This window comes from Somniosus microcephalus, chromosome 32 (genome assembly GCF_052327205.1).
Source record: "Somniosus microcephalus isolate GS21.2 chromosome 32, FLI_Smic_1.0, whole genome shotgun sequence".
Taxonomy (NCBI): Eukaryota; Metazoa; Chordata; class Chondrichthyes; order Squaliformes; family Somniosidae; genus Somniosus; species Somniosus microcephalus.
In genome coordinates, this window is record NC_141018.1 from 922995 (window position 1) to 995083 (window position 72089).

Here is a 72089-nt window from a genome sequence, read left to right on the forward strand (position 1 = left end):
GCTCCAGTCCACCTTAGACAGCACCCCCGAACGCTCCAGACTCTCCAGTTCAGCTTCCACAGCTGGGCGTATCGCGTATGGCACCGGTCTGGCCTTGAAAAATTTTGGGGTTGCGTTATTCTCAATCTTTATGGTTGCCTTTACTCCTTTTAGAGTCCCAAGTCCTTGTTGGAACACCTCTTCCGCGTCAGATAGAATTTGTGACAGACGTCCAGGTGCGACGTCATCATCTTTTTTGTCAGTCACAGTTAGTGCCAGAATGGAATGCCAATCCAATTGTAGTCTTCGGATTCATTCACATCCCAATAATGGTGGTCCTCCATCTCGTAGTATATACATGTATAGTTTCTGTGTTTCCTTTCCGTTATATTCAACTGGCACCCTTATTTTTCCTCTGGGGTAGACCTTTTGCCCTGTGTATTTCTTCAATACATACCTATTCGTCTAGCTTGTGATGCTTCCCCTTATGGTATTGGAGCAGTACTCTCACACAAGTTGCCAAATGGCTCGGAAAGGCCAGTCGCATTTGCATCCAGATCATTGACCTCCGCTGAGCGCAACTATGCTCAGATAGATAGGGAGGCTCTCAGCCTTGTGTGGGGAGTAAAGAAGTTCAATCATTACCTGCAGGGCAAGAAGTTTACACTGCTGACAGACCACCAGCCGTTGGTATCCATATTCAACCCTAAAAAGGGCGTTTCCATTATGACAGCGCAAAGGCTACAGAGGTGGTCCCTTTTCCTAAGGGCACACCAATATGACATAGAATACAAAGGATCAAAACAGCATGGGAATGCTGACGGTTTATCGCGCCTACCGTTGCCAACGGTAGAAGAGGCGCCTACAGTGGACCCAGTGGAGATGTTCCACTCAACCATAGTGGAATGTCTACCAGTAACAAATTCTACCATTGAAAAGGAAACGAGAAATGACCCGACTCTCTCACGAGTCTACGATTTAACGGTGAAGGGATGGCCAGCACATGGCGAGCCACTGTTGCCAGCATTCTCGCAAAGAAGAGAACAGCTGTCAGTGTGCCGAGGAACCTTGATGTGTGGATCCAGAGTGGTGATTCCACCCAAACTTCAGCATAAAGTGCTAAAGGAGCTTCACGAGGGGCATCTGGGTGGAGTGAAAATGAAGAACCTAGCCAGAGCGTTTGTGTGGTGGCCAGGTATCGATGGAGACATCGAAGAAATGACCAAGAGCTGTCTAGGATGCCAGAAGGTCCAAAACGCCCCACCACAAGCCCCTCTACATCCATGGGAGTGGCCCTCATCTCCATGGCAAAGGGTACATATCGACTTTGCTGGTCCATTTATAGACTCAATGTTCTTAATCGCGGTGGATGCACACTCCAAGTGGCCGGAGGTAATAAAGATGTCCTCCACCACCACGGAAAAAACCATCACAGTATTAAGGACCATATTTGCCAGGAATGGGCTGCCGGAACAGATCTGTTCTGATAATGGACCACAATTTGTGTCCGAAGAATTCAGGAAGTTCTTAAAAAACAATGGGGTTAAGCACTACACGTCCGCCCCATACCATCCCGCCACCAATGGATTAGCTGAAAGGTTTGTCCAGACCTTCAAGAAGGCCATAAAGGCCATGGGTAATGAAGACATAAATCTACAACATAAGGTTGATAACTTCTTGTTGGCGTACAGGAATGCAACACATGCGGTCACAAACCAAACTCCCGCCATGATGTTTTTCAATAGAAGACTAAGATGCCGGCTGGATTTGATCAAGCCAAACATCAGAAGGGATGTAGAGAACCGGCAATTTCAAGGCATGAATGAAAGGCCAACTAGAACCTTCCAGATAGGTCAACAAGTTTTGGCCCGGGATTACCGTACCGAGAAATGGCAGCCTGGAACTATTTGCACACGACTAGGACCGCTGATGTATACCGTGGACATTGGTGAAAGCATAATAAGGCGCCATGTTGACCAGATCATAGAGTCATCCGAAAAGGGCCAACCTACTCCACAACTCTATACGCCTAATGATGAAGCAGAGATACCCATAGTATCTACCTCCGATCCGGTAATACTGGAATCAGATGAACCCGACACTGGCATTCAAGCCGAATCGACCTTGCCAAAAGAACCTACTACACCACCGAAAACTACTACACCACCGAGGCGTTATCCGGACCGAGTCAGGAAGCCTCCAGAGAGACTGAATCTGTGAACTGTGTTTACATGAAGTTGTGTATATATGTTATGATGTTATGTTTAATGAGGAATATATACTGTTAAGCTAAAAAGGGAGGATTGTAGTGTATGTAACCGTTCCACCTTTAAGAGAACTATTTTAAGGGTTGCACTACTTTATCTTGGCTGCTGTATAGTGTAATACCGGTGGTGACCACACCAGTATATAAGTGCTGTGTAATGATTTATTGGGTAGTTCCGCCCTGACCCTCGACTAGTAAAGACCTGTTAAAGTTTACTCTTGTGGTCTGTGTAGTAATTCTCACTATAACACACAGACTTAACACTGGGGACCCTGCTATCATGAGGGTGACCCAAATGGTTCGGTGATCTTCTTTTGCGATCACATTGTGTAACTTTAAACAACTTAGTCGCCTGCTCCTGGAGTCCTTATCACTCTCCTGATCTTCTGAACTACTATCTGTCAGTTTCTTTACTTTCCTGTACTATTCCTTAGTAGTTCTTGTCGTGTTGGTCTTCTTTCCCGACCTGCAGACTCTTGCTATATGTCCCATTTTCCCGCATTGCCTGCATATTTTGTCTTTAAACCAGCAGTCCTTCTGCTCATGGGTTGTTCTGCCGCAGTGATAGCACTTTTCGGCTCCATACGCCATTTCATTAGCGCTGTATTCTTGTGGTTTCTGTTGTATTTCTGCAGCTCCCCGTGCTGCTGCTTCGTAGGATACTGCCACGCTGAAAGCCTGTTCTAGCATCAGGTCCTTTTTTGAAAGTAGTCGTTTCTGGGTTCCTTCGCTCTGGAGGCCACAGACAAACTTATCCCGTAAGGTGTCTGCCAGTCCTGCTCCGAACTGGCAGTGCTTCGATAACTTGCGTAGTTCCATAAGATAGTCAGCATTGCTCTCATCTTTGTGCTGGTTTCTTTTATGGAACTTGAATCTTTCTGCTATCAGCAGTGGTGTAGGGCTTCGGTGTTCCTGTAAGATATGAAAAATCTCCTCAAAACTTTTCTCCATTGGTTTAGCTGGGGTAATTAAATTCCGCAATAGGCCGTACGTACTCGCACCCATCAGATTTAATAATACTGACGCCCTCTTTCCATCGGCCACCTCATTTGCCTTGCAGTACACTTCGATTCTTTCTACATACGTGGTCCAGTCTTCTACCTCATTGTCGAAAGCAGTGATACTGCCACTTTTCGGCATCTTGGGCGATTTAAAATGGTGCCTCCCGCACTTTTGCTTCTTTCCCAATGGAATAAAATGGCGCCTCCCGCGCTTTTGCTTCTTCCCAACGGGATAAAATGGCGCCTCCCATGCTTTTGCTTCTTCCCCTTACTGCCACGCTGCTCCTAGCGTTCTACGGGCTAATGGCGGTGACCCGCAGCTTCGGCGCATCTCGCTTTCCTTCCCCCCCGTTTAGTTTCTCTCCGCTGTCCTGTTCTCGAGCACCGACTGCGCCCTGTGCGCTCCACCTTCTCTCTCTTGTTTTCTTTTCCCGGCGATGCTGCGCGGCCCGATTTGTAGAGCCACTCGATCGAGCTTGAGCCCGCCGCAGTCGGGAAGGGTCAGTGCGCTACCTGTTACCAGCACGATTCGCTGGAACCACAGTCTCTCCCGCAATGCTCCAAACACCGATAGATTCTTTGGGTGGTTGTCCTCGGTCGACGCCCGTTGCTCAGACTACGACCTTCCAGGACCTTCCTTTCAGGCGAGATCCCCGTGAGATGATGCTACACTGCAGGTGAGTTCGAACTTACTCGTCGCCACTGTAAAGTCCGCGCCTCAATAATACACGGACTTCGGGAGAACAGTTTAACAGGTACTTTACTGAACAAGAGGCAGCTTGATACTGAAACTATAGAAGCCTGCTAGGGCCTTTTATACAGGGGTGGTCACTGCCGGTACTGCAGTCTAAGACCAGTTATTCCCTTAAAGGTACATACGCAACAGTTCAGACGAACAGAAAAGTGACACAGACTCCGGAATCAAGGAGCTGGGTTGTCTGAAACTACATAAGGTAACAGAAATGGAGGATCACCAGGCTATCTGGGTTACACTCAAGATAGACGGAGTCCAAGTGAAAATGGAATTGGACACAGGGTCAGCTCTAACAGTCATAAATCAAAGAGACTACAAGCGACTATTTTCACACATACCCTTGAAAGCTACAGAGATTGTCTTGAAGACGTATACAGGGCAAAAAGTCTACCCCAAAGGAAAAATAAGGGTGAAAGTGACATATAAAGGCCAGGAAATACCTAAAATGGATATATATGTATTGCCAGATGGAGGACCACCACTGCTAGGACGTGATTGGATCCGGAAGATACAATTAGATTGGCATTCCATACAGGCACTGAAGGTTGAGGCCAAAAAGGATGATGACGTCACACCTGGACGACTGTCAAAAATGCTAACTGATGCAAAAGAAGTGTTCCAGGAGGGACTAGGAACACTAAAAGGAATAACAGCAATGATTAAAATAGAGGAAAATGCAAGCCCAAAGTTTCTGAAGGCCAGACCAGTGCCTTATGCGATCAGACCAGCTGTTGAAGCAGAGCTGGAAGGGTTGGAATGTTCAGGAGTACTGTCCAAAGTGGACTGGAGCGAGTGGGCTACACCCATCGCTCCTGTAATGAAGAGGTCGTTGAGTAATACGCCTGGTGAACCAAAGAAGGTCCGCATCTGTGGGGATTTTAAGGTGACAGTGAACCCAGTCCTTCACAGGGTACAATATCCGCTTCCACGAATTGAGGATATTTTCGCCTCGCTATCTGGAGGTAAACGCTTCACCAAAATTGATCTAACCCAGGCGTACTTGCAAATGGAGGGAGAAGAAGCTTCGAAACAATACCTTACGATCAACACTCATAAAGGTCTCTATGAATACAACCAGCTGGTGTTTGGAGTAGCCTTGGCTCCGGCTATCTGGCAAAGGGCGATGGATCAGGTGCTGCAAGGGATTCTAGGGACCCAGTGCTTTTTGGACGACATCTTGGTCACGGGCGAAAATGACGGTGATCACCTTGCCAACTTGGAGAAGGTGCTCACCAGATTAAATGAGTATGGGCTACGAGCTAATCGCCACAAGTGTGAGTTTTTCCAGAAACAGATCTCGTATTGTGGCCACGTCATCAATGACGAGGGGTTATATAAGTCCCCTGACAAGATTGAGGCAGTCGTCAAGGCTCCAGCACCAGAAAATGTGTCACAACTGAGGTCGTTCCTCAGGCTGGTAAACTACTACCACAGGTTCTTACCAAATTTGTCTACAGTATTACACCCACTGAACACCCTACTGCAAACAGGGGTACCATGGAAGTGGGATGACGAACGTAGATGAGCTTTCCAGAAGTGTAAAGAATTGATCACATCAAAAGAGGTGTTGGCCCATTTCACCCCAGCACTGCCAATTCGTTTGGCATGTGATGCATCACCCTATGGTATTGGAGCGGTGCTGTCGCACAAATTCCCTGACGGGTTGGAGGGGCCAGTAGCCTTTGCGTCTCGGTCACTAACCTCAGCCGAGCGCAACTACGCCCAGATTGACAGGGAGGCCCTCAGCCTAGTATGGGGAGTAAAAAAATTCAACTACTATCTGCATGGGCAGAAGTTCACCTTGCTGACTGACCACCAACCACTTGTCTCCATCTTTAATCCTAAGAAGGGTGTTCCAGTGATGGCTGCACAGCGGTTACAAAGATGGTCCCTGTTTCTAGGGGCGAATCAATATGAAATAGAATATAAAGGCACGAAACAGCATAGGAATGCTGATGGGCTATCGCGCCTGCCACTGCCTACTGTGGAGGAAGCAGCAGCAGTGGACCCTATCGAGATATTTTATTCGTCAATAATTAAACGATTGCCAGTAACGAACGCGGATATAGAGAAGGAGACCCGCAATGATCCGAAGCTGTCTCGGGTGTATGAATTGACGGTGAGGGGATGGCCAACTCATGGCGACTCACTGTTGCCAGCATTCTCATCCAGAAGAGAACAGCTGTCAGTACGCCAGGGGACAGTGATGTGTGGACCCAGAGTGGAGATTCCACCCAAGTTAAGGGAGAGAGTGCTAAATGAGCTACATGAAGGTCATCTGGGGGGAGTGAAAATGAAAAGCCTTGCTAGGGCTTATGTGTGGTGGCCGGGAATCGATCAACAAATCGAAGACCTAACTAAGAGCTGCTTAGGATGCCAGAAGGTCCAAAATGCACCACCACATGCCCCTCTACACCCATGGGAGTGGCCCTCCTCTCCATGGCAATGGGTGCATATTGATTTCGCTGGTCCATTCATGGACTCAATGTTCTTAATAGCAGTGGATGCTCATTCAAAGTGGCCTGAGGTGATAAAAATGTCTTCAACCACTACAGAGAAAACGATTGCAGTCCTACGGACCATATTTTCCAGAAACGGTTTGCCAGAGCAGATTTGCTCTGATAATGGACCACAGTTTGTGTCCGACGAGTTCCAAAAATTTATGAGAAAGAATGGGGTAAGGCATTACTCATCCGCCCCATATCATCCAGCCACAAATGGATTGGCTGAGAGTTTCATACAAACGTTTAAGAAGGCGATAAAGGCCATGTGCGACGATGAAATTCCACTATAGCATAAGATGGACAATTTCTTATTAGCCTACCAAAACGCGACACATGCAGTTACCAACCAGACCCCGGCCATGATGTTCTTTAACCGAAGGTTGAGATCTCGTCTGGACTTGCTCAGACCAAATGTGAGAAGAAATGTTGAGGACAAGCAATTCCAGCACATCAATGAGAAGCCGACAAGGAGCTTCAATGGAAGGCAACCAGTCTTGGCCCATGACTATCGAACAGAGAAATGGCAACCCGGAACGATATGTACAAGGCAGGGGCCATTAATGTACACAGTGGATGTCGGGGAGAACATTGTGAGACGCCACGTCGATCAGATCTTAGCGTCACATGAACGTATCAACCCCATGTCTCGAGGACTTGGGGATGAACCCGACATACCGGTAGCATCTACCTCAGACCCAGTAGCAGTGGAACCCGATGAACTACCCGATGAAAAGGTGTCAGAATCGCTTCTGCACCAAGAACAAGAACCTTCGGAAAGGCGCTATCCCGTAAGGGTCAGGAAGCCGCCCCAAAGACTGAATCTACAAATGGACTTTTGTTGTTTAATGTACATGTTGAAATGTCAATTGTTATTTGAATATTAGGGGTACTACTAATCTAAAAGGGGAGGAATGGTAGTGTATGTGCCTTTAAGTCAGAACTACTTTTACAGCTCCTGTATACTGTAGTACTGGCAGTGACCACACCTGCATATAAGCTTTGCGCATGCCTCTGTACCTCCAGTCTTGAGACTACCCTCCTCCAGTAAAGACCTGTTTATTGTTAATGTACAGTATCCGTGTGATTATTTAATAACAGCATATCCACTGAACCACGGATCCAACAGTAGAGAATTCCACAGGTTCACCACTCTCTGGGTGAAGAAATTCTTCCTCATCTCTGTCCTAAATGGCTTACCCCTTATCCTTAGACTATGACCCCTGGTTCTGGACTCTCCGACCATCGGGAACATTCTACCTGCATCTAGTTTGTCCAGACCTGTCAGAATTTTATAAGTTTCGAAGAGATCCCCTCTCATTCTTCTAAACTCCAGCGAGTATAAGCCCAATCGTCCCAATCTCTCCTCATACGTCATTCCTGCCATGCCAGGGATCAGCCTTGTGAATCTTCGCTGAACTCCTTCCATGGCAAGAACATCCTTCCTCAGATAAGGTGACCAAAACTGCACACAGTACTCAAGGTGTGGTCTCACCAAGGCCCTGTACAACTGCAGCAGGACATCCTTGCTCCTGTACTCAATCCCTTTTGCTATGAAGGCCAACATACCATTTGCCTTCTTCATACTTGCTGTCAACCGGGGGGTTTTCGAGCAGGCTGAGGATCCCTGAGGCCGTGGAGCTGTCGAGTGCGGAGACCACGTGAAGGTAACGGGTCTGATCTGCAACGATGTTTCGGAGCTCGAATTGTGCTTCTGCTTGTACGAACCAGGAGGCCGCCTGTTGTTCCCAAAACTGTGGGAGCTTCAAAGCCACGGAGTTCGCTTCCATGTTTCGTTTCGCTTCGCATCTTCCGCGAAAATTGTTCATGAAAATTCGGGGTCACCACTGTAGGAATGGCTAGATTCCTAACCAAAGGACTGAGATCGAGGCACTCTATCAAACAAACGATGTTTAATACTATTCAACAGAGTTTAACACGAAAAAACAGGAGAACTAAATTACAGTTCTGTACTCTTTGCTGGCTCCACGAGGACTGGCCAGGGCGGCTCCCCAGCCTGACGTCATGACGTCATCACGTTTTCCCGCCGCTGGATGATCACGTGATCAACGTGATGATGTCATCGCGTTTGGTCTCATTCTTAAAGGGATCGCGCTATGTACATGCAATAATATGAACAAGGATACAGATTCATTCTGTAGCTAATAATTTGTTAAAGATGATTATGTACATTAGATCAGAGTCCCCTGGTGGCTCTGCCACAATGTAATATTTTTGACGTAATAAAACTCACTGCGCACTTGATTTGAGTATAAAGCAAGGCTTTAATCAACTTGTTTCAAAACATGGACGTCCAGTTGCACTTCACAATTCCTGTCTTACAAAATGTCCCAGGGCAAGCTGGACCCACGCCCGAGTATTTATACTCCTTGGCCGGCGCCACCAGCTGGCTGTCCAGTGTTATTTCATGAGTTGTTTCTTCATGATGATGAGATTTATAACAATTTTCATTAGTTTGAGGGGATGTATTGATTTGAAGGGCTGTATTAGTTTGAGGACCCATCGAATAAAGTTCCCCAACGTTAAGTACTAACTGAATGGCTGCAGTTCAACAGGGCAACCACATCCCAGAGTGGAACAGAGCAGCTGTGAGAGGGCGATCAAACATTGGGATTTTATTTACTGAAAGGCCACAGAGAGTGAAGGGCATTACTGGATCAAGGCGAGATCTAGAGACGGGCCTGATGGTGTTTGACACAACAACACCATCGCTGGGAGAATACAGCTGGCAATCTCCATTAGAGAATTGACATGATCAGAATTCTCCAGTCTTTGGGGCTCTACAATCTCAGCACTAATCGTGTTCTGTCACAACAGGGACTTAACATGGTTGTCGTCATCTGTTTGTTCAAATTTTTTAAATAACTCTCTTGAACGATGTTGCAAGCTCAATGCCCCATGGAGATCCCGCAGAGTATAAATTAAAGGCTCTGGGAATGCATCACTTTAGTGTTTCATTCAGAGAGATTGCCTGCAGCTCAAAGGGAGACATCGCTTCACAGAGAAGATGCATCTGCCAATACAACGTGCCATGAAATTATACTACATGATACTTGCTGTCATTGGGGTACCTGGTAAGTGACTGAAACCAATGAGGTTGTGTAAATCTGTGTGTGAGTTGCTCTCGTGTTTTGCTCTGCGTCTGACAATGTAACCTGCTATTCGAGTGGTCCCCGTTATACAGGCACCCGGTCAGTGTTATCATTTCCTTAATGTCTTGAATCACTCTGCAGGTGGTCGAGAGAAAGCGGGGAATTACAGACCGGTAAGCCTGACATCGGTAGTGGGGAAAATGCTAGAGTCCATTATAAAAGATGTAATAGCAGAGCACTTGGAAAACAGTGACAGGATCGGACAAAGTCAACCTGGATTTACAAAAGGTAAATCGTGCTTGACTAATCTACTGGAATTTTTGAGGATATAACTGGTAGAATAGATAAGGGAGAACCAGTGGATGTGGTGTATTTGGACTTTCAGAAGGCTTTCGATAAGGTCCCGCATAAGAGATTAGCGTGTAAAGTTAAGGCACATGGGATTGGGGGCAAGGTACTGACTTGGATAGAGAACTGTTGGCAGACAGGAAGCAAAGAGTTGGAATAAACGGCTCTTTTTCCGAGTGGCAGACAGTGACTAGTGGGTTACCGCAGGGATCGGTCCTAGGACCCCAGCTATTCACTGTGGTAAACCACTTTTATCGTTCACTATCGTTACACTATAGTTATCACTGTTATATCATTACTCTATGGTTATCACTGTTCACACTGTTGTATCACTGTACGAGGTCGCCTCGTCACGCTGCTATACCTGGGCTGACCACTGCTGACTCCGCCCATGACTCCACCTACCTGCCCAGGTATAAAGGTAGTCGACTGGCTGGCATGCCTCCTTGTTGTATCCGATCACCCACGAGGGTGGGCTCTGTTATTTAGCCAATAAAAACCTATAGTTACTTTCTTAACTCGTCGCTTTTCATTGGATGAATTGATAGGTATATCAATTTTATTGGCTAAATTTTTAAATGTCGACACTTGAGCAGTCAAACGACCAGCCAAACGACCAGCCAAGCGACCAGCCAGATGCCCAGCTACAACAGCCACAGCAGCCGGCCTGGCTGCGAGCCCTCAGACCACCGTACCTGGACCTAAACCCACAGGCAGCAAACTCAGCCCTCGACTTCGAACACTGGCTGAGCTGCTTCGAAGCCTACCTGGGAGAATCCGGCGTGCCTCAGAAATCCATGCTAAGAGTTCTGAACGCCCAAGTGAGCCCTAAAGTATTCGCACTCATCCGGGACCTTAAAACATACGAGGACGCCATCAACCGGCTGAAAAGACAGTACCAAACCCCGGTAAATTCCATGTATGCCAGACACCTCCTAAGATCCCGCCCGCAACAGCCAGGAGAGCCCGTGGAGGAATTTTTACGGGTGCTACAAGCACTCGGCAGAGACTGTAACTTTAAAGCGGTAACGGCGGCAGAAAATACTGAAGACAATGTCCGCGATGCCTTCGTGAAAGGCCTGCGGTCCGACTACTCACGGCAAAGACTACTGGAAGCAAGGGACCTCGACCTGGACAAAGCTGCAGCCCTCGCTCTCTCTCTAGAGGTGGCCCATCGGGACCTCGAGGCATACTCAAGGTACTGTAACTCGCGACCCTGGGACTTGGGACCGACCGCGACCGCGATACCCCCCGCAGCAACCCCCCTGGGACCTACCTCAGCGTCGGCGTCCCGGACCCGATTGAGACCGCCACCCCCGGTACCGGCTCCGACATCGGACCCCCGCGATCGGGCCGCCGGCTGCTTCTTCTGCGGCCAGGCGAAACACCCGAGGTCGCGCTGCCCAGCCAGGAACTCTACCTGCTCAAACTGCATGAAGAAAGGCCACTTCGCTAAGGCCTGCAGAGGTGGATCATCAGAGGCCAGCAGTGCCTCATGCGAGCTGTGGGGGCGGCCATCTTCCTTCAAGGCAACAGAGGCCAGCATCCCCACATGTGAGTCATGGGGGCGGCCATCTTTGATACAGGCAACCGACACCAGCAGTGCCTCATGTGAGTTATGGGGGCAGCCATCTTCTCCGCCATTTTGTCCAACCTCGTGGGAGACGCCATTTTCCCCACCACGCCCGACCGCCACCGTGCCTCTAGACCCGACTACCGCCTCAACCGCAGACTACAACAACTCGCTCAGCTATACACTAGCCTCCGTCACACTGGACCAGGCCCGCCCGCATCACCTGTCCAAGTCGATGATGGACATCAAAGTAAACGGCCACGCCACGACCTGCCTGTTCAACAGCGGAAGCACGGAGAGCTTCATCCACCCAGACACGGTGAGCCACTACTCCCTCCCTGTCCTGCCAACGCGCAACCGGATCTCGATGGCATCGAGGTCACACGCCACAGACATCAGCGGCTACTGTGTTGTGACCCTGTCGGTTAAGGCTACGGAGTATAAAAATTTTAAACTCCTCGTCCTGCCCCAGCTATGCGCTGCCGTCCTACTAGGCCTAGACTTCCAATCCCACCTCCAAAGCGTCACGCTAGCATACGGCGGACCCCTCCCCCCACTCACAGTCGACAACCAGCAGATTTTAAACCACCCACCGCATAACACCTGCGGCCTATCCACCCTCAAGGCCCCGTCACCTTCCCTATTCACTAACCTCACCCCCGACTGCAAACCCGTCGCTACCAAGAGCAGGCGGTACAGCGCCGGGGACAGAGCTTTCATTAGCTCTGAGGTGCAGCGTCTCCTGAAGGAGGGCATCATCGAGGGGAGCACCAGCCCCTGGCGTGCCCAGGTCGTGGTCGTTAAGACCGGCAATAAAAACCGCCTGGTCATCGACTACAGCCAGACCATAAACAGGTACACCCAGCTGGACGCATACCCCCTTCCCCGCATATCTGATATGGTCAATCAGATTGCGCAGTACCGGGTATTCTCCACCATCGACCTTAAGTCAGCCTATCACCAACTCCCTATCCGCCCTGAGGACCGCCAGTATACAGCCTTCGAGGCGAACGGCCGCCTCTACCACTTCCTTAGGGTTCCCTTCGGCGTCACCAACGGGGTTTCGGTCTTCCAAAGGGAGATGGACTGGATGGTTGACCAGAACGGGCTGCACGCCACATTCCCCTATCTAGATAACGTCACCATCTGCGGCCGCGACCGGCAGGACCACGATGCTAATCTGGAGAGATTCCTCCGTACGGCCCAACGGCTGAACCTCACCTACAATAAGGATAAATGTGTGTTTAACACCTCGCGCCTTGCCATCCTCGGCTGTGTAGTAGAGAACGGAGTCATCGGCCCCGACCCCGAAAGAATGCGCCCCCTCATGGAGCTACCCCTCCCCCACTGTCCAAAGGCACTGAAGAGAACCCTGGGGCTCTTCGCCTACTATGCCCAATGGGTGCCCAATTATGCGGACAACGCCAGACCCCTCATGAAGTCCACATCCTTCCCCCTTACGGAGGAAGCGTGCGCAGCCTTCTCCCTCATTAAGGGAGACATTGCCAAGGCCACACTGCACGCAGTGGATGAGTCCATCCCCTTCCAAGTCGAGAGCGATGCATCCGACTTCGCCCTAGCCGCCACCCTTAACCAGGAGGGGAGACCGGTGGCCTTCTTCTCAAGGACCCTACAGGGCCCTGAGATCCGACACTCGTCGGTCGAGAAGGAGGCCCAGGCGATTGTGGAGGCGGTACGACGCTGGAGGCACTACCTGGCAGGCAAACGATTTACCCTCCTTACCGACCAACGTTCGGTCGCTTTTATGTTTAATAACAAGCTGAGGGGCAAAATCAAGAATGACAAGATCTTGAGGTGGAGAATCGAGCTCTCCACCTATGATTATGATATCTTGTACCGGCCAGGTAAGCTGAACGAACCCCCCGATGCTCTGTCACGAATTACATGCTCCAACGCGCAAAGTGATAGACTTCAGACCCTCCACAATGATCTCTGCCACCCCGGGGTCACCAGACTTTACCACTTCATTAAGGCCCGCAACCTGCCCTACTCCATCGAGGAGGTCAGGACCATGACCAGGAACTGCCAGACCTGTGCCGAGTGCAAACCGCACTTCTTTAGGCCGGACAGAGCAAGCCTAATCAAGGCCACCCGCCCCTTCGAGTGCCTGAGCATCGACTTTAAGGGGCCCCTCCCGTCCTCTGACCGTAATGTGTACTTCCTCAACATTGTTGATGAGTACTCCCGTTTCCCCTTTGCCTTCCCCTGCCCAGACATGACCAGTACCACGGTCATTAAATGCCTGAACGACCTCTTCGCCTTGTTCGGGTTCCCAAACTATATACATAGTGACCGGGGCTCCTCCTTCATGAGCGAGGAACTCCGTCAGTTCCTACTAGCGAGAGGTATTGCTGCAAGCAGGACCACCAGCTACAACCCCCGAGGGAACGGCCAGGTGGAAAGAGAGAACGCGACGGTATGGAAGGCCGTCCTCTTAGCCTTAAAGTCTAAGGGCCTCCCAACCTCCCGCTGGCAGGAAGTCCTCCCGGCAGCGCTGCATTCCACCCGGTCACTACTTTGCACTGCCATCAACGCCACCCCCCATGAACGAATGTTTGCTTTCCCCAGGAAGTCGACTACGGGAACCACGCTACCAACCTGGCTGACCTCTCCGGGGCCCGTCTTGCTGCGAAAGCACGTGAGGGCCCATAAAACGGACCCCCTGGTCGAGAGGGTGGACCTCCTGCACGCCAACCCCCAGTACGCCTATGTGGCATACCCAGACGGGCGGGAGGACACAGTCTCCTTACGAGACCTCGCACCCTCGGGCACTCCGGAGACACCATCTTCACCCCCCCCCCCACCACCCCCCCAATTCCAGCCCAGGTAGACGGCATGCCGGAACCCCACGAGCCTTCGCCGACCACGCAGACATAGACACCAGCATTAACACCGGATAATGCAACACCGCCGCTGCGACGATCAGAAAGGCTTACGAGGCCTCCGGACAGACTGACATACCAGAACTGGTAGTACACTTCACCCCGCCGGACTCAAATCTAAACAAGGGGTGAATGTGGTAAACCACTTTTATCGTTCACTATCGTTACACTATAGTTATCACTGTTATATCGTTACTCTATGGTTATCACTGTTCACACTGTTGTATCACTATACGAGGTCGCCTCGTCACGCTGCTATACCTGGGCTGACCACTGCTGACTCCGCCCATGACTCCACCTACCTGCCCAGGTATAAAGGTAGTCGACTGGCTGGCATTCCTCCTTGTTGTATCCGATCACCCACGAGGGTGGGCTCTGTTATTTAGCCAATAAAAACCTATAGTTACTTTCTTAACTCGTCGCTTTTCATTGGATGAATTGATAGGTATATCATTCACAATATATATAAATGATCTAGACGAGGGAACTAGATGTAATATCTCCAAGTTTGCAGATGACACAAAGCTCGGTGGGCGTGTGTGCTGTGAGGAGGATGCCGAGAAACTCCAATATGATTTGGACAGGTTGGGTGATTGGACAGATGCATGGCAGATGCAGTATAATGTGGATAAATGCGAGGTTATTCACTTTGGTGGCAAAAACAGGAAGACAGATTATTATCTGAACGGCAATAGATTGGGAGAAGGGGAAGTGCAACGAGACTGCGTGTCCTTGTGCACCAGTCGCTGAAGGTAAGCATGCAGGTGCAGCAGGTGGCTAAGAAGGCAAATGGTATGTTGGCCATCATAGCAAGAGGGTTCGAGTACAGGAACAAGGATGTCTTGCTGCAGTTGTACAGGGCCTTGGTGAGACCACAGCTTGAGTATTGTGTGCAGTTTTGGTCACCTTATCTGAGGAAGGATGTTCTTGCCATGGAGGGAGTGCAGCAAAGATTCACCAGACTGATACCTGGGAGGGCAGGAATGACATTTGAGGAGAGATTGGGTCGATTGGGCTTATACTTGCGGGAGTTTAGAAGAATGACAGTGGATCTCATTGAAACTTATAAAATTCTAACAGGACTAGACAGACTAGATGCAGGAAGGATGTTCCCGATGGCCGGGGAGTCCAGAACCAGGGGTCACAGTCTAAGGATAAGGTGTAAGCCATTTAGGACAGCGATGAGGAGGAATCTCTGCACCCAGAGAGTGGTGAAGTGGAATTCTCCACCACAGAAGGCAGTAGAGGCCAATTCATTAAATATATTCAAGAAGGAGTTGGATATCTTTCTTAAGGCTAAAGGGATCAAGGGATATGGGGAGAAGGCAGGGACAGGGTACTGAGTTTGGATGATCAGCCATGATCTCATTGAATGGTGGAGCAGGCTCGAAGGGCCGAATGGTCTACTCCTGCTCCTATCTTCTATGTTTCTATGTTTAATCCATTGCCACAACATAAACGAAATCTCTGTTTATAACTCACAGCTCGAAGATATGCAATTATTGCCTTTAATGGAATATCTTGTAATGTTGAGTCAGACCTCAGTGCGGGCAGATCTTTGAGAGAAGCTATTATTGGGAGTATTTGTCACTGTAGAACTGTACAGGGTGTGGGTCACAAACCAGAGTGGTACACCTGACCCCAGTGACCATGTATTACTGGGAGTATCTGTCACTGTAGGACTGTACAGAGTGTGGGTCACTAGCTGGAGTGGAACACCTGACCCCAGTGGCCATGTATTATTGGGAGTATTTGTCACTGTAGAACTGTACTGAGTGTGGGTCACAAACCAGAGTGGCACACCTGATCCCAGTGACCATGTATTACTGGGAGTATCTGTCACTGTAGAACTGTACTGAGTGTGGGTCACTAACTGGAGTGGAACTCCTGACCCCAGTGGCCATGCATTACTGGGAGTATCTGTCACTGTAGAACTGTACTGAGTGTGGGTCACTAACTGGAGTGGAACACCTGACCCCAGTGGCCATGTAGTACTGGGAGTATCTGTCAATGTAGAATTGTACTGAGTGTGGGTCACTAACTGGAGTGGAACTCCTGACCCCAGTGGCCATGCATTACTGGGAGTATCTGTCACTGTAGAATTGTACTGAGTGTGGGTCACTAACTGGAGTGGAACTCCTGACCCCAGTGGCCATGCATTACTGGGAGTATCTGTCACTGTAGAATTGTACTGAGTGTGGGTCACTAACTGGAGTGGAACACCTGATCCCAGTGACCATGTATTACTGGGAGTATCTGTCACTGTAGAACTGTACTGAGTGTGGGTCACTAACTGGAGTGGAACTCCTGACCCCAGTGGCCATGCATTACTGGGAGTATCTGTCACTGTAGAACTGTACTGAGTGTGGGTCACTAACTGGAGTGGAACACCTGACCCCAGTGGCCATGTAGTACTGGGAGTATCTGTCAATGTAGAATTGTACTGAGTGTGGGTCACTAACTGGAGTGGAACTCCTTACCCCAGTGGCCATGCATTACTGGGAGTATCTGTCACTGTAGAATTGTACTGAGTGTGGGTCACTAACTGGAGTGGAACTCCTGACCCCAGTGACCATGCATTACTGGGAGTATCTGTCACTGTAGAATTGTACTGAGTGTGGGTCACTAACTGGAGTGGAACACCTGATCCCAGTGACCATGCATTACTGGGAGTATCTGTCACTGTAGAATTGTACTGAGTGTGGGTCACTAACTGGAGTGGAACACCTGACCCCAGTGACATGTAGTACTGGGAGTATCTGTCAATGTAGAATTGTACTGAGTGTGGGTCACTAACTGGAGTGGAACACCTGACCCCAGTGACATGTAGTACTGGGAGTATCTGTCAATGTAGAATTGTACTGAGTGTGGGTCACTAACTGGAGTGGAACTCCTGACCCCAGTGACCATGTAGTACTGGGAGTATCTGTCACTGTAGAATTATATTCGGTGTGGGTCAGTAACCCTAATTGAACGAACCTGTTCTAATTTGAAATCTTTGTGTCGGGTGACCGATCTCTTCCCTCCGTGAATCAAGGAGAAAGTAGAACATTTTTTGGATGCTAAAATCCAGCCCTTACTATCTGGGCTCAGACACGGAGAATGCTTGATCAGTCAATTACTGTCTCTTTTCCCTTCTCTGTTTCACAGTTAATTTAGTGGCGATTGTGATCCTGTCTCGGGGAAAGTGCGGGCTCTCCACCTGTACCACTCGCTACCTGGTGGCCATGGCCGCGGCGGATCTCCTGGTCATCGTCACCGAGGTCATCCTGCGCCGGATCAACTGGTATTACCTCCCGGAGTCTTTCCTGGACATCACTCCTGTGTGTAGTGTTCTCTCTGTCCTGGTTCGCGCAGCCACCGACTGTTCTGTCTGGTTCACCGTCACGTTCACCTTTGATCGATTTGTGGCCATTTGTTGCCAGAAGCTGAAAACAAAATATTGCACCGAGAAAACCGCGGCCGTGGTTCTGGCAACAAGTTGCGTTCTGCTCTGTTTAAAAAACATTCCCTTCTACTTTATATATGAACCTGGAAAGATAATCGACAATGTACCGTGGCTTTGCTACACGATCCCAAGCTATTATACTGAGCCCGGATGGGTGGGATTTAGCTGGCTGGATAAGGGTTTAACCCCATTGCTCCCATTTGTTTTAATTCTGTTGCTCAATGCTCTGACAGTCAGGCACATTTTAGTGGCCAGTCGCGTCCGTAAGGGACTGAGGGGCGAGAACAAGGGAGCGAATCGCATTGACCCAGAGATGGAGAGCAGAAGGAAGTCTATGATTTTACTCTTCACCATATCCGGCAGCTTCATACTCCTGTGGTTGATATTTGTTATAGAATTCTTATATTATACCATTGCAGGAGGAGATAATTACAATATGTCTTTATATACCCTTCAACAAGTCGGAGGAATGTTGCAGAATTTGAGTTGCTGCATAAACACATTTATTTATGGGGTGACCCAGTCCAAGTTCAGAGAGCAGGTGAAGAGCGCGGTGAAATATCCGTTTACTTGTTCAATTAATTAATAATTAGAAGAACTGAGCACGGCCCGGAGGCGGGTCACAGTGTTTCCAGTCCATGAATGTAATATTTAGCCCCAGACTGCCAGCCACTGAATTAGAACAGGAATCGCCGGTGATCTGACAATGCAACCAGCGATGGGGCATGCACTGTCTTCAGGACATGGCACTATTTCTGACTGACAGTTCCCACGTTGTACAGGGCCTTGGTGAGACCACACCTTGAGTATTGTGTGCAGTTTTGGTCACCTTCTCTGAGGGCAGATGTTCTTGCCATGGAGGGAGTGCAGCGAAGATTCACCAGGCTGATACCTGGGATAACAACAGAAAATGCTGGAAAAACTCAGCAGGTCAGGCAACATCCGTGGAGAGAAATTAGAGTCAACGTTTCGGGTCAAAACCCTTTATCAAGACTTATCAAAATGTTGACTCTAATTTCTCTCCACGGATGTTGCCTGGCCTGCTGAGTTTTTCCAGCATTTTCTGTTGTTATTTCAGATTTCCAGCATCTGCAGTATTTTGCTACTGATACCTGGGATGGCAGGAATGACGTATGAGGAGAGATTGGGTCGATTGGGCTTAGACTCGCTGGAGTTTAGAAGAATGAGAGGGGATCTCATTGAAACTTATAAAATTCTAACAGGACTAGACAGACTAGATGCAGGAAGGATGTTCCCGATGGTCGGGGAGCCCAGAACCAGTGGTCACAGTCTAAAGATAAGGGGTAAGCCATTTAGGACAGAGATGAGAAGGAATTTCTTCACCCAGAGAGTGGTGAACCTGTGGAATTCTCTACCACAGAAGGCAGTTGAGGCCAATTCATTAAATATATTCAAGAAGGAGTTCGATATATTTCTTAAAGCTAAAAGGATCAAGGGATATGGGGAGAAATCAGGGGCAGGGTACTGAATTTGGATGATCAGCCATGATCTCATTGAATGGCGGAGTAGGCTCGAGGGGCCGAATGGCCTACTCCTGCTCCTATCTTCTATGTTTCTATGGGACAGGACCACTAGTTTCTTGCACTCCGTCTATAAAGAGTCACTTTAGCTATTGAGTGCAGCAATTCATTTGCAGTTTCCAAATTCAGAGCCTTGCCAACAGATAGGCAGACAGAGCTAAGCTGCCGCTCAGAGGATTCCATGACATAGAATATAGAGCAAAAAAAAACATTCCGCCCAACTAGTCTGTGCCAGTAGCCAGTCCGTAAGGGGGATCCCGAGCTCCTAGTGGCCTGTCACTTTAATTCACCGCCCCATTCCCACTCAGACCATTCCGTCCTCGGCCTCTTGCACTGTTCCACGGAAGCTCAGTGTAAGCTCGAGGAACAGCACCTCATCTTTCGATTAGGCACTTTACAGCCTTCAATACCGAGTTCAACAATTTCAGATCATAACCTCGGCCCCTATCGCATATATATATTTTCCCTTTCTTTTTTTTAATCCACACTTTCGCCTGGGATTTTTTTCATTCCAATATGCCAGCTGTCCTTCATTCTGCCAGGGCCATTCACACTTCATCTAGAGCCACCTTTTGTTCCTTGAATATCTCTTAATGTCTCTCAATGTCTCTTAATCTCGCCTGCTTTCGATCCTATCTCTGACCTTCCCTTTTGTTCTTTCATCCCCTCCCCCTTTTCCCAGCTCCCACTTGCTTTAAAATCTATCCCTCTTCCTGCTTTCTTTTTCTCAGTTCTAACGAAGGGTCTTCGACCTGAAACGTTAACTCCGTCTCTCTCTCTCCATGGATGCCGCCCTGGCCTGCTGAGTTTTTCCAGCGTTTTCTGTTGTTATTTCGGATTTCCAGCATCCGCAGTATTTTACTATGGTAGTCTGTGCCGGTCTTTATGCTTCGCATGTGTCTACCTCATCTCAGACTCTCAGTACTTCGTTCTATTCCCTTTTCTCTCATGCACTCGTCTAATTTCCCTTTGATAGCATCTAAGCTATTTGCCTCAACCACTTCCTGTGGTACTGACTTCACATTGTATACACTCTCTGAGTAAAGACATTGCTCCCTATTTCCCTAATGGATTTATTAATAACTATCTTGTATTTATGGACCCCTATTTTTGGATTCTACCACGAGTGAAAACATTCTCTCCACAGCGACTCTGTTCAAAACATTGATAATTTACAAATCCTCTATCAAGCCTCCTTAAAATCCATTGGCCCAGAAATTCGGGTCGGGGGCTTCCCGCGGGTGCAAGCCCCCGACCTGCACTTACCTAGCGCGCCGGCCGTTGTGCTGTGGGCCCACGTGGGATTCCGATCCTGCGCCTCCTCCAACTGCCGGCGCACAGTGCCTGCGTATCCCAGGGGCGCAGTTAGTTCGAAGCGTCCCCTGGGATCACGTTGGCCATGGAGAGCCAATGGTAGCAGGGAATCTGTATTCATAGATTTGACAGGAAGACCTGTCAAATCTATGAATAGAGATCGGCCCCAAAACATAACAAAGTTTCAAATAATTTTTTTTTTTAAATCACATTTTTAAAATAGCTATAAATTACATAAAATAACTATTTTAAACAATAATGCAGTTTTGGTCACCTTATCTGAGGAAGGATTTTCTTGCCATGGAAGGAGTGCAGCGGAGATTCACCAGACTGATGCCTGGGATGGCAGGAATGATGTATGAGGAGAGATTGGATCAATTGGGCTTATACTCGCTGGAGTTTAGAAGAATGAGAGGGGATCTCATTGAAACTTATAAAATTCTAACAGGACTAGACAGACTAGATGCAGGAAGGATGTTCCCGATGGCCGGGGAGTCCAGAACCAGGGGTCAAAGTCTAAGGATAAGGGGTAAGCCATTTAGGACAGAGATGAGGAGGAATTTCTTCACCCAGAGAGTGGTGAATCTATGGAATTCTCTACCACAGAAGGCAGTTGAGGCCAATTCATTAAATATATTCAAGAAGGAGTTAGATATATTTCTTAAGGCTAAAGGGATGAAGGGATATGGGGAGAAGGCAGGGACAGGGTATTGAGTTTGGATGATCAGCCATGATCTCATTTAATTGCGGAGCAGGCTCGAGGGGTGGAATGGCCTACTCCTGCTCCTATTTTCTATGTTTCTATGTAGACAGCGACTCAATCCCTCTGCCGGAAACCTGTCTTAGGATGAACCAGACCATTCGCAAGCTTGGTATGGTATTTGACCGCAGGATGATTTTCCGATCACATATCCACTGCATCTCCAGGATGGTCTACTTCCAGCTCACTGAACTCCACCGCTGCCTCAGATCATCTGCTGCTCAAACCTTCATCAATGACTTAGCGAGCTCTAGAATTGGCGCCTCCAATGCCCTTCTGACCGTCTTCCCATCTCCCACACTCCATAAACTTGAGCTCATCCAAAGCTCTGCTGCCCGTATGCCAACTCTCCAGCAAATCCCAATACGCCACCACCCCTGTGCTTCCTGCCCCACTTTGACTCAGGTCTGGCAAAGCCTCAATTTTCAAATTATCATCAAATCTCTACATGGCCTCCCTGCCTCTGTAACCCCCACCATCCCTACGAGCCCCCGAGATCTCAGCCCGGTCAATCCGGCATCTTGCACATCCCCGGTTTTAACCACTCCACCATTGGCGGCTGTGCCTTCAGCTGCCCTCTCCCTAAGCTCATGGGATCACCTCCCCAATCCTCTCTGCCTCTCGAAATCTCTCTCCTCCTTTTAAGATGCTCCTTAAATCTTACCTCTTTGACCAAGCTTTTGGTCACCTTTCCTAATACCTCCTTATGTGGCTCGGTGTCAAATTGTGTTTGGTAACGCTCCTGTGAATCACCTTGGGACGTTTCTCTAAATTAAACAGGACAAGTTCTTGTTGTTGTTGCAAATATTGATGTTCTTTTTCCAATTACAAGCCCATTCTGCAACTTTTATAGCATCTTCCTGTATCCTGTCGCAGTCCTCCTCTGTATTAACTATATACCACCATTTTGGAGGAATCCGCAAACATTGAAATTGCACTCCTGGTTCTCGAGTCCAAATTGTTTAAGTAAATGGTGAACAAGTGTGGTCCCAGTGCCAATCCTTGTGGAAAACCACAATCCATCAGCTGCCAACTAAGCTCACTAAGCTCATGGTCTACAGAGCAGCAGTGATACCTGCCCTGCTGTATGCCTCAGACACATGGACCATGCACAGCAGGCACCTCAAAGCACTGGAGAGGTACCACCAATGCGGCTTCCGCAAGATCCTGCAATTATATTGGCAGGATAGGTGCACCAACGTCAGTGTTCTTGCTCAGGCCAACATCCCCAGCATCAAAGCTTTGACCACGCTCAATCAGCTCCAATGGATGGGCCACATTGTCCGCATGCCCGATACGAGACTCCCAAAACATGTTGGCCTTCGTAGCGAGAGGGTTCGAGTACAGGAACAAGGATGTCTTGCTGCAGCTGTACAGGGCCTTGGTGAGACCACATTTTGAGTATTGTATGCAGTTTTGGTCGCCTTATCTGAGGAAGGATGGAGGGAGTGCAGCGAAGATTCACCAGACTGATACCTGGGATGGCAGGAATGATGTATGAGGTGAGATTGGGTCGATTGGGCTTATACTCGCTGGAGTTTAGGAGAATGAGAGGGGATCTCATTGAATCTTATAAAATTCTAACAGAACTAGACAGACTAGATGCAGGAAGGATGTTCCCGATGGCCGGGGAGTCCAGAACCGGGGGTCACAGTCTAAGGATAAGGGGTAAGCCATTTAGGACAGAGATGAGGAGGAATTTCTTCACCCAGAGAGTGGTGAACCTGTGGAATTCTCTACCACAGAAGGCAGTTGAGGCCAATTCATTAAATATATTCAAGAAGGAGTTAGATATATTTCTTAAGGCTAAAGGGATCAAGGGATAAGGGGGGAAGGCAGGGACAAGGTACTGAATTTGGATGATCAGCCATGATCTCTGAATGGCGGAGCGCGCTCGATGGGCCGAATGGCCTACTCCTGCTCCTATCTTCTATGTTTCTCTGTAAGTTGCAAGTGATAATAGAATCCTAGAATGATACTGTGCAGAAGGAGGCCATTCGGCCCGTCATGCCCGTGCCGGCACTGTGGGAGAGCTATCCAATTAATCCCACTCCTCCGCTCTTTCCCCGTTATTTTTTTGCTTTACATCAAATATTCTTTCCAAATCCGTTGTGAATGTTGCTATGTATCTGCTTCCACCAGCCTTTCAGGCAGTGCATTCCAGATCACAACAACTCGCTTTGTTAAAAAAAAGCCTCCTCATGTCGTCTCTGGTTCTTTTACCACACACATTGATTCTGTGTCCTCTGGTTACTGATCAATCTGCCACTAGAAACAGTTGCTCCTTATTTACGCTGCCAAATCAATTTCAGCGTTTGATCTCCTCTATCAAATCTCCACTTAACCTTCTCTGCTCGAAGGAGGACAACCCCACATTCTCAAGTCTCTCCATCTAACTGAAGTCCCTCATCCCTGGTACCATTCTGGTCAATTTCACCTTAACCTTCTCTGCTCTAAGGAGAACAACCCCAGCTTCTCCATTCTCTCCACGTAACTGAAGTCCCTCATCCCTGGTACCATTCTGGTCAATCTCCTCATAACCTTCTCTGCTCTAAGGAGAACAACCCCAGCTTCTCCATTCTCTCCACGTAACTGAAGTCCCTCATCCCTGGTACCATTCTGGTCAATCCCCTCATAACCTTCTCTGCTCTAAGGAGAACAACCCCAGCTTCTCCAGTCTCTCCACGTAACTGAAGTCCCTCATCCCTGGAACCATTCTGGTCAATCTCCCCTTAATCTTCTCTGCTCCAAGGAGAACAACCCCAGCTTCTCAAGTCACTCCATGTCACTGAAGCCCCTCATCCCTGGCACCATTCTGGTCAATCTCTCCTTAACCTTCTTTGCTCCAAGGAGAACAACCCCAGCTTCTCCAGTCTCTCCACGTAACTGAAGCCCCTCATCCTTGGTGCCATTCTGGTCAATCTCCCCTTAACCTTCTCTACTCTAAGGAGAACAACCCCAGCTTCTCCTGTCTCTCCACGTAACTGAAGCCCCTCATCCCTGGAACCATTCTGGTCAATCTCTTCTGCTCACGCTCCAAGGATTTGATATCTTACCTAAAGTGTGGTGCCCAGAACTGAACACAATCCGCTGAAGCCTCGCCAGTGTTTTATAAAGATTTACCATTAATTCCTTGCTTTAGGTCTCTATTGATATATTAATAAAGCCAAGAATCCCATATGCTTTTTTAACAATGTTCTCAACTTGTCATGCCACCTTCAAGAAGGCAAATGGTATGTTGGCCTTCATAGCGAGAGGGTTTGAGTACAGGAACAAGGATGCCTTGTTGCAGTTGTACAGGGCCTTGGTGAGACCACATCTTGAGCATTGTGTGCAGTTTTGGTCGCCTTATCTGAGGAAGGATGTTCTTGCCATGGAGGGAGTGCAGTGAAGATTCACCAGACTGATACCTGGGATGGCAGTAATGACGTATGAGGAGAGATTGGGTCGATTGGGCTTGTACTCGCTGGAGTTTAGAAGAATGAGAGGGGATCTCATTGAAACTTATAAAATTCTAAAAGGACTAGACAGACTAGATGCAGGAAGGATGTTCCTGATGGTTGGGGAGTCCAGAACCAGGGGTCACAGTCTAAGGATAAGAGGTAAGCCATTTAGGACAGAGATGAGGAGGAATTTCTTCACCCAGAGAGTGGTGAACCTGTGGAATTCTCTACCACAGAAGCCAGTGGAGGCCAATTCATTAAATATATTCAAATGGAGTTAGATATATTTCTTAAGGCTAACAGGATCAAGGGATATGGAGAGAAGGCAGTAACAGGGTACTGAATTTGGATGATCAGCCATGATCTCATTGAATGGCGGAGCAGGCTTGAGGGGCCGAATGGCCTAATCCTGCTCCTATCTTTTATGTTTCTATGTTTCAAAGATTTGTGTACATACACTCCTATGTCTCTTTGATCAACACCCCCTTTAAAATTTTATCATTTAGATCATCTTGCCCCCACCCCCCATTCATCCTACCAAAATGCAGCGCTTCACAATTCTCTGTGTTAAATTTAATCTACCATGTGCCTGCCCATTTGAAACATAGTTCGGGTTATGTTGTAAGCGAAGGGATTGGATTTGGAAAGAAACTCCATCAGGGAAACATAGATACATAGAAATATAGCAGAAAGGAGCAGGAGTTGGAATAAATGGGTCTTTTTCCGAGTGGCAGGCAGTGACTAGTGGGTTACCGCAGGGATCGGTTCTAGGACCCCAGCTATTCACAATATATATTAATGATCTAGACAAGGGAACTAGATGTAATATCTCCAAGTTTGCAGATGACACAAACCTGGGTGGGCGTGTGTGCTATGAGGATGATGCTGAGAAACTCCAGTATGATTTGGACAGGTTGGGTGATTGGGCAGATGCTTGGCAGATGCAGTAGAATGTGTATAAATGTGAGGTTATCCACTTTGGTGGCAAAAACAGGAAGGCAGATTATTATCTGAATGGTAATAGATTGGGAGAAGGTGAAGTGCAACGAGACCTGGGTGTCTTGTGCACCAGTCGCTGAAGGTAAGCATGCAGGTGCAGCAGGTGGTTAAGAAGGCAAATGGTATGTTGGCCTTCATTGCGAGAGGGTTTGAGTACAGGAACACGAATGTCTTGTGTAGGGGTTCGCAAAATTCCCCTATTTTCCCTGAAGATCGGGAAATATTGGTTCACATCACAGATGAAGATTTATGTGTTTTGAATTGCCTCTGGGTAGGACAGTGTTTTTAAAACATACCCAGAATCGTGAAAGGCTGCATTGGGCAGAGCAGCACTTGGGCAACATCAGGACCTAAGACAGTACAGTTTATTAAAAATGGTACATCTGAGTTTCGAACTGTGTATATTTCAAAGAGGTTTGAAAATGGCCGTCAGAAAGCATGGCCAAAAGACAAAAGAAAGCAGCTTGCAGCTCGTGGAGTATGTCTGTGAAAAAGTGGGAGGATCAAATACAGTGGCAGCCAGACCTGCCAATCAAAGGGAGTTCCCTTCTCAGAAGCAATCGATGTTTGTTTAAGGGATTAACCCACTTGAACTAAACCGCAGAACAATCGGCTCTGTTTACACAGTATTCTAGCCCCATTTCAACACCACTTACACACAATGGATATATCTAAACCCCGGAAAAAGGACTTTGATAGGGAACAGATCAGTATGGATGGGTTTGAATCTCCCATCACTCAGAACAATAGGGCAGTTGGATTCCCTTTTGTTTTAGCCCAGGTGAACTCCAGATGTGGGCGGGTACACTTCGGCCCCAGAGTGCAGACACATTAAACCACTCCAACCCATTTGGGTCAGCCAATCACGGTCTTTCCTTTGTGTATTCGGGCATTTGGGTGCGAACTTTGGCCCCAGAGTGCAGACACATTAAACCACTCCAGCCCATTTGGGTCAGCCAATCACTGCCTTTTAGCAAGGCAACCTAGTAAGGAGATAGGGGGTGGTAAATAAGGGGAAATTGCTAAGATTGTTTAATCAACATTGTAGCCATTAATCCCTCGCTTTTGCCATCTGCCTTCCCCCATTTAAGCAGTTTTACTGTAATTACTGTGTTTGCATGGTATAGTTTAAAATTTGATTATAGTTTCTTTAGTTTAAATAAAGTTGACTTTCTCACATCAAAACAACTTGTTCGGTTTTAATATATCATTAATTATAAGCCCTTCAGTCAGAATTGGAAGGTTGGGTAGCGATTCGAAACCGCTGTTTAAATTGGTTTACAGTGTAGCAGCAAAAGGCTGCCTGACCAGGTGAATTGCCGTAAACCAGGTAAAAGGTTGGAATTGGTCAGAGTGCAGGCAAAGGCGGCTGACCAGGTAAATTACCGTAAACCATGGAAAAGATGCCCCCCTACAAATTGGCGACCGCGGCAGGACTGGAGGCAGTTCTTGATTTGATAAGTCGTCTGGATCTGGAGAAAGCATCAGCTCTTATTTCTCTTGTTTTCAGTATGTGGGTAGCCCTGCGGATGTTAGCGGCAGCGTATAGGCTGACCTATCATGGTATAGGTGGCTGGGTTAAGGAGGGTGAGATGAGGGTGCAGGAGGAGGTTAAAGAGGCCAAGAATTGGGAGTCCCAGCTTGAAAAATGCCAGGCGGAGGTAGAACGCCTCATAAGAGAGGTGAACGAGGCCAGAGATAGTGGGATGAGGGTGCGGGAAGGGAATGCATGCCTCACACTAGAGGTCACGAAATGCCAGGCATTTATAGAGTGCCTTGTGCAGGAAGTCACAGAGGTGAGGGACGGTGAGATGAGGCTCCAGGAGGAAAATGCACACCTCACCCAAGAAGCTAGCGAGGGCAAAAGCCACGCAAGGAACAAGAGAGAGTTCCTAAAGTGCCAATTTACAGTTCAAAGAGGAACGAGATGAGACTGCGGGAAGAAAATGCCCGCCTCACCTCAGAAGTAACAGAGCAGGAGGAGATGGTTAGGGAGGTAAAGGCAGCTTATAAGCTGGCCTGTGACCAAAGGTTTAGTGGAGCAGATCATACCCCCTGTAACAGAAAGATAGAGAGTTTGGGTATGGAGTTAAGGAGGACTGGGCTGCTTCAACAGTGGAACAGGGAAGGAGAGTTCTGGGACCCCTGTAGAGCAGGTCCGGTAGCAGAAATCCAGGACAAGGGAGGCACACAGGGGATAGTTTTGGCCCCAGACCAAAGGCAGGTCCAAGTCCAAAATTCCCCATTTAAACCACCCAGGTAAGAGAACATGAGTTTGCTGACCAGACAAGTTCAAGTTCACAGCCTGTGAAGACAGGAGCTGTGGCTTGTTTCCAGGGAATAGTTGTCCAGCCCACAAATTGGGACACTTCCCTGCCCCAGTGGAACCTAAGGTTTGGCCAAAGCTTAAATTCGAACCAACGTTTAAATTTAAACAAGTTATGGGGTTCAATAACAGAGAAACAGCAACCTGAGATTAGATATCTGCAGGCTGCCGCCAATCCATTCACAGAAATCACCTGGGGGGCTCCAGGGAGGAGCAGCCCTTTGAAAAGACTCCCCGTGCATGCGCAGTCGCTGGTCTGGAGACAGGAATTCCCCAGTCTTTTAAACAAGAGGTCCGCGCAGGCACAGTCGCACGCCTGAGGGGAGAGGTTTCTCAAGACCAGGTTCGCGCAGGCGCAGCCACGCGCCTGAGAGAAGTGGTTTCTCAACACCGGGTTCGCGCAGGCGCAGTCGTGGACTCGGAACCCCGAGCAGCTCTTGCTCACTGTGAGGCCAAGCGCGCAGGTGCAATCGGACGTTTAAAGGTCCCCGCTTCCCAATACATACGTAGACGCAGTAGCCTGCTTGGAAGACCCAGTGGTTCTTCCTTCCCTTTTCAGCGAGATTGTTCGCGCAGGCGCAGTTGCCTGTGGGACACCAGCAGCTCCTCATCGGTTTTCCCGCGCAGGCACAATCGCCTGTTTGAAGCCAGAGGCTTCACAGCCTCTGCCGCGGGACTCTGAGGAGGAGGTTTGTGCAAGCGCAGTTGCCGGCGGCACCACAGCGGCTCTTTTCCAGTTTTCCTGCGCAGGCGCAATCACCTGTTTGAAGCCATAGGCTTCACAGCCTCTGCAGTGGGACTCTGAGGAGGAGGTTTGCACAGGCGCAGTTGCCGGCGGGACCACCGCGGCTCTTTTTCAGTGTTCTTGCGCAGGCGCAGTCGCCTGTTTAAAGGGACCAGCTTCCAGCCCGCTTCTAGAGTGGTTCCTCCCATGATGTGGGACCCTAGGGAGGCAGGGAGAGCAAATCCTCTTGCAGGGGAGCTGGTAACAGGCTTTGGACATGGGGAGGAAAATTTCCAGCCACCAGCAGCGGGTGGTGAGGGAATACCTGCCCCCAGTACAGGAGTGGGCAGGGAAAAGGAGACAAACCCAGAGTACCGGCAGGCTGCCAGGTATCTTATACAGTGTTTGTACCAGGGGGAGAAGGTTCCCAGCCAGCTAGGGCTGTGACCCAGGCTCAGGGTCCGCCAGCCAACGTTTCCCCCACAGAGACGCCCCTCAGAAAGTCTCAGCGGATCCGCAAGCCCAAGAAAAGATGGTCTCCAGAGTACCTGCCACAGAGAACAATCTCCCGAACCGGGGAGAAGCCAAAGAACAGAGGTCCCCAACCAGCAGCCTTAAGCTGCGAGGGACCAGAGGCAGGAGGCAGTCCAGCTTCGCTGCAGCCAGCCGTAATCTGCGACAGTGCCAGAGATTAGCCTGGCCGTCTGGAGACGGGCGGCATTTGTATTATAGCTATGTGTGTATATAGCTTGCTTTAAGGTGTAATTTGTAAGTTTAGAATTAACTGTTGTAGTTTAAGTTAAAGTTTAAGTTTACAAGTGTGCCAAATGTTTGTATTTTGGTCCGAGGTTGAGGGACCCGACCACCCCTCCACCTAAGGCAGCAGGTCAGTGAGACCTGGCTGCATGTCCTTTTAAGTTCTTTTGCAGGAGAGTGGAAGAAGAAGCAGCCCTGTTTGCCCAGCCCGAGCTGGGCATCGAAGGACGATATGGATACAGAATTTTGGGGATCACCTCGCCACTGGACAAATCCAGAGGGAAACCCCACAGCGACCTTTGGGAGAAACCGGACAGGGTCCGGAGGAGCTTGCCTACTCCTCCTACGCGGAAGAGATGGCCCCAGCTGGGTGGGGCATGGCCCCCAACCCAGCACTATCCTGACCAAAGTTCACTTGTGGGAGACCTCGTTGTTGAGGAGTCATGGTGGGGAAGTGTGGGCGCCTTGTCAGATAGGGATGCGTTCCCCGGGAGTGGGTGGTGATGGCCCAGGAAAGATTCTAAAGGGGAGCGGGAGACCCAAGAGTCATGTGGGTGTGTTCGGGGAAGGGAGGAACTCACCCGGGGGCCCACGGGCAAAGTTAGAGTGGAAGTGTGGCTGGGGAGGATGAGTGGGTGGCCGGATCTGGGATACAAGTTTGAGTGTGGGGCCAGTGAGAGCCGCCACACAGGCACCCATCATTTTCTGCAGCCAGTCGAGGGAAGACAGGAGGGGAGGGACTGGGAGTCACGATCCCATACTCCCCGGTCTCGGTCTGTGCTAAGGTAATTTAAAACATGAGGGGTACCCCGCCTCCACTAAGGGACAAGGTAATGGCTCGGGGCTGGCGGAGCAGGCTGGTCTGTAAATCCATTCTGCATGTTTTAAAAGTCCAAGACCATTCAAGGGGGGTGGAAGGAACACTTACTGCCCGAGTGGGAGGAGCAATATGCACTCGAATTTCGCAACCCATCATTGGCACGTGAGGGTCGGGGTTTGTTTAAGCATGTTGTTCAAGTTTTTTTGTATTTTGTGTTACAGCCCCAAGTTGAGCAGAGGACTAGGATCCTCTCTGTGCTCGGGATCATTTTGTGACAACTCCAAGTTGAGCAGAGGTGTAGGACCCTCTCCATGCTTGGGATCATTGTGATTACATTGTATGACTAAGATTGCAACATTTTGTAATAAGTTGTAATGTAACAAGTGATGCAGGGGTATGAGACCCCTTATTGTAAGTTGATGTATCTGTAAGATGCCTGCAGTACCACGTTTTTTTCACAAATTTGAGGGGAATAGACGGGACGGGGATCAGTGGTAGGTAGCTGTTAGGTAAATACAGGGGATGGTTGTTTGTCGGGGGGTCAGAAATTTTGCTCACTCCTTCGAGTGGATACTACAATCAAGTTGGAAGTACCAAAAGGAGGGAATGTAGGGGTTTGCAAAATTCCCCTATTTTCCCTGAAGATCGGGAAATATTGGTCCACATCATGGATGAAGAATTATGTGTTTTGAATTGCCTCTGGGTAGGACAGTGTTTTTAAAACATACCCAGAATCATGAAAGGCTGCATTGGGCAGAGCAGCACTTGGGCAACATCAGGATCTAAGACAGTACAGTTTATTAAAAATGGTACGTCTGAGTTTCGAACAGTGTATATTTCAAAGAGGTTTGAAAATGGCCGTCAGAAAGCATGGCCAAAAGACAAAAGAAAGCAGCTCGCAGCTCGTGGAGTATGTCTGTGAAAAAGTGTGAGGATCAAATACAATGGCAGTCAGACCTGCCAATCAAGAAGTTCCATTCTCAGAAGCAATCGATGTTTGTTTATTGACTTAAGCGATTAACCCACTTGAACTAAACCGCAGAACAATTGGCTCTGTTTACACAGCAATCTAGCCCCATTTCAACACCACTTACACACAATGGATACATCTAAACCCTGGAAAAAGGACTTTGATAGGGAACAGATCAGTATGGGTGGGTTTGAATCACCCATCACTCAGAGCAATAGGGCAGTTGGATTCCCTTTTGTTTTAGCCCAGGTGAACTCCAGATGTGGGCGGGTACACTTCGGCCCCAGAGTGCAGACACATTAAACCACTCCAACCCATTTGGGTCAGCCAATCACGGTCTTTCCTTTGTGTATTCGGGCTTTTGCGCGCGAATTTTGCACACAGACTTTTTCAGCGCCAAACAGGTGTTGGCAGGATATAAAAGATAGCTCCTGAGAAGCTATCTCTCTCTCTCACTTCACTGGACCACAGGTGAGCAGGTTTTCTGACTCCTCAGCAAGGCAACCTAGTAAGGAGTTAGGGGGTGGTAATTAATGGGAAATTGCTAAGATTGTTTAATCAACATTGTAGCCATTAATCCCTCGTTTTTGCCATCTGCCTTCCCCCATTTAAGCAGTTTTACTGTAATTACTGTGTTCGTGTGGTATAGTTTAACATTTGATTATAGTTTCTTTAGTTGACTTTCTCACATCAAAACCACTTGTTCGGTTTTAATATATCATTAATTATAAGTCCTTCAGTCAGAACTGGAAGGTGGGGTAGCGATTCGAAACTGCTGTGTAAATTGGTTTACAGTGTAGCAGCAAAAGGCTGCCTGACCAGGTGAATTACCGTAAACCAGGTAAAAGGTTGGAATTGGTCAGAGTGCAGGCAAAGGCTGCTGACCAGGTAAATTACCATAAACCACAGAAAGGATGCCCCCCTACACTTGCTGCAGATGTACAGGGCCTTGGTGAGACCACACCTCGAGTATTGTGTGCAGTTTTGGTCGCCTTATCTGAGGAAGGATGTTCTTGCCATGGAGGGAGTGCAGCGAAGATTCACCAGACTGATACCTGGGATGGCAGCAATGATGTATGAGGAGAGATTGGGTGGATTGGGCTTGTACTCACTGCAGTTTAGAAGAATGAGAGGGGATCTCATTGAAACGTATAAAATTCTAACAGGACTAGACAGACTAGATGCAGGAAGGATGCTCCCGATGGCGGGGGAGTCCAGAACCAGGGGTCACAGTCTAAGGATAAGGGGTCAGCCATTTATGACTGAGATGAGGAGGAATTTATTCACCCAGAAAGTGGTGAACCTATGGAATTCTCTACCACAGAAGGCAGTGGAGGCAAATTCATTAAATATATTCAAGAAGGAGTTAGATATATTTCTTAAGGCTAAAGGGGCCAAGGGATATGGGGAGAAGGCAGGGACAGGGCACTGGGTTTGGATGGTCAACCATGATCTCATTGAATGGCGGAGCAGGCTCGAGGGGCTGAATGGCCTACTCCTGCTCCCAGCTTCTATGTTTCTATGTTTCTATGTAAACTGAGCAAGGAGATAACTGTATATGCAGGAAAGAGTGTCAGTTAGTAGGTGTTCCATGATTGTGTTTTTAACTGAGGACCTGCCATGAACTTATTGAATTGTGGAGCAGGCTCGAATGTCCAAATGGCCTATTCCTGCTCCTATTTCTCATGTTCTTAATTGGCCAGTCAGTCTATGTCCTCCTGAAGTAAAAACAGGAATTGCTGGAAATGCTCAGCAGGTCAGGCAGCATCTGTGGAGAGAGAAACAGAGTTAACGTTTCATTTCGATGACCCTTCGTCAGAACTGGAAAAAGCTGGAGATGGAACAGGTTTTTAAGCAAGTGTAGGGGCCGGGAAAGGGGGGAGGGGAGGAATGAACAAAAGGGAAGGTCTGTGATAGGATGGAAGGCAGGAGAGATTAAGAGACATTAAGGGAGGTTAAGAGATGGTTCAAGGCAATAGCAGATGGTAATGGGACAAGTTGAGAAACAAAAGATGGCTTTAGATGTAGTGTAAATGTCACTGGCAGAATGAAAGACAGCTGCCATGTTGGAGAGAGAAAAAATATATAAAAGGAAAGGAAACAAAAGGATTGGGGCAGAGGTTATATTCTTAAATTGTTGAACTCTATGTTGAGTCTAGAAGGCTGTAAAGTGCTTAATCGGAAGATGAGGTGCTGTTCCTCGAGCTTACGTTGAGCTTCTGTCCAGTCCTGTCAGAATAAAGTTCTGACAGGACTGGACAGACTAGATGCAGGAAGGATGTTCCCGATGGTCGGGGAGTCCAGAACCAGGGATCACAGTCTAAGGATAAGGGGTAAGCCATTTAGGACAGAGATGAGGAGGAATTTCTTCACCCAGAGAGTGGTAATCCTGTGGAATTCTCTACCACAGAAGGCAGTAGAGGCCAATTCATTCAATATATTCAAGAAGGAGTTGGATATATTTCTTAAGGCTAAAGGGTTCAAGGGATATGGGGAGAAGGCAGGGACAGGGTACTGAATTTGGATGATCAGCCATGTTTGCATTGAATGGCGGAGCAGGCTCGAGGGGCCGAATGGCCTACCCCTGCTCCTATATTCTATGTTTCTATGTTTCATTGGAACAGTGTAAGAGGTCGAGTACGGTGAGGTCCGAGTGGGAATGGAGCGGTGAATTGAAATGACAGGCGACCGGAAGCTCGGGGTCACCCTTATGGACTGAACGGAGGTGTTCCTCAAATCGGTCACCCAATCTGCGTTTGGTCTCCCTAATGTAGAGGAGATGCATCGTGAGCAGCGAATACAGTATACTAAATCACAAGAAGTACAAGTAAATCGCTGTTTCACCTGGAAGGGGTGTTTGGGGCCCTGGACAGTGGGAAGGGAGGAGTTATAAGGGAAGGTGTTGCATCTCCTGCGCTTGCACGGGAAGGTGCCGGGCGAAGGGGAAAGGGTGTGTCCTCCTGTAACCTGTTACTGTCCTCCTCATTGTGTACTACATTTCAGAGTTTCGTATCATTTGCAAACTATAAAATGATGTTGTGTATACCCAACTCCAGGTCATTAATATATATCAAAAAGGGCAGAACTCTACTGGCGCTCCCTGGAGTACGACATTGTATACCTCCATCCATTAAGATAAAAAACCGGTCACCGCTACTCTCTACATTCTGTCCCTTCCCCAATTTTGAATCCACGCTGTCCTGTCCCTTTAACACCATGGGCTACACTTTTACAAACAATCTATTAGAAGCCACCTTTTGAAACGCCTTTTTAAAGTCCATATACACAACATCAACCACACTGCCCTCAAGATGGTTCTATTTTCCTAACAAAGTGCATCACCCTGCTTTTATCTATATTAAAGTTCATTTGCCACTGATCAGCGCAGACTGCAAGTTTTGTAATGTCTATTATGAAATGAGCTTTAGAGAAATGTTCCTTCAATATTTGAAGCAAAGCATCAGCCTTATTGTGTACATACAATAACAATGAATAAAGGCAGCCATCTATAGCTGTGTGCGTTTTGGGAATTTTATCAGACAACCTGAAGATTTATTGCTCAGTAAACTCCTTGCTTATCTCTTTTAACTAGTGCTTTTCGAAGAACCGAGAGAAGTTATTACTTAAAAAACAAACAGAACCGCTGTCCTGTTTGCTCCAGCCTCTCTATGTAATTTTCAGTGTATATTTATGCATCTCACATCCTCAAATCCACCACACCCCATCTAACATCCTCAGCTCCTCCACACAACACCTAATATAAGAACATAAGAAATAGGAGCAGGAGGAGTCCATTTGGCCCCTCGAGCCTGCTCCGCCATTCAGTAAGATCATGGCTGATCTTCTACTTCATTCCTGAACTATCCTCATATCCCTTGATTCCCTTAATATTCAAAAATCCATCGATCTCTGTCTTGAATATACTCAACGACTGAGCCTCCACAGCCCTCTGGGGTAGAGTATTCCAAAAATTCACCACCCTCTGAGTGAAGAAATTCCTCCTCATCTCAGTCCTAATTGGCCGACCCCTTATTCTGAGACTGTGACCCCTGGTTCTAGACTCCCCAGCCAGGGGAATCATCCTCCCTGCATCTACCCTGTCAAGCCCTGTAAGAATTTTGTGTGTTTCAATGAGATCACCTCTCATTCTTCTAAACTCTAGAGAATATAGGCCTAGTCTACTCAATCTCTCCTCATAGGACAATCCCCCCATCCCAGGAACCAGTCTGGTGAACCTTCGTCGCACTCCCTCTATGACAAGTATATCCTTCCTTAGGTAAGGAGACCAAAACTGTACACAATACTCCAGGTGTGGTCTCACCAGGGCCCTTTATAATTGCAGTAAGACGTCTTTAATCTTGTATCAAATCCTCTTGCAATAAAGGGCAACATATTATTTGCTTTCCTAATTGCTCGCTATTACCTGCATGTTAAATTTCAGCGATTCGTGTACAAGGACACCCAGATCCCGCTGAACACCAACATTTCCCAATCTCTCAACATTTAAAAAAATACTCTGCTTTTCTATTTTTCCTATATAAGTGGATAACTTCACATTTCACCACATTATATTCCATTGCCATGTTATTACCCATTCACTTAGTCTGCTTATATCCCCTTGAAGCCTCCTTGCAACCTATTCAAAACTTACATCCCCACCCAGCTCGGTATCACCAGCAAACTTGGATATATTACATTTGGTCCCCTCATCCGAATCATTGATGTAGATTGTGAATAGCTGAGGTCCAAGCACAGATCCTTGCTCATCCCCACCTAACATGAGAAGCTCCTCCGAAAATCCGCACCTAATATCCGCATCACTGCCCCAACCATTCTAATTTACTCAGGTCATCCTCAACTCCACCAAGTATCCTCAGCGCTTCCACGCCCCACGTAACATCCTCTGCTCTTTACCACTCCACCTAATATCCTAATTTCCCCCCCACCGCCAACGAACATCACCTCTCCACCCCACCTTACATTCTCAGCGACTCAACAATCCCCCAGCCGCCAAACTTCCTCAGCAACTCCCCACCCTACCTCACGTAACCGCCTCTGATTTTCCATATCCCACCAGCTCCTCCGCACACACACAGCAAACATCCTCAGCTTCTCCCCACCCTGAACCTAACATCCTCAGCTCCTGCACAATCCATCTAATATTCTCAGCTATGCCAGACCTCCAGCTAACAGGTTGGGTGATTGGGCAGAAACATGGCAGATGCCATATAACGTGGATAAATGTGAGGTTATCCACTTTGGTGTCAAAAACAGGAAGGCAGATTATTATCTGAACGGCAATAGATTGGGAGGAGGGGAAGTGCAACGAGACCTGGGTGTCCTTGTGCACCAGTCGCTGAAGGTAAGTATATGAAGGTGCAGCAGGTGGTTAAGAAGGTAAATGGTATGTTGGCCTTCGTAGCATTAGGGTTCGAGTACAGGAACAAGGATTTCTTGCTGCAGTTGTACAGGGCCTTGTTGAGACCACATCTTGAGTACTGTGTGCAGTTTTGGTCGCCTTATCTGAAGAAGGAAGTTCTTGCCATGGCGGGAGTGCAGTGAAGATTCACCAGACATACCTGGCATGGCAGGAATGATGTATGAGGAGAGATTGGGTCAATTGGGCTTATACTCGCTGGAGTTTAGAAGAATGAGAGGGGATCTCATTGAAACTTATAAAATTCTAACAGGACCAGACAGACTTGATGCAGGAAGGATGTTCCCGATGGCCGGGGATTCCAGAACCAGGAATCACAGTCTAAGGATAAGGGGTAAGCCATTTAGGACAGAGATGAGGAGAAATTTCTTCACCCAGAGAGTGGTGAACCTGTGGAATTCTCTACCAAATCAAATCAAATCAAATCAAATCAAATCAACTTTTATTGTCATTGTTAGTGCACAAGTGCAGTACAACGAAATGTAGGCTTGCGGCTACCGAGAGTGTACATTTAGATTAAGACATTTAAACATTCAACATTCATTTGGCTTGTAATACATTAACATAAACATAACCATAATAAAGTGCATTGGCAGATGTGCAGGCTTTAGAGTTTATTTGTGGAGTTCAGTAGGATGACAGCCCTGGGAAAGAAGCTGTTTCTAAATCTGGTCGTACGGGTGCGAATGCATCTGTAGCGTCTCCCAGATGGCAGGAGGGCGAACAGACTGTGGCTGGGGTGGGTAGTTTCTTTGATGATGGACCTTGACCTCTGTAAACAGCGTTTCTGGTATATGTGCTCTATGGTCGGTAGCCGGGTGCCGGTAATGCGTTGGGCAGTTTTGACTACCCGCTGCAGGGCTTTCCGGTCATAGTAGCTACAGCTGCCATACCATACTGTGATACAGTTCGTCAGGATGCTCACTATTGTGCAGCGGTAAAAGTTAGAGAGGATCAGGGGTGACAGGTTACATCCCTTCAGCCTCCTTAGGAAATATAGGCGCTGCTGGGACTTCTTCACCAGAGTGGAGGTATTGAGAGACCAGGAGAGGTCTTCCATGATGTGGACTCCGAGGAACTTAAAACTGTCCACCCTTTCCACCACAGCCCCATTGATGTGGACGGGGGTGTGACTTCCGCCTTTAGACTTCCTGAAGTCTACAATGATTTCTTTGGTTTTCTTGATGTTAAGGGCTAGGTTGTGGCCTCCAAAGAAGGCAGTGGAGGCCAATTCATTAAATATATTCAAGAAGGAGTTGGATATATTTCTTAAGGCTAAAGGGATCAAGGGATATGGGGAGAAGGCAGGAACAGGGTACTGAGTTTGGATGATCAGCCATGATCTCATTGAATGGCGGAGCAGGCTCGAGGGGCCGAATGGCCTACTCCTGCTCCTATCTTCTATGTTTCTATGTTTCTATGTAACATCCTCAGCATCTCTCCACTTATCTCTGCATAAACTCTGCAGCTGTCAATCACATACTCTCTGCCGGGGACTGTCAGGGAACTGCCTGTACGTATTTCTGCCTACAGTCTGTCAATCCAGTGGGTGCGATGTGCTATCACAGATTATCAACCAGAGAGAACAACAACAACTTGCTGCAAATTTTTTTGCAATTCCGAACAGAGTTTACGAATTGTGTGCAGAGAGATAGAAACATAGAAACATAGAAGATAGGAGCAGGAGTAGGCCATTCGGCCCCTCGAGTCTCGTCCACCATTTAATGAGATCATGGCTGATCATCCAAACTCAGTACCCTGTCCCTGCTTTCTCCCCATATCCTTTGATCTCTTTAGCCTTAAGAAGAATATCCAACTCCTTCTTGAATATATTTAATAAGTTGGCCTCAACTGTCTTCTGTGGTTGAGAATTCCACAGGTTCACCACTCTCTGGGTGAAGAAATTCCTCCTCATCTCTGTCCTAAATGGTTTACCCCTTATCTTTAGACTGTGACCCCTGGTTCTGGACTCCCCAACCATCGGGAACATCCTTCCTGCATCTAGTCTGTTCAGTTCCTGTCAGAATTTTATAAGTTTCATGAGATCCCCTCTCATTCTTTTAAACTCCAGCGAGTATAAGCCCAATCGACCCAATCTCTCCTCGTACGTCATTCCTGCCATCCCAGGTATCAGTCTGGTGAATCTTTGCTGCATGGCAAGAACATCCTTCCTCAGATAAGGCGACCAAAACTGCATACAATACTCAAGGTGTGGTCTCACCAAGGCCCTGCACATTTGCAGCAAGACATCTTTGTTCCTGTACTCGAATCCTCTCGCTACAAAGGCCAACATACCATTTGCCTTCTTAACCACCTGCTGCACCTGCATGCTTACCTTCAACGACTGGTGCACAAGGACACCCAGGTCTCGTTGCACTTCCCCTTCTCCCAATCTATTGCCGTTCAGATAATAATCTGCCTTCCTGTTTTTGTCACCAAAGTGGATAACTTTGCATTTATCCACATTATACTGCATCTGCCATGCATCTGCCCAATCACCCAACCTGTCCAAATCATACTGGATACGTGCAAGTAGTTCTCTAACAGTTCCCAGGAGGAGAGTTTACTATAAAGTATTACCAAATGTCATTCACATGGAAATGACTTATGAAGTAATACTGGGCGGCCTACTGGTGGAGCTGTCCAGGGGCAGTATAAATACTCGGGCATGGGCCCAGCTTGTGCAGGACATTCTTTAACAGGAACTAGTGAAGGACACAACTAGATCTCCATGTTGAAAAACAGTTGATTAAAGCCTTGTTTAATACTCAGACCAAGGGCCTCGTAGTTTTCTGACATCACCAAGAATTTACAGTACTGAAATTATCCTTTCAGCCCAACAGGTGTATGCCGGTGTTTATGCTCCACTCGACCCTCCTCCCAACTTTCTTCGTAAACACCTTCAACATATCCTGCTATTCATTCATCGACCATGTGCTTATCTAAATTCCCCTTGAATGTGTCTATGCTGTTTGCTTCAATTATACCTTGTGACAGCGCCATCCACCACAGGGCGGCCATGTTTGTGTCAGCTGCAGGCGGCCATGTTTGTGTCACCCACAGACGGCCATGTTTGTGTCACCCACAGATGGCCATGTTTGTGTCACCCACAGACGGCCATGTTTGTGTCACCTACAGACATGTTTGTGTCACCTAAAGACGGCCATGTTTGTGTTTTGTGCGGTCGGCCATATTTGTGTGTCTCGAGGCCAAAACATATCATCAGTTTCTTTTAATATAGCTTTCCATGTAATGTATTTAATGCAAATGGTATATTGAAGGGCTTTAATAAAAATATGAATAAAAATACTGTTTTCAGGCTCTGTTTTGTGATTTCCCCTGCAGGCCTTCCATTTTAAATTTGAGAACAAAAATAAGAAATTTCCCACCCCAAAGAAAGTCATTGCTCTGTACGGGGTGATGTACAAAGACTACTGAGCACCTGGTTTGAGTATAAAACAAGGCTTTAATCAACTGTTTCAAAACCATGAGATTTCTGGTAACATCACTAGTTCCTGGTTACAGAAACATCCTGAGCAAGCTGGGTCCATGCCCGAGTATTTATACTCCTAGGATGGTGCCACCAGCTGGCCGCCCAGTGTTACCTCATGAGTCATGATAAGATTCATGACACGGGGATGGAACCCTCGACATTGGCCTTGTTACAAAATGAGCTGATAACTCCCTGGAACTGTCAGAGAAATCCTTGCATATTCTCTCAGCAAACAGTCTGCAGCTGTCAGTCACATGCTTTACCTTCCCGGGAACTGAGAATAAACTGTCTGCACCGATCACCAATCACTCTGCACAGAGTCTGCAGCTGTTCAGAAACAGTGGGCTAGATTTTCAGTATAGACAGTTTTGGGGCGCTAACCTTAGCGCCCGCCCGAAGTTAGCGCCCGCCCCAAAGTAGCGCCCCGTTGCCGGAAATTCAGTGGCTTCGCCCTAAGAGAGTGGTGGAGTGCTAAAAGAGGCGTTGCACTCCTACCTTTAGGCGCTCAGCCGGCGGTCCAGAGGGATAGCGCCCAGGCGGGGCGCAGCACGGGTGCGGTCATTTTTGCACTGACAGCAGACCCCGTGGTGCCGACCAGCTCTTAAAGGGGGAAGGGACGAATTGGTCTGCTGCCACGCCCTGCACACTGCAGCCTTGCAAAGAGGCCTCAACACTACTGCTCAGCCCCAGGGAGTCATGGCAACGCCAGAGAAGGCCCGTCAGCGTGCCCTGTGCTTCTCAGAGGGTGATCTGGACATAATGGTCACAGCTCTGGAGGTGAGGCGCAAGATCTTGTTTCCAGAGAGTGGGAGGAATCCAACCCACCACGACTACACCAAAGCCTGGAAGCAGATCGCCCAGAGGGTGACGTTCACCGGCGAGGCCCCCAGGACCCACAAACAATGCCGTAAGAAATACAACGATCTGACCAGGATTGTGAGGGTGAGTAGCCTTTCCAGTCTCCTCCTCATTCTTGCATGTACACCTGACATGATGGGCAAAGGGACCTGAAAGTCCTATTGGCCAGCCCTCAGCCAGCAGCATTGGGACAGTCATGAGCATCAAATGGCCATTCGGCACTCTACACTTTGGCCAAGCTATTCCACCATGGGAGGCAGTGGACAGTACATCAGGGCTTCACTCTGTCCAAGCTATTCCACCATGGGAAGCAGTGCGCACTACATCAGGGCTTCACTCTGTCCAAGCTATTCCACCATGGGAGGCAGTGCACAGTACATCAGGGCTTCACTCTGTCCAAGCTATTCCACCATGGGAAGCAGTGCGCACTACATCAGGGCTTCACTCTGTCCAAGCTATTCCACCATGGGAGGCAGTGCACACTACATCAGGGCTTCACTCTGTCCAAGCTATTCCACCATGGGAGGCAGTGCACACTACATCAGGGCTTCACTCTGTCCAAGCTATTCCACCATGGGAGGCAGTGCACAGTACATCAGGGCTTCACTCTGTCCAAGCTATTCCACCATGGGAGGCAGTGCACACTACATCAGGGCTTCACTGCGCACTTACAGCCCGTCCTTTCTCTTGCAGGCTAAAGTAGCGTTTAATCGCCAGGCCCGTGCCAGGGGTGGCCGCGCCAAGCTGCAGAAGCTCACTCGGCTGGAGGAGCGCGTGTGTGTGCTCATGGGAGCCCGTGTGATTGTCCCCACAGCGTGCGGTGTATCCGACCCTCCACTGCCCGGCAATGGTAAGGACCTCGCCTTTTGGCCCTCTCGCGTCGCACTGGCCCATCCGAGCTACCTCCTTTGCCACTGTCCCACCAATGCGCTGAATCCCACCAGTCCTAACTCCCTCGCTGACGCCGTCTCCTCACTCTGAAGCTACTCTTGTGCATTCCTGCTTTCAGCTGGTGACGACCAGGACCCTGAGGCTGCCAGTGACAGCACCTCCGACCAGGAGGAGGAGGAGGAGCAAGCCGGACCTTCGGGGGAACAGTCACGTCCCGCAGGAGAGGAGGAAATGCTTGACACCTCCTCACTGGACGAGTGCCTGGAGGAACTGTCGCAGGGCAATGCAGCTTCTGGGACCAGTGGCGTCCAGCCACCCAGCAGCCGTGCGCGTGGCCCGCGGCCTTCCCCCCAAAGGGGGGAAGGATCAGAGGGGAGTGCTGCTGCTCGGCACACTCGCCGTCACCAACGCGGCAAGGGTCCCCTAGTTCGGCCCCCGCTGGATAAGATGGCCGACGACTTGGACCGGCGCCACACGGAGCTCATGAGCGTGGTGGGGCGCATGCCTGAGGCCATCGAGTCGCTGGCGACCAGTGTGCGCGAGTTCGGGGCAGCAACTGCCGCGACTGGCCGCATGCTGACTGATGCCGTCAAGACCCTGGCGGATGTGATGCGCGCGCACACCAGGACCACAGGGCCACTCACTGCTGCCACACGCGCTGTCTCAGGCAGGCATCGCCAGGGCAGGCGCCGCGCTGGACCATCCCAGCAAGCCGCCCGTCGGCTGATTGCTGCGGATCCTGCAGTGCGGGCCCGGCCGAGTGCCACCGCGCCACAGCACCAGCCAGCGCATCCCAGACGCCAGCTGGCCCACATTGCGCCATCCGTCGCCGCCATTCCCCCTCTGGGGCGTCAACGGCAAGCGGCTGCAGCTGATGGTGGCCAGGCTCAGGTGCGCCACTCAGCAGACGGCCCCTCGAGGCCCAAACGCCGTGTAGGCCGCCCCCCAGCAGCATCTGGCGGAAGGGCATCTGAGCCTCAGGCGCCTTCCCCCAGCCTCGCAGCAGCCACTGGGCAGAGCTTGCGAAGGAGCAGCAGGCAGGGCAGGGGAGGCAAAATGCTGGCCAAGGTCTCGCCCTCGCGGGCCACTCAGTAGAGGGTGTGGCCAGCTTTCCTTTAATATGGCGGTGGCCATCTTTATTTTGCCCATGGTTGTGCTTTTGGAGGGCTTTTTTTTTGCGTTAGGCCGACGTTGAGGCCCGGTTTCAATAAAGGTGGAGTGGCTCCTCCCCAGTTTGTGGGAGTGGGTCGTTTGTTGGGCTTTTTGTGGGGCCCGTTTATTGTTTTTGGGGATTCATGTGGGAAGGGCTTTTCATTTTTGTGCAATAAAAAATTATCTTTATTCATGCAGTCTCCATGGTTGTTCTTCTTAGTGTTTGTTGGCTTCGCCGGCTGAGGGGTTGCGGAGCGGCTGCATTCATCTTCCCTCATGGCCCCTGGCCATTCCCTGACAGGGGGCTTAGAAGTACCGTGTAATAAGGTGGCGTCGTGCGGCCCTTGGCCCTGGTCGCTCCCTCCTGGGAACGTACTCCTGCTCCTCCTCCTCCTCCTCATGCTCCTCCTGCTCCTCCTCCTGAGGTGCTGGTCCAACGTCAGGTGGCAGTGCCTGAGTCCTGCGGATAGCCAGGTTGTGTAGCATGCAGCAAACCACCACAAATTGGGAGACCCGGTCCGGCGAATACTGGAGAGCTCCTCCGGAGCGATCAAGGCAGCGGAACCGCTGCTTGAGGACCCCAATAGTTAGCTCGATGATGTTGCGGGTGGTTTGATGGCTCTCGTTGTAGGCCTCTTCAGCAGCGGTCCTGGGTGCGCGAAGCGGGGTCATGAGCCAGGTGCACAAAGGATAGCCTTTGTCCCCGATGAGCCATCCTCTTGGGGAAGGCTGTGCCTGGAACATGTCATGCACAGTACTCTGCCGCAGGATAAAGGCATCGTGGCTGCTGCCTGGGAAGCTGGCATTGACTGCCATGATGCGCTGCTTGTGGTCACAGACCAGCTGCACATTCAGAGAATGGTAGCCCTTCCTGTTGCGATACTGCTCGCCATGCTCCAGAGGGGCCCGCAAAGCCACATGCGTACAGTCAATGGCGCCCTGCACCAAGGGGAATTCCCCGAGTCTGGCAAATCCCAATGCGCGCTGATGCTGGCTCTCGAGGACCATGGGGAAGGAGATGAATTGGCTTCTCCTTCTGAACAGTGCTTCGGTCACGTGGCGGATGCAGCAATGCACGCCATACTGGGAGATGTTTGCTATGTCCCCAGCAGCGTATTGGAAGGAGCCGGTGGCATAGAAGTTCAATGCCACCGTCACCTTCACTTCCACCGACAGAGACGTCCTGCACCTGAGCTTTGGCCGCAGATCTCGGCGAAGCAGGTGGCAGATCTCTGCAATCACCTCCTTTCGGAATCGGAGCCTTCTAACACATCGCGCGGCACTCATGTTTAGGTAGGAGCGCTGCTGGCGGTATAGCCTGACTGGGTAAGGCCTACGTGGCCGACGCCTGTAGCCCCCTCTGCCTCTAGCCAGGGCTGCCCCTCTCACAATGCGTCTGCGAGCCCTACGGATATGGCGCTGCAGCTGCGCGTTGGCACCCCATGCAGCCCCCATCAAATCCTGGCAAACAGTCTAATTTCCAAATGGCCACTTGCAGCGCTATTGCCTGAGTCCAAAAATACCTGCCTCTTGCTGCTTGAAACCAGTTAGCTATCCTCCTTGTTGTGTCTCCAGAAATGCGTTGCACAAGACTGTTTTCTGAAAAAAGGATGGCCTTTATACTGGAGAGGACGTTCCCTTTAATTAGCGCCCCCCGGGGCCCGCGCTGGTTGTGTTGCGTTCCTTTTTCCAAACGCTCCGGCCGCCCGCCGCACAATGGGGCGGTCCGACTGAAGTTTGCAATCGGGGCGGCCAAAGGGCGTTGCACGAGGATGTGACGTCATTTTCTGCGCGCGCATCCGGGCGGGCGCTAAACTTTGCGCCGGCGCTAACGGGCAACTTAATTTGGGGCGGAGCGCAAACTGCGCTGCGCCCGGGCGCTACACGCATAGCGCCCGGAAATCACTTCTCTTAAGGCGCTAACTGCTGGCGCAAGCTACTGAAAATCTAGCCCAGTGAAACATAGAAGATAGGAGCAGGAGTAGGCCATTCGGCCCCTCGAGCCTGCTCCGCCAATCAATGAGATCATAGCTGATCATCCAAATTCAGTACCCTATCCCTGCCTTCTCCCCATATCCCTTTAGCCTCAAGAAATATATCCATCTCCTTCTTGAATATGTTTAGTGAATTGGTATCAACTGCCTTCTGTGGTAGAGAATTCCACAGGTTCACCAATCTCTGGGTGAAGAAATTCCTCCTCAACTCTGTCCTAAATGGCTTACCCCTTATCCTTAGACTGTGACCCCTGGTTCTGGACTCGCCCGCCATTGGGAACATCCATCCTGCATCTAGTCTGTCTAGTCCAGTTCGAATTTTATAAGTTTCAATGAAATACCCTCTCATTCTTCTAAACTCCAGCGAATATAAGCCTAATCGACCCAATCTCTCCTCATACATCATTCCTGCCATCCCAGGTATCAGTCTGGTGAATCTTCGCTGCACTTTCTCCATGGCAAGAACATCCTTCCTCAGATAAGGCGATCAAAACTGCACACAATACTCAAGGTGTGGTCTCACCAAGGCCCTGTAAGACTGCAGCAAGACATCCTTGTTCCTGTACTCAAATCCTCTCGCTATGAAGGCCAACATACCATTTGCCTTCTTAACCGCCTGTTGCACCTACATGCTTACCTTCAGCGACTGGTGTAAAAAGACACCCAGGTCTCATTGCACTTCCCCTTCTCCCAATCTATTGCCATTCAGATAATAATCTGTCTTCCTGTTTTTGCCACCAAAGTGGATAACCTCGCATTTATCCACATTATACTGCATCTGCCATGCATCTGCCCAATCACCCAACCTGTCAAAATCATAATGGAGTTTCTCGGCATCCTCCTCACATCACACATGCCCACCCAACTTTGTGTCATCTGCAAACTTGGAGATATTACATCTAGTTCCCTCGTCTAGATCATTAATATATATTGTGAATAGCTGGGGTCCTAGGACCGATCCCTGCACTACCCCACTAGTCACTGCCTGCCACTCGGAAAAATACCCATTTATTCCAAATCTTTGCTTCCTGTCTGCCAACCAGTTATCAATCCAAGTCAGCACCTTGCCCCCAATCCCATGTGCCTTAACTTTGCACACTAATCTCTTATGTGGGACCTTATCGAAAGCCTTCTGAATGTCCAAATACACCACATCCACTGGTTCTCCCTTATCTATTCTACCAGTTACATCCTCAAAAAATTCCAGTAGATTAGTCAAGCACGATTTACCTTTTGTAAATCCATGTTGACTTTGTCCAATCCCGTCACTGTTTTCCAAGTGCTCTGCTATTACATCTTTTATAATGGACTCTAGCATTATCCCCACTACTGATGTCAGGCTTACTCATTTATTTAATTGCTAGTTGTGGGAGCTTGCTGTGCTCAAAATTCCAGGCTTCCTACTTTGCAACAGTTGATATGGTAGATTGAGAGAGACTCTTTCATCTGATGGGGGAGTCAAGAGCAAAAGGTGCACGACCTGAAAATTAGAGCTGGGCTGTTCAGGGCTGAGTTCAGAAAGCACATCTTCAGACAAAGAAACATAGAAACATAGAAGATAGGAGCAGGAGTAGGCCATTCGGCCCCTCGAGCCTGCTCTGCCATTCAATGCGATCATGGCTGATCATCCAAATTCAGTACCCTGTCCCTGCTTTCTCCCCAATCCCTTGATCCCTTTCGCCTTAAGAAATATATCCAACTCCTTCTTGAATATATTTAATGAATTGGCCTCAACTGCCTTCTGTGGTAGAGAATTCCACAGGTTCACCACTCTCTGGGTGAAGAAATTCCTCCTCATCTCTGTCCTAAATGGCTTACCCCTTATCCTTAAACTGTGACCCCTGGTTCTGGACTCCCCAGCCATCGGGAACATCCTTCCTGCATCTAGTCTGTCTAGTCCTGTTAGAATTTTATAAGTTTCAATGAGATCCCCTCTCATTCTTCTAAACTCCAGCGAGTATAAGCCCAATCGACTCAATCTCTCCTCATACGTCATTCCTGCCATCCCAGGTATCAGTCTGGTGAATCTTCGCTGCACTCCCTCCATGGCAAGTACATCCTTCCTCAGATAAGGCGACCAAAACTGCACACAATACTCAAGGTGTGGTCTCACCAAGGCCCTGTACAACTGCAGCAAGACATCCTTGTTCCTGTACTCAAACCCTCTCGCTACGAAGGCCAACGTACCATTTGCCTTCTTAACGAAGGCGCACAACCTGAAAATTAGAGCTGGGCTTTTCAGGGCTGATGTCAGAAAGCACATCTTCAGACAAAAGTGGTGGATATCTGAAATTCTCTTTCCAAAAAAGCTGTTGAGGCTAGATCAATTGAAAACCTCATAACTGAGATGGAGAGATCTTTGTTAGGTTAGGGTATTAGGGTTTATGGATCCAAGGCGGGTGCTTGAAGTTAAGATAGAGATCAGCCATGATCTAATTGAAGAATGTAACAGGCTGAAGGGGCTGAATGGCCTACTCCTATTCTAATGTTCTGACCAGCAAAAGCACGTGATTTGAGTGCTTTGGGACGTCCTGAGATTGTGAAAGGCGCTGAATAAATGCAAATTCTCTCTTTTTAAGCCCACTCTTCTTTGTGATGGACGTGGTTCCTCCATGCAGTTCGTGCTTAGCTCCGCTGCACACGAGAAGTCCATTGCTGACAGCCATGAGCATTGGTTACAAATCCATCGGCCAGCATTTAGGTCAATGTCCTTCTTCCGACTGCCACTGATACTTTTTTGTTACTCCTATTTGCTTCTGATGTTTAGTTCAGCGTCAGCTGATTTTTATCGCTGAGTGATACAATTGCACTTCAACTATGTCCGATTGTGGGCATTCTCACTATTGTTTGACTTATACTCAACAGAAAGCAACCTTGAAATTCCGTAGCCCTGCCCCAGCTATCTATGACCAGCATGACAATGATAAGCCTTTTAGCACATTGGAGAGGACAAAGTATTCTGGCTGAAATTGCAACATTGCGGGCGGACAGTATGTTGGATTCCACACTGACATCACTTGAGACCAGAAATCAGCCGCACTTGGCACTTTATGTAGCAAGTTAGAGATCTCAACCGCACAACAATAACTTATATTTAGAACTAGCCCTGGAATTTGAGAGTCAGCCCCAACCCAAGCGCTTTGGCACAACTCGAATCGGAAACAGACGAGCGAGCGAGCGAGTGCTGGTGAGATTTCTTCCGCGGAGTTTGGGGACTGTGTGTTAACGCAGGCGCAAGGCAAAGGTGGAGAGGTTTTGGGAGGAAGTAGGAGGGAGGGACTGACTGTTCTGCTGAAAATTTCGGTGGAAGGAAGGCTTAAAACAGAGCGTGCGAATGTCAGAGGGGCGTGGTGTTCTGCAATAGATGGAGGAGATGCAGAAATAAGGCTAAACGAGGGCGTGAGATGATATTAAGATGATTTGCATTTTTGTAAGAATGAATGGTTTCAGGTGAAATGTTAATGGAGGTCATGAAAGACAATTGGCAAGCGGATAAAGATACGTGCGAGTGTGCTCTTTTAGCAGGCAGTAAACCTTATTGGGGGGTGGAAAGAGAGAGAACAGAAAGTAGAGCAGGAGAACCGCACCAACAACTTGCATTTGTATAGCGCATTTAAGGCAGTAAAACGTCCCAAGGCGTGTTACCAAAACAACAATTGGCACCGAGCCACATAAGGATATATTTGGACAGGCGAGCTCATTCATAAGTAAAGAGATAGGTTTTGGAATAAACGGGTCTTTTTACAAGTGGCAGGCAGTGACTAGTGGGGTACAGCCGGGATCGGTGCTAGGACCCCAGCTATTCACAACATATATTAATGATCTAGACAAGGGAACTAGATGTAATATCTCCAAGTTTGCAGACGACACAAAGCTGGGTGGGTGTTTGTGCTGTGAGTAACTCCAGGATGATTTGGACTGGTTGGGCGATTGGGCAGATGCATGGCAGATGCAGTATAATGTGGATAAATGCGAGGTTATCCACTTTGGTGGCAAAAACAGGAAGGCAGATTATTATCTGAACGGCAATAGATTGGGAGAAGGGGAAGTGCAACGTGACCTGGGTGTCCTAGTGCACCAGTCGCTGAAGGTAAGCAGGCAGGTGCAGCAGGCGGTTAAGAAGACAAATGGTATGTTGGCCTTCGTAGCGAAAGGATTCGAGTACAGGAACAAGGATGTCTTGCTGCAGCTGTACAGGGCCTTGGTGAGACCACACCTTGAGTATTGTGTGCAGTTTTGGTCGCCTTATCTGAGGAAGGATGTTCTTGCCATGGAGGCAGCGAAGATTCACCAGATTGATACCTGGGATGGCAGGAATGACGTATGAGGAGAGGTTGGGTTGATTAGGCTTTTACTCACTGGAGTTTATAAGAATGAGAGGGGATCTCATTGAAACTTATAAAATTCTAACAGGACTAGACAAATTAGATGCAGGAAGGATGTTCCCGATGGTCGGGGAGTCCAGAACCAGGGGTCACAGTCTAAGGATAAGGGGTAAGCCATTTAGGACAGAGATGAGGAGTAATTTCTTCTCCCAGAGTGTGGTGAACCTGTGGAATTCTCTACCACAGAAGGCAGTAGAGGCCAATTCATTAAATATATTCAAGAAGGAGTTAGTTATATTTCTTAAGGCTAAAGGGATCAAGGGATATGGGGAGAAAGCAGGGACAGGGTACTGAATTTGGATGATCAGCCATGATCACATTGAATGGTGGAACAGGCTCAAGGGGCCGAATGGCCTACTCCTGCTCCTATCTTCTATGTTTCTATGTTTCTATAATACCCTTCAAGTTGAGTTCTTACCCCACTGTATCGTTTCAAGACAGAGCTGATCACGCTGCGAATGTTGGACACTACAGAGCCTCTCCTGAGCGAGTCAGCCCTGGCTCAGTGGGTAGGCCCCTCATCCCTGTGTCAAATGGTTGGGGTTTCAAGTCCCACTCCAGGGACTTGCGCACTAAAAATCAAGCCTGACTCATCCAGGGGAGTGCTGCACTGTCAGAGGTGCCGTCTTTCGGGCGAGAAGTTAAACCGAGGCCCCGTCTACCCTCTCAAGTGGACGTAAAAGATCCCCTGGCACTATTTTGATGGAAAAGCAGGGGAGTTCTCCCCAGTGACCTGCCCAATATTTATCACACAATCAAAATCACTAAAACAGGTTATATCTGGTCAACATCACATTGCTGTTTGTGGGAGCTTGCTGTGTGCAAATTGGCTGCCGAGTTGCCCACATTGCAACACAGTTCAAACATAAAAGTACTTAATTAGCTCTTAAGCGATTTGGGACGTCCGGTGGTCTTGTCAGGCGCCATATAAGTATATAAGTCTTGCTTTAATCAGGGCAATGCTTGAGTCTTATATTGCTCCAATAATGTGTTACACACATAGAAACATAGAAGATAGGAGCAGGAGTAGGCCATTCGGCCCCTCGAGCCTGTTCCGCCATTCAATGCGATCATGGCTGACCATCCAAATTCAGTACCCTGTCCCTGCCTTCTCCCCATATCCCTTGATCCCTTTAGCCTTAAGAAATATATCCAACTCCTTTTTGAATATATTTAATGAATTGGCCTCTACTGCCTTCTGTGGTAGATACTTCCACAGGTTCACCACTCTCTGGGTGAAGAAATTCCTCCTCATTTCTGTCCTAAAAGGACTACCTCTTATCCTTAGACTGTGACCCCTGACTCTGGATTCCCCAACCATCGGGAACATCCTCCCTGCATCTAGTCTGTCCAGTCTTGTCAGAGTTTTATAAGTTTCAATGAGATCCCCTCTCATTCTTCTAAACTCCAGCGAGTAGAAGCCCAATTGACCCAATCTCTCCTCATACATCATTCCTGCCATCCCAGGTATCAGACTCGTGAATCTTCCCTGAACTCCTTCCATGGCAAGAATATCCTTCCTCAGATAAGGTGACCAAAACTACACACAATACTCAAGATGTTGTCTCACCAAGGCCCTGTACAACTGCAGCAAGACATCCTTGTTCCTGTACTCAAACCCTCTTGCTATGATGGCCAACATACCATTTGCCTTCTTTACCGCCTGCTGCACCTGCATGCTTACCTTCAGTGACTGGTGCACAAGGACACCCAGATCTCGTTGCACTTAACCTTCTCCCAATCTATTGGCATTCAGATAATAATTTGCCTTCCTGTTTTTGACACCAAAGTGGATAACCTCACATTTATCCACGTTATATTGCATCTGCCTGCTTCTGCCCAATCACCCAACCTGTCCAAATCATCCTGTAGTTTCTCGGCATCCTCCTCACAGCACACATGCCCACCCAGCTTTGTGTCATCTGCAAACTTGGAGATATTACATCTAGTTCCCTCGTCTAGATCATTTATATATATTGTGAATAGCTGGGGTCCTAGGACCGATCCCTGCGGTAACCCACTAGTCACTGTCTGCCACTCGGAAAAAGAGCCGTTTATTCCAACTCTTTGCTTTGTGTCGTCTGCAAATTTGGAGATATTACATCTAGTTCCCTTGTCTAGATCCTTAATATATCATGGCCCAGAAATTCGTGTCGGGGGCTTCCCGCGGGTGCAAGCCCCCGACCTACACTTACCTAGCGCGCCGGCAGTTGAAGCCTGGGCCTGCGTGGATTTCCTGTCTGTGGCCCGGTCCAGCTCCCGGCGCGCTGTGCTTGCGTGATCCAGCGGCGTACTTAGTGCGATGCGTCGGCTGGGATCACGTGAGCACTGGGCAACCAATCAGAGGAGGGAAAAGTCCATTCATGAGTTTGACAGAAAGCGCTGTCAAACTCATGAAAACTCCGGGCGCCCAAAACAGTACTTAACCTTAAAATAAATTTGAAAAAAAATCACACTATTTAAATCAACTATAAATAACATTAAATAACTATTTTAAACAATAATTTAAATTTTTGAAAAAAATAATTTTATAAAAAATCAGGGCTAAAAATACACTTACCTTACTGTAAAGTATTTAAAAATAATAAACCTGTGGAAAAAAAATTCTAATTTTAATTAATTGACCACTTACCTTTTAAAATGAAGTCCTTCCGCCTGGTTTTTAGATGTGCAAAAAGTCGAGGCCTTCACGCACGGGCAAACCTGTAAAAAAAAAGGAAGTTCAACGGGCCGCGCAGACTCCTGCACGCACGCGTTCGACCTCTGAACCCCTTCGTTCAGAGGATCGGAAATGCCGGTTTCCCGCGCATGCGTAGTGCATGCAAGAAACCGGCACTTCCATCGGGTCTACGCGTGAGTACTCCGTCCGTACTCACACATTGGGACCCGAATTTCTGGGCCATTGTGAATAGCTGGGGTCCAAGGACCGATCCCTGTGGTACCCCACTATTCACTGCCTGCCACTCGGAAAAAGACCCATTTATTCCAACTCTTTGCTTCCTGTCTGCCAACCAGTTATCAATCCAAGTCAGGACCTTGCCCCCAATCCCATGTGCATTAACTTTGCACACTAATCTCTTATGCAGGACTTTATCGAAAGCCTTCTGAAATTCCAAATACACCACATCCACTGGTTCTCCCTTATCTATTTTACTAGTTACGTTCTCAAAAAATTCCAGTAGATTACTCAAGTACGATTTACCTTTTGTAAATCCATGTTCATTTTGTCCGATTCTGTCACTGTTTTCCAAGTGCTTTGCTATTACATCTTTTATAATGGACTCTAGGATTTTCCCCACTACCGATGTCAGGCTTACCGGTCTGTAATTCCCTGTTTTCTCTCTACCACCTTTTTTGAATAGTGGGGTAACATTAGCTACCCTCCAATCCATGGGTACCGTTCCGGATTCCATCGACTGTTGGAAGATGATCAGCAACTTCCTTAAGTACACTAGGATGCAGATTATCAGGCCCTGGGGATTTATCGGCCTTCAATCCCATCAATTTCCCTAACACCACTCCCTCCATGGCAAGAACATCTAGTTCCCTCGTCTAGATCATTTAAAAATATTGTGAATAGCTGGGGTCCAAGGACCGATCCTTGCGGTACCCCACTAGTCACTACCTGCCACTCGGAAAAAGAGCCGTTTATTCCAATTCTTTACTTCCTGTCTTCAACCAGTTCTCTATCCAAGTCAGTACCTTGCCCCCAATCCCATGTGCCTTAACATTACACGCTAATCTCTTATGCGGGACCTTATCGAAAGCCTTCTGAAAGTCCAAATACACCACATCCACTGGTTCTCCCTTATCTATTCTACCAGTTACATCCTCAAAAAATTCCAGTAGATTAGTCAAGCATGATTTACCTTTTGTTCCAAACCTGTAGTCATGCGACGATCCCATTTTCCTGCAGGGATTAATCGCCCCATACGTTTATTGAGCTGTTTATTCGCCTCCTCTCCATTCTAGATCACAGGCAGCTTGACAGAATGTTCGGTAAGATGTTTAATGAAGTCCTCTCATCTCGCAATGTCCCTGAAGCGATGATTAAAGCACCAGAATTCTAACATAATTTGATAGGGTTGACGATAGTCATTTGGTCAAAAAATAAGTATTTTTTGAAATTCCTCTTGGGCGGTAATTCAGACGGGCAGTGTCGCACCGACCGCCCTTTATCTGCCATGCGTGATATTTGGCTCCGCTTACTACGCGGTGTGTATAACAGGATACCAGCCAATATTCCTGATGGCCCAAGACGGATTGTCAGCCCCTAACCCTTGCTTCTGAATGTTTCTGTTTGCTAGGGAGCGGCTGTGTCATTTTGACAGCCAAGGTCATGCCCACGGAGGATCAACATCATTTGTCAATGCGCAATTGATTTCACTTTTGAGTGGGGATGTCTTTGCTTGAGATTTTTAATCCTATTTGAAGAGAGAATCCAGCATGTTGCACAGCAGGAGGTATCTAAGTGCACTCAATCGACAATCAGCCGATCTCTCTCTCTGTGCAGTTTTCGAACGACAATGTACATTCTGCATTTTTTCTATAAATTGCTCGTTTCTTCCCAACATTCTATTGCAGGGGCGATAGTAAAATACTGCGGATGCTGGAAATCAGAAAAAACAACAGAAAAAGCTGGAAAAACTCAGAAGTCCAGGAAACATCTGTGGAGAGAGAAATAGAGTCAACGTTTTGACTCATAGAAACATAGAAACATAGAAACATAGAAGATAGGAGCAGGAGTAGGCCATTCGGCCCATCGAGCCTGCTCCGCCATTCAATGAGATCATGGCTGATCATCCAAATTCAGTACCCGGTCCCTGCCTTCTCCCCATATCCTTTGATCCCTTCAGCCTTAAGAAATATATCCAACTCCTTCTTGAATATATTTAATGAATTGGCCTCAACTGCCTTCTGTGGTAAATTCCACAGGTTCACCACTCTCTGGGTGAAGAAATTCCTCCTCATCTCTGTCCTAAATGGCTTACCCCTTATCGTTAGACTGTGACCCCTGGTTCTGGACTCCCCGACCATCGGGAACATCCTTCCTGCATCTAGTCTGTCCAGTCCTGTCAGAATTTTATAAGTTTCAATGAGATCCCCTCTCATTCTTCTAAACTCCAGCGAGTACAAGCCCAGTCGACCCAATCTCTCCTCATACGTCATTCCTGCCATCCCAGGTATCAGTCTGGTGAATATTCGCGGAACTCCCTCCATGGGAAGAACATACTTCCTCAGATAAGGCGACCAAAACGGCACACAATACTCAAGGTGTGGTCTCACCAAGGCCCTGTACAACTGTAGCAAGACACCCTTGTTCCTGTACTCAAACACTCTCGCTACGAAGGCCAACATACCATTTGCCTTCTTAACCGCCGGCTGCACCTGCATGCTTACCTTCAGCGACTGGTGCACAAGGACACCCAGGTCTCATTGCACTTCCCCTTCTCCCAATCTATTGCCATTCAGATAATAATCTGCCTTCCTGTTTTTGGCACCAAAGTGGATATCCACGTTATATTGCATCTGCCATGCTTCTGCCCAATCACCCAACCTGTCCAAATCATACTGGCGTTTCTCGGCATCCTCCTCACAGCACAGACGCCCACCCAGCTTTGTCTCGTCTGCAAACTTGGAGATATTACATCTAGTTCCCTTGTCTAGATCATTAATATATATTGTGAATAGCTGGGGTCCAAGGACCGATCCCTGCGGTACCCCACTAGTCACTGCCTGCCACTCGGAAAAAGACCCGTTTATTCCAACTCTTTGCTTTCTGTCTGCCAACCAGTTCTCTATCCAAGTCAATACCTTGCCCCCAATCCCATGTGCCTTAACTTTACACGCTAATCTCTTATGCAGGACCTTTTGAAAGTCCAAATACACCACATCCACTGGTTCTCCCTTATCTATTTTACCAGTTACATCCTCAAAAAATTCCAGGAGATTAGTCAAGCACGATTTACCTTTTGTAAATCCATGTTGACTTTGTCTGATCCTGTCACTGTTTTCCAAGTGCTCTGCTATTACATCTTTTATAATGGACTCTAGCATTTTCCCCACTACCGATGTCAGGCTTACCAGTCTGTAATTCCCTGTTTTCTCTCTACCACCTTTTTTGAAGGTGGTAGAGAGAACGTCAATGTATGACCTTTCATCTGTCAAGAATATTTGACAGATGAACTGTCATCATCTGACAGCTCTGCGATGTTTACCAATGGTGACATTCTCTGTAGTTTGATGAGGTCTTGAATTGAAGACCTCATTAAACCTCTTCCTTTTGCAGAAACGAGATGGTTGTTGCATTGAGGGACTACAGAATCTCAGCATCTCTATTGTGGAGGTGCGAGACACTCCGCATACCCACCAACTGGAGCCTGCAGGAAGAATCAAAGGTAAGTACACTTTGATGTAAAAGGACTATTAATCACTTGGTTTGAGTATAAAACAAGGCTTTAATCAACTGTTTCACAACCATGAGATTCTAGTCACATCACCAATTCCTGGTTACAAAAATGTCCTGAGCAAGCTGGGCCCACGCCAGAGTATTGATACTCCTTGGCTGGCGCCACCAGCTAGCCGCCCAGTGTTACTCCTTGAGTCGTTTCTTCATGAATAAGATTCGCGACACAATTTTTCTTATACTTTCTACTTACCTCACATCCGCACCCCTCCACACTTGCACCCATCACTTACCTCCACAGTGCACTTCTGCACCCCTCTGACCCCTGCAGGCCCACTACTCACCTCGGTGTCCATGGTGGGGTTGAGAGCCTATGGAAAGCCGGCACTTGTGGGGGGCAAAATGGGGATAAGCTTGTTTTCTGCCTCTTAACTACCTGTTAAGAGGCAGTTAAGTGGCTGTAATCCCTCCACCCGACCCCTCCAAGGAGACGGGACCTGGCGCGGGATGGCAAGATGCCACTGAGGCGGGTTGGGCGCCCGCCCCCAGATTCTGCCATTTTCCCGGCAGTCCCGCCTCCATACCCGCCTGCCCCGGGCTGGCAAGATCGCGCCCTATGTCTCCAAGATAAGGTGAGATTCTACAGCTCACGAGGACAGGCAAGGGAAAATAAAGAAAGGCTTGTGTTTCAGCCTAAGAAAGGAAAGGCTTGACAGAGTAAATCAAGCGGGGTGCCAAACAGGCTGCGATAATGTACAGGCCCATTTTTCGGTCCGGAGTTAAATTTCCATTGCCCAGCATGGAGCTAGAAGTAGGGATAAGAAACAAACAAAGATTCGCATTGATATAGCGCCTGTACCACCTCAGAAAGTTTTAAAGCCCATTACAACCAATGCATTACTTTTCAAGTCTAATCACTGTTGTAATTTGGGTGACGACGCATCTGGTTTGTGCACAGCACGACCTCACAAATATAAATGGGATGATGGCCAGTAGCACTCTCCCGCTCTTAGGCAGTCCCTCGGAACTGAGGACGACTTGCTTCCACATTAAAAATGAATTCTCAGGTGACTGATGAGTCCAATGCGGGACCTACAGTCTCTGTCACAGGTGGGGCAGACGGTGGTTGAAGGGGCGGGTGGGTGGGGTGCTTGGGTTGACGTGCGCTCCTTGCGCTGCCTGCGCTTGGCTTCCGCTTGCTCCTGATGCAGAGACTCGAGGTGTTTGGCGCCTGCCCGGATGCTTCTCCTCCACTTTGTGCGGTCTTGGGCCAGGGATTCCCAGGTGTCAGTGGGGATGTCGCACTTTTTCAAGGAGGCTTTGAGGGTGTCCTTGAAGCGTTTCCTCTGCCCACCTGGGGCTCCCATGCCGTGCCGGAGCTCCGAGTAGAGCGCTTGTTTTGGGAGTCTCGTATCGAGCATGCGGACAATGTGACCCATCCATCGGAGCTGATTGAGCGTGGTCAAAGCTTCGATGCTGGGGATGTTGGCCTGACTGAGAACACTGACGTTGGTGCGCCTATCCTGCCAATGGATTTGCAGGATCTTGCGGAGGCAGCTTTGGTGGTACCTCTCCAGTAATTGGAGATGGCCAGGTAATCTGTTGTTGGAGACGCTGGTTGAGTGAGATTTCACCTGTTCGTTTCCAAAATAATGCCATGGGATCTTTCACTTTCATCTGAGAGGGGAGACGGGGCATCAGTTTAACATCTCACCTGAATGACAGCACCTCCGGCAGTGCAGCTCTCCCTCGATAATGTCATTGGGATTGGCAGCCTGGATTATGCATTCAAACCTCAGGGGAGAGTCTGGAACCCACGTCCTTCTGACACAAAGGCGAAAGTGCTACGAACAAATTGGTTTCCCCAATATATATCAATGATCTGGACGAGGGAACTAGATGTAATATCTCCAAGTTTGCAGATGACACAAAGCTGGGTGGGTGTGTGTGCTGTGAGGAGGATGCCGAGAAACTCCAGTATGATTCGGACAGGTTGGATGATTGGGCAGAAGCATGGCAGATGCAGTATAACATGGATAAATGCGAGGTTATCCACTTTGGTGTCAAAAACAGGAAGGCAGGTTATTATCTGAACAGCAATAGATTGGGAAAAGGGGAAGTGCAACGAGACCTGGGTGTCCTTGTGCACCAGTCGCTGAAGGTAAGCATGCAGGTGCAGCAGGCGGTTAAGAAGGCAAATGGTATGTTGGCCTTCATAGGGAGAGGATTTGTGTACAGGAACAAGGATGTCTTGCTGCAGTTGTACAGGGCCTTGGTGAGACCACATCTTGAGTATTGTGTGCAGTTTTGGTCGCCTTATCTGAGGAAGGATGATCTTGCCGTGGAAGGAGTGCAGCGAAGATTCACCAGGCTGATACCTGGGATGGCAGGAATGATGTATGAGGAGAGATTGGGTCGATTGGGCTTATACTCACTGGAGTTTAGAAGAATGAGAAGGGATCTCATTGAAACTTATGAATTTCTGACAGGACTGGACAGACTAGATACAGGAAGGATGTTCCCAATGGCCGGGGAGTCCAGAACCAGGGGTCACAGTCTAAGGATAAGGGGTAAGCCATTTAGGACAGAAATGAGGAGGAATTTTTTCACCCAGAGAGTGGTGAACCTGTGGAATTCTCTACCACAGAAGGCAGTTGAGGCCAATTCATTAAATATATTCAAGAAGGAGTTGGATATATTCCTTAATGCTAAAGGGATCAAGGGATATGGGGAGAAGGCAGGGACAGGGCACTGAATTTGGATGATCAGCCATGATCTCATTGAATGGCGGAGCAGGCTCGAGGGGCCGAATGGCCTACTGTTGCTCCTCTTTTCTATGTTTCTATGTTTCTATGACCAAATCCGACGTTATTAATCCCAAACCAAAGGAGTTGGAGAATTTGAGAATTGTTTTTCTGTTTCTTTTCAGAAATGGAATTATTACAACGAAAATTAAGAGACACAGGTGAAGGCATAAATTTAATGAATGATATGAATTTAAAATATCTATGACGTTATATATATATATAATAAAAAATAATAAATAATGATGCTCTCGCCCAGCTCCTCTTCCGTGCACCTTGCATATCCAACTCCAACAATAAGTTAGAACACCTCATGGACTTCTTTAACACGATGGCGGTGACCATCCATTAGCTCTCCCGTGGTGACATCGTCTGGAAACATTGTTGCAGGTTTCTTAAGCACGCTGCCGACACCCAAATCTATCTTTCCTCCATCTCAATTGATGCCTCAACTGCCTCCGGATTGACAGGTTGCTTCTCTGACCTCCTGCACTGGCTCACCCACAACTTCCTCCAGCTAAATATTGGGAAGACCAACTCTATTCTGTTAGAACCCAGCCAGAACTCTTTACCTCGTTCCCGAGCCCTTCTCCCTCTCTGGTACTGTTCCACGTTGCATCATAGAGTCATGGAGTCATACGTCACAGAAGGAGGCCATTCAGCCTATCGAGTCCGTGCCGGCTCTCTGTAGAGCAATCCAGTCAGTCCCATTCCCCCGCTCTATCCCCGTAGCCCTGCAAGTTTATTTCCCTCAAGTGCCTATCCAGTCTCCCCTTGAAAACATTGAGTGTCTCCACTTCAACCACTTCCGTCGGCAGCGAGTTCCAGGTCCTCACCACTCGCTGCGTAAAAAAGTTTTTCCTCACGTCCCCCCTGTATCTCTTGCCCAAAACCTTAAATCTGTGTCCCCTAGTCCTTGTACCATCAGCTAGTGGGAACAGCCTTTCCCCGTCTAGCCTATCCAAACCCATCATAATCTTGTACACCTCCATCAAATCACCCCTCAACCTCCTTTGCTCTAATGAAAATAAATCCAGCTTCTCCAACCTGTCTTTATAGCTATGATCCCCAATCCCCGGAACCATGCTGGTAAATCTCCTCTGCACCCTCTCAAGGGCCTTCACATCCTTCCTACAGTGTGGTGACCAGAACTGGACGCAATACTCCAGTTGTGGCCTAACCAGCGCTTTATAAAGGTTCAGCATAACTTCTCTACTTTTGTACTCAATGGGGCAGTAATTCGGGTCGGTGGCTTGCCGTGCGTGCAAGCCCCTGATATGCACTTACCCGACGCGCTGACATTTCACCTCCAGGGACGCCTGGAATTCCATTTTGAAACAGAAGAATCCCGGGCAGCATTTGACGTCACGCCGCCCAGGAGTGCAGCCAGCGCGAAGCCTGGAGCGCGCTGTGCAAGTGAGACACGCCCCTTGAGGTCTCAGTTTAATAGGACACGCCCCCAATGTTTCTCACAAGCTGCTAAGCATTTTTACATGCAAAGCAGCATTTTAAATAGGTTTTTGGCATTTTTATGAAGCTTTTGGTAACTTTTATAAACTTTTAAAAACGTTTACATTATTTTGAAGAATCTGAAGTAGTTTTAAACAGAATTAAAGCAATTTAAAGACTTTTAAAAGCCCTAAAATAATTTTTTTTATTCCATTTATTTATTTAGCAATGTCGTCGTCATACGTGTCTTCACACTGTTCCCTTTGGGGAACTGTATGAAGTGGTGGAAGGATTTATGGCCGTGATTAATGTAGTGTATGTAACTGTTCTACCTTTAAGAGAACTATTGTATGTAACCGTTCACCTTTAAGAGAACTATTTTAGGTGTGGCACTACTTTATCTTGGCTGCTGTATACTGTAATACCGACGGTGACCACACCAGTATATAAGTGCTGTGTCAGGATTTATTGGGCAGATTCGCCCTGACCTTCGAATAGTAAAGTCCTGTTTAAGTTACTCTTGTAGTCTGTGTGTTACTTCGCTATACAACCCACAGACTTTACAGTGGCGACGAGGATGGGATCTTACCCTGCGGCAACAATACTTCTGAAGAAGTAAACGAGCGTCGAGAAGAGGCACCCGCCCTCGTCGTTTTGCTGAGAGAAAACTCGAGTCTGCAGACCAAGAAAGGAGGAAGATTTCAAACACGAAGTCTTCCATCAGCAACAGGCACGGATTGTCCCTTCTGCCACGGTGGTGAGTGAGCTGATCAACACGAGAAGCAAGTCGGCCACGGTGACTGTGAGTAAAGGGAAAATAGAAACAAATAAACGGAGGATAAGGGCGGTGCACTCGACCACGGTCGAGGGGGAAAGGAGCCGGACAGAAGTCGGGCCCAGAGGCGCTGAGACTGGGGCAGCGTGGAGCAGAAGCCGCGGTACAAGCGGGCTGGGGAGCGTCGTGAGACGACTAGACCGCGACGGCGAAAAAGGCCGGACAAATACCGCGACCACGAGGCGCTGCAACCGGGACCGTAAGGCGCGGGAAGATATAAACATAAATAAGCCACGGAGAACTCAGCCACAGCTGGGGAGGAAAGCACCGGACTGCGAGAAGCTGGGAGGCGCGATTGGGGTGAAAAAGGCCAGACAATGACTGAGGCCACGAAGCGCTGCGACCGGATCGTAAGGCGCGGGAAGAGATAAAAATAAATAAACCGCGGAGAACGCAGCCGCAGCCGGGGAGGAAAGCACCGGACTGCGAGAAGCTGGGAGGCGCGATTGGGGTGAAAAAGGCCAGACAGTGATTGAGGCCACGAAGCGCTGCGACCGGATCGTAAGGCGCGGGACGATATAAAATAAATAAACCGCGGAGAACGTAGCCGCAGCCGGGGAGGGAAGCACCGGACTGCGAGAGGGCTGGAGGCGCGATTGGGAGCCCGAGCGAGCGGGAGAGACAGAGCCCGAGCGAGGAAGGCTGAGCGACATCCAGCCCAGCGGCTGGAACTGTTCGCCGCCAACGGGTTGTACCCAGCACCGGCTGCCCTGCCGAGAGAAGGGAACGCGCTGAAGCCGACGCGCAGGCTGCAAACCCGAAAGCCAGCGGCCGTCGCCCGAGGGAAGCTTACCCCTCCTGCCAGGGGAAGAAACGCGGGAAGCCGTCAGTAGGCGGGGAAGAAGACAGAAGCGGGAACCGCCATTTTTAAAGTGGGTGGGGAAAGAAGATAAGCGCGGAAAACCGCCATCTGGAAAAAAATAGTTAAAGAATATTGTTGTTGTTTCTCAGGAAGAGTGTGAAGATGCCTAAGCATAGTAACAGCAATGGTTTCAATGCCGAGGTGGAAGACTGGCCCACGTATGTAGAATGCATCGAGATATATTGTACGGCTAATAAGATAGCAAATTATGAAAAAGCTCTAACCTTATTAAACTCAATGGGTGCGAGGACATACGGGTTATTGAAGCATCTTCTATCACCAGCTAAACCGGCGGATCAGTCTTTCGATAATATTGTTGCTGTCCTGAAGGATCATTTTAACCCCGTACCGCTGATGTTAGCGGAACGGTCTAAATTTTACTGGAGAACGCAACGAAAAGAGGAAAGCAACGCGGAGTACTTGGTCGAGCTGCGTAGACTAGCGAAATACTGCCAGTTTAGAGGAAATCTGACAGAGGCATTGCGAGGCAAGTTCGTGTGTGGATTGTCGAAGGAAGGAACGCAAAAACGACTACTCGAAGAGAACGATCTTACACTTGATAAGGCTGTCCTTATTGCAGCATCGCACGAAGCCGCAGCGAGAGGCACGGCGGAAATGCAGCGGAAGACAGCGGTACTCAGTGTGGATCAAATGACTTCGGGTACAACGAAATGTTCTCGTTGTGGGAAGACAACACATGACCAGAACCAATGCTGGGTTAAAAACCAGGACTGTAGGAAATGTGGCAAGCTTGGCCACATAGCTAAGGTATGCCGGTCAGGAAAGAAGAACAACAATAATAAGTCACCGCAGAAGAAGTACAGAAAGGTACATGAGGTGACTGGGAAGAGTCCAGATGAACAGAATTCGGACTCAGACTCCAACAGCAAGGCACTGGGTAGTCTGAGGATTCATAATGTGAGTAAAGAAGCTGACCGACAAACTATCTGGATCACACTACAGATTGCAAAAGTCCAAGTGAAGATGGAAGTGGACACCGGGTCGGCGTTGACGGTCATGAATAAGCATGATTACAAAAAGTTATTCAAACATATTCCCCTACGGGATACGGAGATAGTATTGCAGACATACACGGGGCACAAAGTATACCCCATCGGAAAGATAGAAGTCAAGGTGAGATACAAAGACAAAGATCACCAAAGGATGGACTTGTATGTGCTGCCCGAGGGAGGTCCACCACTTCTGGGACGGGAGTGGATCAGGAAAATAAAGATAGACTGGCATTCACTAAACACAATGACGGTAGATTCTGGGAAGGAAGAGGTCAAACCTGAACGGTTGTCCAGAATATTGGACGAAGCTAAAGAGGTATTCCAGCAAGGACTGGGAACACTGAGAGGAATTAAAGCAAAAATCAAGATTGCAGAACATGCAAGCCCAAAATTTTTCAAAGCCAGATCGGTACCTTACGCGATACGACCTGCTGTGGAGGCAGAACTGGAAGAGCTTGAACGTTCAGGGGTACTATCTAAGGTGGACTGGAGTGAGTGGGCCATGCCCATTGTTCCCGTCATGAAGTCTTCATCAAGTAACAAGCCAGGGGGACTGGGGAAGGTCCGCATCTGCGGAGATTTCAAGATCACAGTTAATCCGGTGCTTCACACGGTACAATACCCGCTTCCGCGGATTGAGGATACCTTTGCTTCATTGTCTGGCGGGCAACACTTCACCAAGATAGACCTGGCACAGGCATACTTACAAATGGAAGTCGAGGAAGAGTCGCGCCAGTATCTCACAATCAACACGCACAGAGGCTTGTATCGTTATAATAGACTGGTTTTTGGAGTAGCTTCGGCTCCAGCAATTTGGCAGAGGGCAATGGAGCAGGTCTTACAAGGTGTTCCAAGCACGCAGTGTTACTTGGACGATATCCTGATTACGGGAGAAGACGAGGAGGAACACCTCACAAATTTGAAACTGGTGCTCACCAGGTTGAAGGAATATGGCTTTCGAGTTAATCGCCAGAAATGTGAGTTCTTCCAGAAACGGATCTCGTACTGCGGTCATGTCATTGACCAAGAGGGGCTGCACAAGTCGCCTGACAAGATAAAAGCTGTCGTGAAGGCCCCCGCTCCGGAAAACGTTTCACAGTTGAGATCGTTTCTGGGGTTGATTAATTATTATCACAAGTTTCTGCCAAATTTATCCACGGTGCTACATCCGCTCAATGCTCTGTTACGGAAAGAAGTGCCATGGAAGTGGAGCGAGGACTGTAAAAAGGCCTTTCGCAGAAGCAAGGCGTTGATTACCTCTGAGGAAGTGTTGGCTCATTTCAACCCAACGTTACCTCTTCGTCTAGCTTGTGATGCTTCCCCTTATGGAATTGGAGCAGTACTTTCACACAAGTTACCAAATGGCTCGGAAAGGCCAATCGCATTTGCGTCCCGATCGTTGACCTCCGCGGAGCGAAATTACGCTCAGATAGACAGGGAGGCCCTCAGCCTTGTGTGGGGAGTAAAGAAATTCAATCATTACCTGCAGGGCAAGAAGTTCACATTACTGACAGACCACCAGCCGTTGGTGTCCATATTCAACCCTAACAAGGCCGTTTCCACTATGACAGCGCAAAGGTTACAGAGGTGGTCCGTGTTACTTGGGGCACACCAATATGACATTGAATACAAAAGCTCCAAACAGCATGGAAATGCTGATGGGTTATCGCGCCTACCGTTGCCGGTAGTAGAAGAGGCAACTACAATGGACCCAGTAGAGATGTTCCACTCATCCATAGTAGAATGTCTACCAGTAACCAATTCGATGATCGAGAATGAAACAAGAAATGACTCGACTCTCTCACGGGTCTACGATCTAACAGTGGAGGGATGGCCAGCACATGGCGAACCAACACTGCCAGCATTTTCGCAACGGAAAGAACAGCTGTCAGTGTGCCGAGGAACCTTGATGTGTGGATCGAGAGTGGTGATTCCACCCAAACTTCAGCATAAGGTGCTAAAGGAACTTCACGAGGGGCATCTGGGTGGAGTGAAAATGAAGAACGTAGCAAGAGCGTTTATGTGGTGGCCAGGTATTGATGGAGACATCGAGGAAATAACCAAGAGTTGTCTAGGATGCCAGAAGGTCCAAAACGCGCCACCACAAGCTCCTCTGCATCCATGGGAGTGGCCCTCATCTCCTTGGCAAAGGGTACACATCGACTTTGCTGGTCCATTTATGGACTCAATGTTTCTAATAGCGGTGGATGCACACTCCAAGTGGCCGGAGGTAATAAAGATGTCCTCCACCACCACGGAAAAAACCATCACAGTATTAAGGACCATGTTTGCCAGGAATGGGCTGCCGGAACAGGTCTGTTCTGATAATGGACCACAATTTGTGTCCGAAGAATTCAGGAAGTTCTTAAAAAGCAATGGGGTCAAGCACTACACGTCAGCCCCATACCATCCCGCCACCAATGGCTTAGCTGAAAGGTTTGTCCAGACCTTCAAGAAGGCCATAAAGGCCATGGGTAATGAGAACATCAACTTACAACATACGGTAGATAACTTCTTGTTGGCGTACAGGAATGCAACACATGCGGTCACAAATCAAACTCCCGCCATGATGTTTTTCAATAGAAGACTAAGATGCCGGCTGGATTTGATTAAGCCAAACGTCAGAAGGGACATAGAGAACCGGCAATTCCAGGGCATGAATGAAAGGCCAACTAGATCTTTTCAGACAGGTCAACAAGTTTTGGCCCAGGACTACCGTACCGAGAAATGGCAGCCTGGAACTATTGTAAAAAGGCTAGGGCCGCTGCTGTATACAGTGGACATTGGTGACAGCATAATAAGGTGCCATGTTGACCAGATCATAGGGTCATCCACAAAGAGCCAACCTACTCCACAACCTTACACGGCTAATGTAGAAACAGAGATACCCAGAGCACCTACCTCCGATCTGGTAATACTGGAATCAGATGATCCTGAAACTGTCCTTCAAGCTGAATCGGCCTTGCCGGAAGAACCTACTACCCCGCCGAAAACTACTACACCACCGAGGCGTTATCCGGACAGAGTCAGGAGACCTCCAGAGAGACTGAATCTGTGAACTGTTTTACATAATTTGTATATATGTTCTAATGATATGGTTAATGGGGAATAAGTATGTTGTAAGCTAAAAAAGGAGGATTGTTGTGTATGTAACTGTTCTACCTTTAAGAGAACTATTGTATGTAACCGTTCACCTTTAAGAGAACTATTTTAGGTGTGGCACTACTTTATCTTGGCTGCTGTATACTGTAATACTGACGGTGACCACACCAGTATATAAGTGCTGTGTCAGGATTTATTGGGCAGATTCGCCCTGACCTTCGAATAGTAAAGTCCTGTTTAAGTTACTCTTGTAGTCTGTGTATTACTTTGCTATACAACCCACAGACTTTACAATTAACACTCATTCCGTGACCATAACCATCTTTGAACCAGCCATTAGGGTGGTTAGTCCTATGGCGGGAGGGTTTTACGGGCTCCCACAAGCTATACAAGGAGGGGGGGCCACCCACACCCACGGACGCAAATATCCCACTGGATGTCAACCCAGAATTTAGAGCCGGAGCTCCGACTCCACTTGCCGGGACTGTCTGGAGCGAGGTTCGAAACCCTACCCCGTCTGGCCCAGCGGCGGGGATCCTACCGCTACGCCAAAGGCCCAATCCAATTAGCAACGTGAAATGGCTGGAATGAGCACAATTCACGGCATTAAAAGAACTCACAATTGAACTGATGATGACCTCAGCAATCTCCTCAACGAGGTGGAGGCACAGCGCCTGCTCATCATTGGTAATGAGAAGTCAAAGGCGCCGCAAAAAGGACAGATGATAGCTTGGTCTTTCAAGTGGCAGCATAGGGCTCCAGTCACGGGGAGGGAAAAGGCGCAGGAAACGTATGGGTGTCACCTTTTGCGCGGAGTGGGCCTTTTGCGTAGTGGTAAGCATCCCCGCCGCTGGGCCAGAAGGAGTAGGGTTTCGAACCCCGCTCCAGACAGTCCCGGCAAGTGGAGTCGGAGCTCCAACTATAAATTCTGGGTGGACATCCAGCGGGATACTTGCGTCCGCGGGTGTGGGTGGCCCCCCCCCTCAGATGGGTTGTGGGAGCCCGTAAAACCCTCACGCCATAGGACTAACCACCCTAATGGCTGGTATGAAGATGGTTATGGTCACGGAAGGAGTGTTAACGTGGCCAGAAATCCTTCCACCACTTCATACAGTTCCCGAAAGGGAACAGTGTGAGGATACGTACGACGATGACCTGTTGCGCAATGCACCTCCTTGGACCCTCAGTCGCAGATGCGAGGGGGCAAATCGTGCAATTGTTAAATTTTTCACTTTATTGACATGTAAAATGTTGGCCCAGTAATTCCCTTCCAAATGTCTGTATATGTTCCTTTGCGTGTATGTATATATTCCTTTACTTATGTGTATGAATGTATGTATTTAATTATGACTTGCAGAGAAAGTAACTTATTGGAAAATCATAATTAAAAACATACATTCATACACATAAGTAAAGGAATATAAAACATACATACATATACGTAAAGGAATATATGCGGACAAACATACATAATTACTTATTACTGATGAAAAGTTTCTTTCTTAAAAGTGTTGGAAATGTTACATTACTCATTTTAGAACACTCATTCTCACATTCAATTCACACAGCCACAATTGCTCCTTCTACCTACCGTACTGAAAACCCGTTTTAAAAAAAAAATTTAAACTTTAAAACTAACCTCAGCATTTCTTAAAATAACTTTCCTCCCTTTCCCAAACAAAAATATTGCCTTTCAGAAGCTCCACGATAAAATATATCTTCCTCCGCAGCCTTGGAGCAACTTTACACATGCTTTTTTCAAGTGTAACTTGTAAGGACTTACCCTCACTGAATCCATGAATGAAATCGACGAAGTTCACTGCACACGCGCTGCCTGTGCAGTCGCACGCGCTGTGCCTCTGAACCCCTTCGTTCAGAGGACCGGAAATGCCGGCGTTCTCCGCATGCACGGTGTTTCCTGAACGCCGGCGTTTCATCCGGCCAGATGCGTGAGTACCCAGACCATACTCACGCATTTGGACCTGAATTACTGGGCCAATACCTCTATGTATGAAGCCCAAGATCCCATATGCTTTTTTGACCACTCTCTCAATAGGTCCCACCACCTTCAGGGACCTATGCACATTAACTCCCAGGTCCCTCCGTCCCTCATGTTGTGAACTGACCTGTCCAGGAATAATTTTGATGAATGTGTTTTCAGTGATTGATAATGAGGTTGCTCACGGTCCTAGTTTTATAAGAAGGCACCACAACGACCTGCCTTCCCAATAACATGGTTCAGTTTAACTGGAATTTCAATGTATTTATTGGTTATCACTGTTATGAAATATTATTTCACTGTCTGTGTATCCGACTCGGCTCCACAGGTCTGACTACCGAACTGAGGTTGCTGCTGATATCTTCACAGCTAAAACCCTGATCCATGGCTTTGTCACATGCAGGCTTAAAAAGTCCAATGCTCTCCTGTCCGGACTCCGATCCTCCACTTTCCATATGCTTGGGCTCAAGCCCTAGCCTTCTGCTAGTATCCTATCCTATCTTCTCCTTCTTAGGCAGTCCCTCGGAAACGAGGATGACTTGCTTCCACATTAAGAATAAGTTTGCAGGTGACTGATGAGTCCAATGCGGGACCTACAGTCTCTGTCACAGGTGGGGCAGACGATGGTTGAAGGGGCGGGTGGGTGGAGTGCTTGGGTTGATGTGCGCTCCTTGCGCTGCCTGCGCTTGGCTTCACGCTTGTTCCCGGCGAAGAGACTCGTGTTCGGCGCCTTCCCGGATGCTTCTCCTCCACTTTGTGCGGTCTTGGGCCAGGGATTCCCAGGTGTCAGTGGGGATGTTACACTTTTTCAAGGAGGCTTTGAGGGTGTCCTTGAAGCGTTTCCTCTGCCCACCCGGGGCTCTCTTGCCGTGCCAGAGCTTCGAGTAGAGTGCTTATTTTGGGAGTCTCGTATCGGGCATGCGGACAATGTGACCTGTCCATCGGAGCTGATTGAGCCTCGTCAAAGCTTCGATGCTGGGGATGTTGGCCTGAGCAAGAACACTGACGTTGGTGCCCCTATCCTGCCAATGGATTTGCAGGATCTTGCGGAGGCAGCGTTGGTGGTACCTCTCCAGTGTTTTGAGGTGTCTACTGTACATGGCCCATGACTCTGAGGCATACAGCAGGGCGGGTATCACTGCTGCCCTGTTGACCATGAGCTTAGTGCCGGGTTTGAGGTCCTGGTCTTCAAACACTCTCCTCCACAGGCGACCGAAGGCTGCACTGGCACACTGAAGGCGGTGTTGGACTTTGTCATTGACGTCTGCCCTTGTTGACAGTCGGCTCCCGAGGTATGGAAAGTGGTCCACAGTGTCCAAGGACTTATCGTGGATTTTGATAATCAGTGGGCAGCACTGTGTGGCGGGGGCAGGTTGGTAGAGGACTTTTGTCTTACGGATGTTTAGTCTAAGTAACCTATCCTACACCAGATGGTCATTGCCAGCTATGATCCTCCGCTCAGCCCAATTAAATTGCTAATATGAAGTCAAAAACAGAAAATGCTGGAAATACTCAGCAAGTCAGGCAGCATCTGTAGAGAGAGAGAAACAGAGTTAACGTTTCAGGTCAATAACCCTTCGTCAGAACTGGAAAAAGTTAGAGATTTAACAGATTTCTAAGCAAGTGCAGAGGCAGGGAAAGGCAGTAAACATAGAAACATAGAAACATAGACGATAGGAGCAGGAGTCGGCCATTCGGCCCCTCAAGCCTGCTCCGCCATTTAATGAGATCATGGCTGATCATCCAAATTCAGTACCCTGTCCCTGCTTTCTCCCCATATCCCTTGATCCCTTTAGCCTTAAGAAATATATCCAACTCCTTCTTGAATATATTTAATGAATTGGCCTCCACTGCCTTCTGTGGTAGAGACTTCAACAGGTTCACCACTCTCTGGGTGAAGAAATTCCTCCTCATTTCTGTCCTAAATGGCTTACCCCTTATCCTTAGACTGTGACCCCTGGTTCTGGACTCCCCGACCATTGGGAACATCCTTCCTGCATCTAGTCTCTCCAGTCCTGTCAGAATTTTATAAGTTTCAATGAGATCCCCTCTCATTCTTCTAAACTCCAGCGAGTACAAGCCCAATCGACCCAATCTCTCCTCATACGTCATTCCTGCCATCCCAGGTATCAGCCTGGTGAATCTTCGCTGCACTCCCTCCATGGCAAGAACGTCCTTCCTCAGATAAGGCGACCAAAACTGCACATAATACTCAAGGTGTGGTCTCACCAAGGCCCTGTACAACTGCAACAAGACAGAGGAGGGGAGGAATGAACAAAGGGGAAGGTCAGTGATAGGATGGAAGGCAGGAGAAATTAAATGACAAAAGGGATGATGATGCAAGGCAACATGAGGTGGTACTGGGACAAGTTAAGAAGCAAAAGAAAGCCTATATGAGGTGTAAATGGCAATGGCCGAATCATGAACAGCTGCCATCTGAGAGAAAAATAAATAAAATTTAAAGAAAACTAGAGGCAGAGGTTATGGTCTGAAATTTTTAACTCATTGTCGAGTCCAGAAGGCTGTAAAGTGCCTAATCGAAAGATGAGTTGCTGTTCCTCCAGCTTACGTTGAGCTTCATTGGAACAGTGTAAAAGGCCGAGGACGGAGAGACCAGATGGACGTGGAGTGGAGAATTAAAGTGACAGGCGACCGGTAGCTCGGGATCAAGTTTACGGACTGAACGGAGGTGATCCACAAAACGATCGTCCAATCGCTGCCTGGCCTACAACCCCTGACCTTTTACACTGTCACGATGCATATCTCTGAAACATCCTCCATGCTTAGAAAATTCCAAGATCTCTGTGCTCCTGCAACTCTGACCTCTTGTTCATTACGATTTTCATCTTTCCACCATGTTTCAGCTGCCTTGATCCCCAGCTTTTTTATTCACCCTGTACACCTCTCCGCCTCTCTAGCACTCTCATCACCTTAAAGATGATGGGCCGATTCCGATCCCGACGGGTGTTTACGCACTGTGTCCACACCTGCAGGGACATCGGTAATGCCGGTTTCAGGCATGCCAAGTGCATGCGCTGAAAACCGGTATTTCCGATCGGCCAAGAACGTTCTTGACAGATCGGACGCCTGCCCTGGTGAAGGGCCTCTGCGGGCTGATAGTTCCGCTTTTGGTGGCAAAAACAGGAAGGCAGATTATTATCTGCACAGCAATAGATTGGGAGAAGGGGAAGTGCAACGAGACCTGGGTGTCCTTGTGCACCAGTTGCTGAGGGTAAGCAGGCGGTTAAGAAGGCAAATGGTATGCTGGCCTTTGTAGCAAGAGGGTTCGAGTACAAGAACAAGGATGTCTTGCTGCAGTTGTACAGGGCCTTGGTGAGACCACATCTTGAGTACTGTGTGCAGTTTTGGTCGCCTTATCTGAGGAAGGATGTTCTTGCCATGGAAGGAGTGCAGCGAAGATTCACCAGACTGATACCTGGGATGGCAGGAATGATGTATGAGGAGAGATTGGGTCGATTGGGCTTATACTCGCTAGAGTTTAGAAGAATGAGAGGGATCTCATTGAAACTTATAAAATTCTAACAGGACTAGACAGACTAGATGCAGGAAGGATGTTCCCGATGGTGGGGGAGTCCAGAACCAGGGGTCACAGTCTAAGGATAAGGGGTAAGCCATTTAGGACTGAGATGAGGAGGAATTTCTTCACCCAAAGAGTGGTGAACCTGTGGAATTCTCTACCACAGTGGATGCCAATTCATTAAATATATTCAAGAAGGAGTTAGATATATTTCTTAAGGATAAAGGGATCAAGGGATATTGGGAGAAAGCAGGGACAGGGTACTGAATTTAGATGTTCAGCCATGATCTCATTAAATGACGGAGCAGGCTCGAGGGGCCGAATGGCCTACT

The 72089-nt window shown here is 48.3% G+C and overlaps 1 protein-coding gene across 1 annotated transcript; it reads left to right on the forward strand.

Annotated features, from left to right (window-relative positions):
• Positions 1 to 9553: 9553 nt before the first annotated feature.
• LOC147097234 (putative G protein-coupled receptor 139) lies at positions 9554 to 59111 on the forward strand. Its single transcript, XM_085971980.1, has 4 exons — positions 9554 to 9596; positions 17589 to 18324; positions 56039 to 56147; positions 59085 to 59111. The coding sequence occupies exons 1-4, from the start codon at positions 9554 to 9556 to the stop codon at positions 59109 to 59111; spliced, it is 915 nt and encodes a 304-aa protein (XP_085828106.1).
• The last annotated feature ends 12978 nt before the right edge of the window (positions 59112 to 72089 follow it).

Excerpts from the sequence above, each read along its gene's own strand:
- LOC147097234 (XM_085971980.1), top strand. The coding sequence starts at position 9,554 with ATGAAATTATACTACATGATACTTGCTGTCATTGGGGTACCTG. Across the intron at positions 9,597-17,588 it reads TGCTGTCATTGGGGTACCTG|TTAATTTAGTGGCGATTGTG; the intron begins GTAAGTGACTGA and ends TCTGTTTCACAG. Across the intron at positions 18,325-56,038 it reads GGAGGAGATAATTACAATAT|AAACGAGATGGTTGTTGCAT; the intron begins GTCTTTATATAC and ends TTCCTTTTGCAG.